The sequence below is a fragment of the Juglans microcarpa x Juglans regia genome, chromosome 1S (genome assembly GCF_004785595.1).
Source record: "Juglans microcarpa x Juglans regia isolate MS1-56 chromosome 1S, Jm3101_v1.0, whole genome shotgun sequence".
Classification (NCBI taxonomy): domain Eukaryota; kingdom Viridiplantae; phylum Streptophyta; class Magnoliopsida; order Fagales; family Juglandaceae; genus Juglans; species Juglans microcarpa x Juglans regia.
Window position 1 is genome coordinate 5,986,188 of NC_054595.1, and position 60,948 is coordinate 6,047,135.

Below are 60,948 nucleotides of genomic sequence, written 5' to 3' on the forward strand. Positions count from 1 at the left end.
AACTCTACCCCAGAACTCAAATTTGTCTGCAGGAGGAACCTCCTGCTAACCATCAATATTGACAAGAACACTGAGAAAGATTTGCAGCTTGCTGTGGAAGAAGCATCCAAGTTATTAGGAGAAGAAAAGCTGGAAGTTGTTGATTACTCTAGCCATGTAGACTCATCCACAGATCCTGGACACTATGTGATCTTTTGGGAAATAAGTGGTGAAGCAGGGGAGGAGGTTCTTAAGGAATGCTGCAACTGCTTGGATAGGTCTTTCGTTGATGCTGGCTATGTTAGCTCGCGAAAGGTCAATGCCATCGGGGCGCTCGAGCTCCGAGTTGTTCGGAGAGGAACTTTCCAAAAGATTCTAGATCACTATCTAGGATTAGGATCTGCTGTTAGCCAGTTTAAAACGCCAAGATGTGTAGGTCCAACAAACAATCTGGTGCTGCAAATCTTGTGTGACAATGTTGTTGAGAGCTACTTTAGTACTGCTTTCTAGTGTTGTGTATATATATGTGTTGTAATTGCAGTTTGATCATTTCCCATATAAACTCAATTGCAATCTCCCTCCCCTTTCTAAGGACTAGGAATAAGAGAAATTTTTTCACGCTCGGTCACGGTTGTCGATATGATTTATTTTAAGTGATTTCATACGTCAACCATTAACATGAACAACTAATTTAAATTATGTCACATCAGCATATTTGACTTAGAATTATAAAATTTAAGAAAGAAAAGTAGAAATGTTTAATGGTGGATTGGCAGAGGACCACATGAATTTGCAAATGAATCAACCTCCACAGAGCAGACACAATTATGCCTACAGGAAGTTGGGTATTGCAGATTGATTCCATTAATCTCATATGGTATATGAAAATCATAATGTTTTTTAATATAGTGTCTGTTTCTTTCTGACACAATTCCCATTATCTGTAAGGCTGCTTTAACAAAAAGAAATCTGGAGATCATTATCTAAGCTAGGAAAAATACAAAAAAAAAAAAAAAAAAAAAAAACTTGCATTCTATTTCATAAAGAATTTCTGTATACAGTGAATGATGATGCAATTGCCGACAAGAAGAACTACAAACAGAAGCAAAGGTCAATTGTCTGTCTGATTTAATTTTTGATCTGGTGCTACCTCCTGCATTCCCAGTGCGAGTGATCAGGATTCCAAATCCAAGAGGGACATGTCTCGTGTAATGGGTGGGGGCATATGCCATAATGCCTGGATTCCATAAAAGTCATATTTCGCTGGAAAAATAAATAAAATAAAATAAAAGTATATACAAATATAGGGGGCTGTATTGGCCACATCCAACTCTCAACTCTGAATAGCTACCCAAAATAAAAATTACCTGAAAAGAAATTTATAAATTGACGTAGTTTGATACAATACGTCAGATTATAAATTTATTTTTTTATATAAAATAAATCTAACGTATCACACGAAGCTACTCTTTATATCTATAGTAGTTCTCATATGCTGAAATATCTAATCAATGGTATTTTTACATTTAGATAATTTATATTCAGATAATACTGCTCAACCCCCTAGTGCATATGTATTTTTTTTCTTTTTTCTTTTAAATATTTTTTAAACATATTTAAATATGTAAAAAAAAAAAGTACATCAATTTACTAATAATGATTTTCTTAATTATTAAATAAAAATAAAATAAAATAAAATATACCAGTGGTAAAAATGAAGAGACAAAACTACGAGATAAAATAACATTTTCCTTTATATTTTATCTTAACATGCGCCAAGCAAGACAGACTGACTTGGCCCTTTCCTTTCTCCATTCCGCGTCCTTGAATTTGTTGATATTCACGAATGATAACGGCGTGTCCAAGACACAAGCTGGAAGAGAAATAAATACTTACACAAAAAGAGATCATTACTACATCACTGAGAAAGAAAAAATCATTGCATTATCGAGCATGCGAGAGTTGGTGGGTTTATTTTTTTATTTATTTTTTCTTCTTAAAGAATTAATAGGGCAGCACAGAAAATACATGAAAAGGACAAGAAAGAACAATAGCAAACGCATTTGGACACATTAATATCATTGTAGACAACGATTGGACATAGGTTTCAACTATGAAGTTATATGTGGCGTATTAGACTACAAATTCTGTGCCATGGCATTGATTCTCCTATCACTTTGTAATCCCATCGTAAGTATCTGTATGGCCAAGAATTCGTGGGTTGAGATTAGGGTGACCATTTCTGTTTTTGGATCATGCTTATGTCACGTCAAGTTATGAAGATTTAATTATATATATATCAATCTGAATCCAATCCATTAAGTTATACATGTCAAATTTTAAATTCTAACCCAACTTATTTAGATAACGGGTAGTGTCGTGTCATCAATTTTAACCCGTTTAATAATTAATTATAAATAAGTCAACACGACACGACTACTTTAAATCTATTTTCATGTAACTGTGTTGATTTAATACGCATAATCTATTTGAACTTATTAACATAATTTCATAAAAAAAGTTAAAGTCTATATTTATTAATAGCCACAATATCTTGAAAAAATATATCACTATTTTTCAAATTTTAACATATAATAAAACTAATATCACAATCATACAATAACAAATATGAACATATCTTCAGAATTACAATCCAAATAATAAAAATAATAAAAATATAAGTATAGTGAGAAATATTAATATTATAATTAACAATAATAAAATTGTAATTTTTAAAATAAAATCTAAATGGGTCAAAACGGGTTGATTTCGAGTTAAGCGGATTGACCCGTTGCTGGTCTATTTATAAATTGTGTCTTAACAGGTCAACCCGTTTTGACCAAAATCTGTTAACATCAAATTCAAACCTGCTAATTTCATGTCATGTTCGTGTTAGACTCACGGGTCGTGCCACATATTATCACCCTTAGTTGAGATAAGTTGAAACGCTGCTTTCAAATTATTTGACATCTATTTTTATTTTAAAATAAAAATTGCATTAAATTAAAATAGAGATATAAGAGTTGGGAGGGGGATGGGGTGCCATATACAAAAATCCAGCTATAGTGAAGGAAATGCTGGGAGGGAGACTAGATAAAATAAAAAAGAAACAGACAATGAACTATAAGATTGGGGCCATGTTTCTTGATTAAGACAAAGAGGGAACAACAAAAAGTGATTTATTTTTATTCAACAATTGGATAGGTTGATTGTTGTTAAGATATAAAATAAATAATACAATCTATATCTTTCTATCAATTTAAATTTTTGAGATAAGTGGTGATTTCACATGGTATCACAGAGCCACACTGATACTCTTCTTTAACCATGTCTACAAATAGCTTAACCACATCCTCCTCTTCTTCTTCCATGTCTAGTTTTACCTCCCTTATAAATCCCACCCACCACATAACCCTTAAATTAATTAGAGATAATTATCTCTCTTTGAAGGCTCAACTTCTTTCATATCTTCGTGGCATGAAGTTGTTTGGATATATTGATGGTAGCATCCCTGCACCTCCAGCTCTTCTTTATCCTACTTCTTTCACTGATCTTCCTTAGCCCAATCTCGATTATGACTTGTGGTATGAACAATAACTTATCCTTAGCACCCTCATCTCTTGTATGTCTAAATCGATTCTTAATCACATTGTGGGTCTTGAAACATCTCGTAATGTGTGGAATACCTTGGAATGCATGTTCTTTATTACATCCCATGCTCGCGTCATGAACACCCTATTTCAACTCATCAAATTAAAGAAATGAGGTCTTTCTATTCCAGACTATTTTCAGAAAACCAAAAACTTCTCTGACGTTCTCTTTGCAATTGGTCAACCTGTTAGTGAACCTGAACTCATATCATACATAAGAGTGCAAATCGGTTGGTCCGGTCCGGTCTGGCGATGGACCTAACATTTTCGGTGCATCATTTTTTCAAATCCGGATCGTACCGGACCGAACACCCATAGGGACAGAACAGGACCAGTAGCTATCAGTCCGGTCCGACCTATTTATTTTTTTCTTTTTTTTAAATCAATTAATAAAAAAAATTATTTAAAATACTAAATTAAACTAAGTGACCTATTAATACAGATTATTTAACAAACTCAATAAAAAAAATATGTTATATGATCAATCATAAATTATATGAAAATTACATTATTAATTTATATAATTACTATATAATTAACTAATTGATATTATATATTAATTAATTGATAGAATATTAGCAAGTGTTAACAACATATTTAAAATTTTATATTGTTAATAGTGATAGGTTAGATGAAGATATATAAAAAATATTGTTAATTTATAGAATATTAACAAGTGTTAATAACATATTTAAAATTTTATATTGTTGATTGTACAATTATTATATAAATAATATATATAAAATATATTTTTTATTTTTATTTTTCATTCGGTCCGGTCTGGGGTGAAAAATTCTTAGATCGTGGACCGGACCAAAACTTTTCGGTCCTCTAAAATATGGACCGAGACCGACTAGTCTCAGTCTCGGTCCGGTCGATTCATTCGGTTCAGGCCAACCGTTTATCACCACTGATCATACATAGTTGTTGGCCTTGCTACAGAGTATGAGTCCCTCATTACCTCAATCAACACGTCTCAAACCTATGGCTCTTGATGAGCTTTTTGGTAATTTTCTGCATCATGAAATGGGACTAGAGCAACTTGCCACTGCTACATAAGTCACTCTTTCATCTGCTAATATTGTAGCTCGGCAATCCAACAATTATGGCTGAGGTCGTCATCCCTTTAACCACCAAACTCGTGGTGGTTCTTCTGGCAATCGTGGTAGGGGTCGTGGTCGTGGTCACATCAACCCTCCTGCACCTTTCTCTGAAAGTAGGACACAAAGCCACAAAATGCTGGCACTGATTTGATCAAGAATACCAACACCCTCTGCTCCACAAGCATATCACACTACTGCTCAACCTCCCTCGGATCCAACCTGGTACCCCAATACAGAAGCTACTCATCACATCACATCTTATCTCCAAAACTTTAACGTTCACACTGAGGATTATTCTGGCCAAGATCAAGTTCTTGTTGGTAATGATAAAGGTATGCAAACTCATCATATTGACAATTCTATAATTTGTTTTGCCTCAAAATCATTCTTTCTCAATCATATTCTTCATGTTCCACAAATAAAAAAGAACTTATTATCTATTTATTAATTCACAAAAGATAATGATGTTTACTTTGAATTTCATCCCTCATTTTTCTATGTTAAGGATCGATCATCTGGAGTTACCCTTCTCCAAGGCAAGAGTGATCAAGGTCTCTACCCACTCCGCAACTTGGTCCAGCCCTCTCCTCGTCCAACTACTTTCTTCACCTCTCGGATTCCAGTTGCTCAGTGGCACTCATGTCTTGGGCATCCGTCTGTTTGCATTATTTGTCAAGTTTAGTCCATCAACAATCTCTCTCCTGTTTCCAATAAAACTGTGTCCATTTGCTCCTCTTGTCAACTAGGAAAAAGCGATAGGCTGCCATTTTACTTATCTCCACTTGTTTCAAAGGCACCTTTAGACCTCTTGTTTATGGATGTATGGTTAGATCTCAAGTAATGGCAATCTATATTATTTTAGTGTTATGGATGATTTTTTCAAATATGTTTGGCTATTTTCTATTTCTTTCAAATCATGTCTCCTATATTTTTCTTTAATCCAAAACTGAAGTGGAAAAATATTTTGAACATCCTATTAAATCATTACAATCTGACTGGGGTGGAGAATTTCTCAAACTTCATCCTTTACTCAAATCTTTTGGAATTTCTCTTAGACTTAGCTACCCTCATACACATCAATAAAATGGGTCCATTGAACGTAAACACCATCACATAGTCAAGATTGGCCTAACGCTCCTTCCTGCCTCCTCTATTCCAAAAAATATTGGGATGGTTCTTTTAGCACTACTGTTTACCTTATACATCGGTTACCCTCTCCTGTCACTCAAACTTTAACTCCACTTGAACATCTCTATAAGTGAACACTGGACTACTCTTTCCTTCGTACCTTTAGGTGTGCATGTTGGCCACATCTTTGGCCTTATAATCGTCACAAGCTTGATTATCATTCCACATTGTGTGTATTCTGTGGCTATAGTGAAAATCATAAAGGTTATAAATGCTTAGACACATCTATTGGTTGTCTATACATTTCTCGGATTATTGTGTTCAATGAGTCTTTGTTTGCATTTGCTAATTCCTCTTATGCAGGTTCATATACCGTTCAACCCATTTCTTTTGCAGGTTCCTACTTGCCATATACCATTCTGATTTCATCCTCTCCTTTACTACATACATAACCTTCACAACCTTTTGCCTTTGATGAAGTCACAGATCAACAACCTATTACTGCACAAGAACCTACATCTTGTATAGATCCATCCGTGGCACCACCACAAAACCTGCAACCTACTTGTACAGAAACTTCTCCTACACCACAGACCATGCTACATCCCATATAGACTCAATCAAAAGCCGCCAATTTTTTCAAACCAAAAAGGTTCTCCGATGGCACATTGGCCTATCTTCCAAAGGCCCATCTTGCAGAAACTTTAGAACTCACTTCGGAGGCCACGTCATATACAATTGCCTCAAAATTTTCAAAATGGCGTAAGGCCATGAATGAGGAATTTTTAGCCTTGCTACAAAATGGCACATGGGTTCTTGTACCTCCAAAGCCCAAGCTGAATTTGTTAGGCTGTGAATGGGTCTTCAAAATTAAAAGACGAGTCGGCGAATCCCTTGAGCGATACAAAGCCCGTCTCATTGCTAAGGGCTATCATCAACAGGAAGGGGTTGATTTTGGCGAAACTTCAGCCCTGTTATTAAGACCGTCACCATTCGGCTCGTACTCTTTATGGCTATTTCTTCAAGTTGCTCTATTCACCAACTTGATGTCAAAAATACTATTTTACATGGTGTTATTGATGAGGATGTATTTATGACTCAACCAGGTTTTAGACATCCTTCATTCCCAAACCACGTCTGTCACTTGAAGAAGTCAACTCTATAGCCTTGAACAGGCATCACAGGCTTGGTTTTCGAGTTTAAGCTCAAAATTAATTGATATGGGCTTTTGGGTTCCAAGTCAGATGCCTCCTTATTTATTTACAAGCACGGCCCATCTTCTGTGTACAATCTTATTTATGTAGATGATATTTTGATAACAAGATCCGATCCAACTCTAGAGTTGGATCTTATAGCCTAACTCATTAGTACACTGCAGACCACATTTGCCCTCAAGGATCTTGGCCCATTACATTTTTTCATTGGTGTAGAAGCTCACTTCACTGATTGAGGCCTCTTCTTGACCTAGCAACGGTACATCAATGAACTTTTACATAAGTCCAATACGCTCCAAGCCAAGGGAATCTCCTCTCCAATGTCTTCAATCACCATTCTCACTCAACAGGGAGCCCTCTTTTCAAATCCTACTCTCTACAGGACTGTTGCTGGCTCACTTCAATACCTCAGCTTCACTCATCTTGAAATTGCCTACTCTGTTAGTCGAGTTTGTCAGTTCATGCACAAGACAACCACACATCATTGGTGTGCAGTGAAATGAGTTCTAAGGTACCTTTGAGAGTTCTAAGGTACCCTCGGCAAACTACTCATCATGGCCTTCTAATCTGTCACTCTAGTTCCCAAATTCTTCAAGCATTTTTGGATTGATTGGGTTGGATGTCCTGATGATCTCTGGTCAACAATTGCTTATTGTCTCTTCTTTGGACCCAACATCATTTAATGGAGTTCCTGCAAGCAGAAAACTGTTACTTGGTAAAGTACATAGGTTGAATACTGAGCCATTGCGAATACCATTGCTGAAGTTATCTGGGTCAAGTCTCTCCTCTCCGAACTGGGTGTAACTCTCTCTCAACCACCAACACTTTGGTGTGACAACATTGGAGCCACCTATCTCGGGCTAATCCCATTTTCCATTCACACACCAAACATATATCCATTGATTATCACTTTGTCAAGGATCAAGTCGCCTCAAAAGATCTCCATGTTCGATTTCTGTTTTCAAAAGATCAAGTAGCAGATGTACTTACCAAGCCTCTACCATCTACTCGGTTTGCTATCTTACGTGAAAACCTTACCATCCGCGAGCTCCCACTAAGCTTGCGGGGGCATATTGAGGTAGCAACTGATCAACTAAAGACTCGATCACAAGCTCCAGAAGATAAAGCACCTGCAAACCAAATTCAAAGAGATTATCCCATTCATTCAAAACCAAAAGATAAATATAATAATAGATAGCAAAGTTTTGAAGTATAATTGTTGTAACAAACATGTGGTTTTGAATCATACTTGATTCTATAATTATCTCTATAAATACAACAAGCTCCCATAAGAAGTGTACAGGAGGCATTTTTTAGAAATCTATTACAGTATCAGAGCAGAGGTTCTTAATTTGAACCCTGATTCAACATTCTACCACATTTAATTAAATATTCTATATGTTGGACCACCTATTGAGGGGCGTTTGACCCACACATGAAGGAGAGTGTTAAGATACAATATAAATAGTAAAATCTATTTTTTCCTATCAGCTCAAGTTTTTAGGAAAAATGGTGATTTCACGGTTGTGACATTAAACCATAATTGGTAGAAAGACACTGCAATCGACTATTTTGTTATAAAACTCCAATTTTACTGTCTTCATATTCTCATTTGGAAAAATAATACTAACATAGTAGTATAACTAGAGATGGAAGACTACGATTATTGGTAACACCAAAAGAGGATTGACCATTGTACTGGTACATGGGCCACATGCGCCAACAGAAATTGGATGAGGTCGGGCACAATTTGAAGATCTCGACACAAGGAATCCATCGATGCCGCGTGTGTGGTCATGGAAGTGTTGGAACAACAATAGCAACAACAACAGTGTGTGTGACTCATGTGTAGCTTGGATGAATTATATTTGTAATGCAATAAAAAAAAAATCATATTTGGAAGTTGTTGCTGATTTGATAGGAAAGATTAGCTAAAAAATGATTTAAGTTTATTTTACAAATCAAATTTTGATGTGACAATGATGTTGAATGTCTATACTTTATAGGCCTGCAACTCGACCAAACCAAACTGGGTTTGGGTCTGACTTGAACCGACTCTACCCGACGACCAGGGCAACAAGAAAAAACCCGACCCGACCTGACTTTGGTCAACTCGTTTAATATCGACCTCCATGAAGTTTCCAAGAAAAAAATCTCCAGAAATGTCTTTTGAAGCCCCTCGAACCCACAACACCAACAACAACAACGCAGAGAGCACATGGAGATTTTCTTGATGGATTCAGACTACAACATTTCCAGGGAACTCTTCGATCTTGAACACATAATCTCAACTCTTCGATCTCCTAAATTTCTTTCATTGAAAATTCAAGGAAATCAACTAGAAAGAAAAATATATAGAAATTTACAAAAAAAATGAAGAGAAGTTCATCAGAGACACACCAAAAGAAAAAATAAGGTAGAAAACCATATATACATGGAATTAAATCGAGAAAATTATTTCAAGAAGGGAGAAGAATTCAGATCTGATAAAAGGGATAAGGAATCGGAGATAAGGGAGAGGAGATTTGAGAGGACGTTACCTTTCGAAGGAAGCCTGAGGAGTTTTTAATGCTGGACGGAAGAATAAGGTGGTAGAAAGGAATTGAAGATAAGGGAGAGGAGATTTTCTTGAAGATCGATCAGCTGTCCTCTACATGCAGTCCTCCCTCTAGTTCGCTTTCTCATTCGACCCTCCCTCTACCAAGACAAAACGACGACATCATCAGACACTTTACGAGACTAGGAAACTTTTACCCTTAATTACTTCACGTGAGATTGTTGGATCGAAACCGACAGTTAGAGGGTTTGACCCGCAAGTTAGTTCAACCTACTTTTTATCAGGCGGGGCGGGTCGGGTCAGTTCGTATGGATGGTTTGGGTCAGCGCCTTTTCTGCATAGGCCTATTACTTTATATTGACTTCCATGTGAATGTATAAAATGAAGATCATCCTATCTAAGTATTTGATACGGACATTATATGATTAATTGAGTATTTAATACTGTCTAAAAAACTCACACGAATAGTAATAAATGCTATAAAATATAATTGATGTGTATATGTCTCTCACTTTACATTCTACAAGGATGTCAAGGGAACATAAATGAAGGGCAATAACTAAAGCAAATTTGACCACTTAATTGGTTGAAATCCCTAATAAGTAAACAAAGCCAGTCTCAACTTGAAATCAAAGGCAAACAATTTCGTTTGTTTATCTATAACTGTCATAATGATGATTCTTAAAGGCAACGCATTAAAAAGTAAAACAGTATTTATGAACCTTCCTAATTAAATGTAGATTATGCTTTTGGTAGATGCAATAATGAATGTATGGGTGATCAGATCCTCCAAATTAAACTATATAATTACTTATTGTTGAAACCCAATATTTAAACGATTGGATCTGTCGTTTTCTTCACCAAACAGGAAAAAATAATTTGATTTTCTTTGATAATAGGTAGACGATCATGTTTATAAGAATCTCTGTACTGCATGCAAACGAAAACTCTCTCTCTCTCTCTCTCTCTCTCTCTGAAACTCCCTTTGAACAACTAAAAACTGACCCGTTGAAACCCAGATGATGCAAGAGACATTGAAAGGAAAAGCAAATGATGAAGAAAAAGGAGCATTGGGAATTTGGGATTGTGGAAGCCCTTTATATGACTCGTACGAACTGGTTTCAGTTACTCATATCATCGATCGGCATCTGATGTCACTACCATATCTCGGTGGATCAAAGCGTAATTTCTTCCTCGCCCGATCTTTCTCTCGAGCAAATGATCAAGCTGTACTTCCCACTACTTCAATTAATGTATCGAACTCGGCCTCCTCCAGAAGAAGAAGTACTACTTGTGAAGGTTCCGCATCTGCTGTCATGGTGGCCAGCTTGGATAAATTTGATGTGAGGAAGCTGTTGAAGAGGAAGGTGAACTTGGGTGGAACTGGCCGAAGGAAGGAACATCCTGAAAAAGCGAAAACATGGCTGTCTGCTTTACTTAAGAGGATTGGTTTCTGGAAGAAGATCTAGAAACGCTTGTATGAGTGAATTAATGAAACAGGTAACTTGATCAGTGTGTGTGTGTGTGTGTGTGTGTATCTATGATATATTTCATGGTTTTTATGTAGGATAATATTGCTGATTATTTTCTCTTCTAGATCTTTGTATCAATAATGTGTAATTGTATTATTCATCCAAACAAAAAATAATTATATTGATCATTTTTAGAAAACTTTTAATTTCTTTCTATTTGAACTCACTAGCTTAATTAATTATAACTTTAAAACCAGCTCGCAAATTTTCATATCTTATTTATTTATTATTATTTTCCTAATTATGTTGAAATCCATATGAACTCAGGGTAATATTCTTTTTTTATTGGTTCTTCTACTTTTCAAGGTGCTTGACCTCCATGTCACATGTTTTGGTGGCATCATTATCCATTTTGATGAACTTTTGCTCAATGCAATTGAAACCTTAGTTTTTAATTCTAACATAAACCTAAGTCTTCATATATGTTGGGCTTTTCTATGTGTGGAGTTTGATTATGTAATTTGTGGCAGTCAGTTTGATGACTTAAACGTTTTTTGCTCTTAATCTGGCCCGCTAATAGGATTTACTATATATTGTATTAAATGTTTGTATGGCCGCCGCACTATATTTTTTATTATTATATAAATAAAATCTCTTATAGCTCCGTAGAGGTAGTCATGTTACCGAATCACGTAAATCTTATATCATGTGCGATTGATTTCACCTTTTGATTTATTTTTTCTCTTATCCTTCCTAACAATACGTGTATATATATATATATATATATATAACACTTATTTTATTATAATAAATATCTTAGAAATTATAATATATGTACCAATTGCTTAAAAGTCAATCTTCCAACTTTATGGAATATTGTAAAATTACTAATCAAAATTTGAAATCATGAGTTGTTAAGTACATATTATTAATAATATATTGCTGATTCATATTTCTTACAAGTAGTACTTGATCTTAACAGAATTTGACTAATTTTTTAAGACATATATATTTCATTAATTAGAAGCAACTGGATAATATTCTGCAAGCAATTTATGTTGTAATTTAAAATAAAAAAAAATATTATATCTCAATGCTTCATGAGTTGGAGTGTTGGTTTTTCTCCACATACTCGAATATATCTAAAATATTCAACTGACCCCTTAAATATGAAAAAATCGTACAAATTATCTAAAATATCCACACTATAAATTAAAAATACCTAATTACAATTCATTTTAGAATTTTAAAATTAAAAGCAAAATAATAAATCTTGAAGAAATTGTTACTTATAAATTTTAAAAGAACAGTCAATCCTTCCAGGGCGGCCGAGGCCACCCGTGGTTGGGGGCCCTTATGCGCGCAAGTGCACAGGTCACCTAGCTAGCTGTTGAGCCTCGTATCGTTGGTAACGAGACTTTCGCAGTTGATTCTCGTCCATATAATAATGCAAGTTTCCGTATCAGCTTCTTGCAACGAGGAAACAAACTTTATTGCTCATAACAATGCTTACAAAATCTCACTGAGTACAATATTTTGAATACAATCAGGTTAATTTCCTCTAATTCATACAAATCTTCAATAAGATTAAGAGCAACTTTGGCTAGTAAATGAGCAGCAATGTTAGCATCCCTCTTGGTCTGGACAACATTCCAATCAGAAAAGGAGTTCAGAATTGTCTGGCATATGCAATCAGTAGTCCTCCTTGACTCCAGTCTGAGCTTGGTTTCTTCAGCTTGTTAACCACCTGCAAAGCATCTCCCTCAAGTATGAGTTTGTAGACACCCACTTCTTTACAAAACAGAATAGCTAACATCATGACATATGCTTCTGCTGTGAAAGGGCTAGCTTTCAACAATTTCCGAGCTCTGAGAGTCCCAATAACCAATCCCTTGTAGTCCTTAGGATGGCTCCAACACTAATTTTTCCACGTGCATCATCAATAGCTTCTTCCCAATTAAGCTTATAGTTCCCATCAAGAGGCTTCTTCCAAGTATTAATACTCACAGTGTGACTTTCTGAGTTTGTGAGTTGAGTCTGTTTTGTCCTTCTAAACAATTGCAGATCCTCTCGAGCTCTTCTGAGGACTGAATTGGGATGTCTAAATTCTTTCCCATGTACAAACTCATTTCTTCTGGTCCAGATATGCCTTGCAACCATGGCTGCCTCTTCAAGTTCATCTTGTTGTAAATTTTTGACAAGTTGATCCCATATACCCAAAAAGTTCATACTGTGGACTAACATCTTCTGTATTTTTTTGCAACCTTGACCCCAAATGTCTCTAGTTGCACAACAACCCCATAACACATGGCCTAAGGTTTCTATATTAGTCTTGCATACAGGGCAATGGCCATCTTCCACTACTTTCCTCTTCTGCAAATTAGAAAGGGTAGGTAGTGCTTCACTACAAGCTCTCCATGTAAACATCTTCACTGCATTAGGGACCTAAACCTTCCAAATATTTTTCCAGACCTCAATTTGGGATCTTTCTGATGATGGGCCTCCTTCATATTTGGTCATTAATTCTCTGTGTAAATGGTAGGCACTCTTAATAGAAAATACCCTATTGTTTGTGCAGCTCCAAACCAGCTTATCCTCTCTACCACCAAGACTAATTGGGATGGATTTAATAAGTTCAACATCATGATGGGAAAGCATACTATGAATCAAGTTATCCTTCCATATTCGCAAGTAAGAGTCTACAACGTCAGCCACCGGCTCACAAGGTTTAGATTCACATCTTCTTGACTCCACTCCAAAAGAATGGGGACTTGGAAGCCATTTCTCTTCCAATGTTCTGACCTTTTGACCATTTCCAATTCTCCATAGTAAGCCTTTTTTTAATAATTTCAAACCAGCTATTATGCTTCTCCATGCAAGAGAGGGTTTGTGCCCAAGTTTGGCATCTATGAGATCAACCATTGAGAAGTATTTTTGCTTTACAAGTTGAGCTGGAAGGGTGTCAGGATTTTACACCATACGCCAACTTTGTTTAGAGAGCAAAGCAATATTGAAGCTTCTAAAATCCCTGAATCCCAAACCACCTCTTTCCTTACATTGGCTCTGTTTGCTCCACTTTATCCACTAAGTTTTAGAATGGTCTTCATTGTAGCCCACCAAAATTTCTTCAGAAGCTGATTGAGCCTTTGAGTTATGGAGGGAGTAGGAAAATTCCCATAGTGTAGGTGGGAATTGCTTGTAGAAAAGCCTTTAGGAGAACTTTTCTAGCGGCTGAAAGACACCTAGTTTTCCAATTAAAAATTCGAGAACAAGTCCTATCAATAAGAGAATGAAAAGTAGTAGTCGTTGCTCTACCCACCACAGTAGGTAAACCCAAGTATTTCTCAAAGGAGCTTGTTGACTTTACTCTAGCTATTCTTAATATAGTTCTTTGATTCTCAGTAGGAATATTTTCGCTAAAGAAGATGGAAGTTTTTTGTTTATTGAGGACCTAAGTTGAAGCTTGCTCATAGACCCCCATAATTTGAATTATTCTACTCCATTCCAAAGAGTTGGCTTGCAAAACAGAAGACTATCATCTGCAAAAAAGAGGTGACTGATTCCTATGGGGCCCTTGCCAATAGGTACACTTGAAATGCTTCCAATCGCTTCAACTTGATTCAAAAGGCAGGTTAAAGCTTCTGCACACAGAATGAATAGGCATGGGGAAAGATTGCCGATCTTAGCAAGAAAATGCTACGTCCAGGAGCTAAAACAGAAGGATGGAGGGCCCGCCTCGAACTACATTACATGGACAGAGTGGGCCGAGCATAACCAAAGTAGTCGCGGCAGACCTTCGTCTACAACTCGACCTGCCAGTCTTGAGGAGGGGAAGGGGTGATGCACGACTTCAGAAGGAAGGACGGACGTCGACCTCCCCAGCTTGAGATTTCGTTTCCCTTAATTTTGTAATATCTTTTTGTCCAGCATGTGCTTTCTTTATATTTAATGAAAATACAACTTTTCAAAACAATGCAAAACATCTACTCCTCACTTACATATTACTCGTAAAGCACCAGCAAAAAGCCTACAGCTAACGAAATCTACGACATCACGGTCATCAACAAACTATTAATTACCTTTCTACGGGGCACCATAGGGAAGGGCAGGCCTAAGGGTTGCCTTATGCCTCTCGTGGAGGAGTGCGAGTCAGCCTTCGTTCCAAAGATGAAGACGTACCTTTCTTGCGAACGTCAATAGGCAGGTGTGGGTCCAGTCACGAACTGCCCGAAGAATATACCTCCTTGCAGGATACTATAAGGAAAGGTTGACCCAAATGTGACCTTATCCCTCCCGTAGAGGAGAGCGGGACCAACCTCACGGCCCTCAGAATAAATTACCTTGACCTCCTTCTCAACGAAGAGTGAGATTAGCACCAGCCTGACCCAACACTTACCTTTCCTGTGATATAACGACCGGGAGCGGGTCTAGTTTCAAACTACCAGAACAACATACCTTCCGTGGGACAAAGGGGGAGAATTTGGCCAAAGGCTGTTCCACCCCTCCCACGATGGAGAGCGGGTTATTCCACCTCAGTAACCCGAACAGTTTACCTTGGCTGTTGGAATTTACCTCCCCGTAGGATACCACAGGGAAAGGTAGGCCTTAAGGTTATCTTATCCCTCCTGCTATGGAGTGCAGGTTAGTCCTCAGCTACCAGAAGTCAGAAACTATACATTCCTTATAAGTGTCAATAGGCGGGAGCGGATTCAGTAACAAACTACCTGAATAACTTATCTCACTGCAAGATACTATGGGGGAAAGGTAGGCCTAAAGGTAACCTTGTCCCCCTGGCGAAAGAGAGCGGGTTTGGCCCTTCCGACAACACGAATACTTACCCCGACTTCCACTACGAGGGAAGAGTGGGTCTAGCGCCAACCTGGCCCAAAATATTACCTTCCCCTATGATGTCAAAGAGTAGGAGCTGGTCCAATAACAGATTGCCCCAGATGGAAAGGTCAGCCTAAAGGCGACCTTATCCCTCTCGCAGAAGAGAGCAGGTCCTGCCCTCGAGGCGGCTCTAGAAAAAATTTACCCCTACTCTAATCACAGCGGACTGCCCCAGCGGCTGTCCGAAGAAGTTTACTCCTTGGAAAACCAAAAGGGGAAGGCTAATTGAGGTAGCCTGACCTCTCCCTAATGGAGTGTAGGCTTAGTCCCTCGATTGTCCGAAGTAAGAGGGATCTACAAAAGGGAAACGGTGTCCCACAGAAAGTCGCACAAGCATTGGCAAGTAAAACGTGGGCCAAGGTTGAAAACTCCCTAAATACCAAGACAAAAGATACAAGCGTCAACAGTAGAGGCGGCAACGACACACGAGGAGGACTATAAACATAAAACGATGCGAATGGAAGAACTCAGGTTTGCGATATTAACTATTGTCCCAGAAAAGAATAATGACAACCCCTGTTTGGCAAGCAAGAGAAATATAAAGATGCGAACAAAGAAGGGCAATTGTGGCTCCAAATTGCCTAAACAATTCTCTGTCAACCCGTGTGGAAGATGGGATGAAAATGGTACGAACAAAAGACTAATAGCTAGCGGGGTCGAAAGAGTTAAATCGGATGCTAGCGGGGTGGGCCGAGAATCCTTGAACTTAGCCACGGGCCACAGTTGCCTGAATAACAATAATAACAAAATATAACGAAGAAAGCATAGTCGGGCATGGTCATTCAAAACAGAAAAATACAACGCGGTTAAAAGTAAGCAAGTGCATCCGAATTGGGAAAGCATCGGCCACAAAATTGGTGGCTGTATCTCGAGAACAACTGTCCAGAAAAGATAAACAAACACAATGCATCTGGCTAGCGGCGTGGGTAGGGGCGCTACAAATCCCTTCGCCAAAATTCCCTAAGCCGGCCACCAAGGCAAAGAAGAAACAAATAATAGACATAAAGAACGAGGTATGTATGCTAGTCAATATAAATATATATACAAGTCGTTGGGCGACAAAGTGCAGGTATATATGGGCGGTACAAAGAAAAAGGGGAAGGAGTAGAACAGAACAATAAAGCCTTTAAATTTTGATGCCGGGTACACCAACTTCGGCAGTAGTGGGAACAGGATTGTCCAGCTCCACAATGATTGGTACGTGAACAGTTGGACCGAGAAAAGCATTGGGCATCTCTTTCTTTCCTAGGTCACGGTTGGTTTGAAAGGCCGCCTCACTGGTGGGAATCTCAGCAAGCACAAGCATCTGAAGATACCTAGTAAAAGATCTTGAACGCAACCCTGGACTCTCCAGAAGGAATGCCCACGTTGACTTGTAGCCCTTGACGACCCCACGTCCCCATGCTTCGTTACGAAGTCTCGAGAACAACTTCAGCTACCTTTGCAGATAGTGGGTGACATCCCAAAGACTTTGGTTCAGCTCCAGCTGCTCCTTCTCCTCTCGCGCTCAAGATAAGTCATCCCAAAGACTTTGGTGAAGCCGTTCCAATTGCACCTTCTCCTCCTATGACTTCTGCTTATGTTTCCTCTGGCGATACTTCAGCTTCCTCACTCTCTTGCACTTGTTAGCCAGGTCGAGTTGCGTCCTCCCTAGCTCTCGCATCAACAAGTCCTTCTCCTCCCTTTCGCCGCTAGCATAATCAAGGGAGGTTTTAGCTGCTGAGTGAAGATCCAAGTTCTCTTGCATAGCTGCCTCCTGATTATCTACAATAAAAGTTGCAAGCTAGGAAGTACCTTGGCGACAAAAAGGAAAGGCAAAAAAAAAAAAAAAAAAAAAAAAAAAAGAAAGAAAGAAAGAAGGCAGGAAAAGAAAAGAAGAAAAAGAGAGAAAGGTAAAGAAGAAAGGAAAAGGAAAAAAAATGGTCGAACCTCGTGGAAAAAGCCAGACAAGCATTTGACGACTTGACCAATGGCCTCCTCTCAGCTCCCCTCCATGGCCAGCTGGGATAAAGAAGGGAGAACTTCCGTAGGGCCTTCAGATTCAGGTAGTTCCACGACAACTACAAGGGGAGTAGGTGGGCCTCCACTCAAACCCCGTGGACTGAGGCCAATTGCAGCATCTGGGAGGGAATCACCCCCAGCTGGGTACTGGACTTGGGTGGACGATTCATCGTGCAAACCCTCGCTGACTATAACATCCTCAAAACCATCCACCTCGGGAAACTCAGCCTGGACAAGTGGGTTGATGACTGGGCTCATCGAACCTTCGCCACTAAAACATTCGGAAAGGAATTCCCTATTTCTGGGTGTTTGGCCTTGACGAAAGGGTCCATAGCCGAACTTTTTGAACCCTTGCAGATTGCAACGTCTGAAGGGGATCAACCTCCTATACGATCCTCTATCTCCACACAGTTGCTAGAAGTAGCCGTCGTCGCCCCTTCATCAGCAACCTCAAGAGAATAACTACCAATGGTCGAAAGAGACAAAGAAGGAGGTGAGATCCATGAAGAAAAATGCTGCCCCTCATCAGGAGTAGTGGTCATGAAAATACTTTGGAGGAGGAAGTCCATCTCAACCTTGCCCCCAGACGCCTCAACAACGACCACCAGTAAAGGCGTCACGGGAAGATTGCTTGCCAATTCACCCGCCGACGCTAGCTTTGGACTCGCCACAGCAATGGAACGACTGACATTGAAGATAGCCAGTCCCCACCATAAGGTATCTCGAATCCCAGGAGGAGGCCTATCCTTGGTCAGGGCACTCTCCCAGCGGGTTTTCTTCCCCTTGTCTGGAGGGGGGAGGTCAGAAGAACGCTTTCGAGCCAGAGCAACTTGGGGTTGGGCATCGACCACTCTATCATCAGAAGGAAGGTGTCCCAGAGGAGGCATAGAGCTTCTTAAACTCTTTTCGGAAAGGAGGATTTCAGAGAAAACGCTATCAGGATTGTTCTGCACCCATTCTTGTACAATCGCGATATCCCACTCTTCGTAAGAGGTAGTTGACGGATGCACAACTTTGTCTACCGAGATCTTTCCCAGTCCGTCCATATTGAAAACTCCCAGCAGTTCACCTGGCCTACCTGAAACTTCCATCTGTGGCCAGATACGAGGAATTTGAGAGACCAATCTTTTACTTTATGATACCTCCGCTCCATGGTGACTAGAGCGTGTATCGCTTTGAAATTGCATATATTCCCATTTTACCGTAGCATCTCATGAGTAAGGAGAAACTCGTGACTGGTAAGGTCTGCATAATCCAGGAAAGATTCCAACAAAGCCCGCCACCAGATAATGCTGTAGCACATCAACAATCTCCAAGCATTCGGGTGTAGTTTGGAAGGAGCCAAGCCTAGGCAGTCTAGAAGGTCATGAATGGGGTGAGGGAATGGTAGCCTCAAGCTGCATGCAAACATGGAATGGTATAGGGCCACTTTAGTAGAATGACCCCATCCATCGATGGCACCCTCATCGAGGCCAAGAACTTCGAAGGAGGTAGACTCCGGTATTTGGTAAGTGAAAGCCGAGAAGGCCAACATTGTTTTTGTGGTAGTTGAGCGCCATCCGCTGCTCTCAAACAGTGGCCCAGTATCAGCAGTGCCCCCACTGGAAACGTTGGGTTGAACAGATTTTTCGAAGGCCATCGCTGCCAGCGTACGAGGTAGCAAAGAAGATTGGTCAGAGGAAAGAAAAATCAAGAGAACTAAAATAGCGGGACAATCACAGCGCAGTAAGTGGAAACCACACCCCTCTCCTGCATTATTTAAGGAGAAGGTGACTGTTAAGACTCTCACACGCTGTGACAACAAAGGGAGTACGTGCCGCTTCAAATCCTAGGAATGTAATCTACGAAGCGACGAAACACAAAAAGTTGCTTGACACCCCCTCATTAATGAACTTGAAAAGATGTTATGAAAATGTGAGTCTATCAAGGAAGATAGGAACACTGCCAAAAACACCTACCAGTAGGAGCCTCCTCGGGCTTCAGAGTAGCATAATAAGGATCCTAGCCTTAGTGGTAGGGCGGGTTCGGATAATGAAAGAATTCTCACCGTACTTGTTCGATAAGAATTAGAGGGGTAACTGTAAGGAGATTTTCTCCCACTAAACTCGAGAAGCTTATGTATGAAAGAGAAGCAAGATCAAAAGCCTAGGTCAGGGCAAATAGTCCCCAACCTGGCCTACAGGAAAACTCCTCTAAACACAACCTACAGGAGGGATGATGCTGCAGGGGATGTGACTCATCGATCTGAGGACCCCTCGAGTAGTGACCAATCCTCAAGTACTTGCCGCACAATAGGCGTGATATACGGGGAGCTATTAATCTATTGACAGAAAAGGCATAAACGGACCAAAGGGAAGACAGACGGAGAGAAGGAGGTCGGAGGACCACGCTGCATTAATGGCTCCACCACCTGGGCAACGCGTCACATTAATGACGCAGTCGCAGAGCCACGCCGCATTAAAAGATTATGACACTATGAACAATACGAGAAGCACAAACTTAATGGGAGTAGGCACAATTTCTTCCCCAGGCATATAGTATAAATAACAGATCCCAAGTACGAGAATGACTCTCTGATCCCTAGACTCTATTACTTATGTACAAACTTCCAAGAATATTTACTAACTTTGGCATCGAAGGTTACCCGTCCCCTAAGTCGCTCTCTCAAAATTGCAGTTTTTTCTACGTTTTGCAGGTCGGTTTTCAAAGACTCGAGTTGTCAGAATTTGATCCAAAGGTGTGCCAAATATAATATTAACACTATCAATTGCGACTATTACTCCCCGAAATAATATGAAATTATAATATACCATGTTTCCCTTTAAAAAGTAAAGGGCTTGTCTGTGTAGAAAGATGGTTTCAAAAGTCAAAGGTCATTCTAAAAACTAGTTTTGTTGTCACACTAATGAGACCCACCATTTTAGAACCTATATCAAACCGAGCGGTGCTACTCCCACCGATGGGATCCCGCTAGTTGTTTTCTGTATTTTTTTTTTACTTTTTTTTATGTAATTTTTAATATTTTTAAAAAAATAAAAAAAATATAATATTATTAAAAAATATTTACTTAATCATTAAGTAAGAAAAAATAATAATAAAAAAATAAAAATATCCCAGCAATAACTTCTAGCGGGAAGAACGAGTGGGAAGACTAGCATTTTCCATATCAAACCATAATCTTAAAACATTATAATCAATTTTTGCGCTCACACACTATTCATCAAACCATCCTATATCCAAACAAGCCTTTGAACAAAATTATCCCAAACTTTTTAAAAAAACAGGTATATCTTATTCGTTGGGATAAAATTTAAGGAAAATACTATTTATAGCTCATTTAGATAGTGAGATAAGATGAGCTGAGATGAAATAATTTTAGATGAGTTGAATAAAATATTGTATGAATATTATTTTTTATATTATTATTATTTTGAGATTTGAAAAAGTTGAATTGCTTATTATATTTTGTATGAGAATTTGAAAAAATTATAATGATGAAATAAGATAAGATAGACTGAGAGTGTTTCTGTATCCAGAGTTATTTATTATATTTTGTTTTTTAATAGTGAGATAAGATAAGATAATATAAGAAAGTTAAATTGTTTATTATATTTTGTATATGAATTTAGTCTCTTCAATGCTACCGTTTAGAGTTATAACCCGTTCGAGTATTTAATTTTTTTAATTTCTATATTTTTACTTAGTAGATAAGTAAGTAACTATTAGTAAAGTTATATGTATATTTTTTTAATTTATTTTTAATGATAATGTTAAAAATATATTTAAAAAAAAAAATTCAACTGGCCATACTGAACGGCCGGGTAGCACCAGTACAAAATTTAATAAGTGGGCCGACTGCAATAAATCGAAAAGACGAAAGGCCGGCCCTTTGATTGAATTTGATAGGGCTCAAGTCTTTAGGCAAAAAGAAATAGAAAATATAACTTTTAAAAAGGAAAAAAAAGGTGAAAAAAAAATCAAAATCTCAAACAAAATAAGAACATAGTGTTATAAAAAATTTAAAAACTCAAAATGCATTCAACAATAATAAAAATAGAAAATATTAATATGGAAAACAGAAAAGAAAAAGCTTGTTTATTAATTTCTGCATTGTTTCAATTTCTTAAAACTTTTATTTGTCATTTTTCTAATTTTAGAGATGAGATGATATGTGAATTTTATAAATAGTAGTAAGATGATTGGTGAATAATATTGAGATAGTTTAAGTTAAATATTTATTAGATTTTGAAAAATGAGAGAGAAAAGTTGAATAAAAAATATTCTAAAATAAAAATATTGTTAGAATATATTTTTTGTTTTGAGATTTAAAAAATGTAAATAATTTTTTTGTTTTTTTTTTTAATTTGAGAAAGTTTAATGATTTGTTTTAAAGTGTTTATGTTTGAGTGATGTTTAGGAAGAAAATGAGATGGAAAGAAAATGAGATCAACTAAGATGAGACGAGATAAAAATTATTTCTAAACAGTTCGTTTGGTTACTAAACACATCTCAACTCATATTAACTTATCATTACAATTTTTTCAAATTCTAATACAAAATATAATAAACAAATTAATTTTTTTAAATTTTAAAATAATAATAATAATAATAAATAATATTTTAATAATATTTTATCATTTCAATTTAACTCAATTCAACTCAATTTAACTCAACTCAATTTAATACTCACGCGTAGCTTTAACCTTTTAAAGAATTTTATAGTTCTTTTGTATATTATTTTTGTGTTCTATTTTAATTACTTTTGGATACTTTTATGTTGATATGACATGCTGCGTGTGATTGACCATTAAGTGGAAGATAAATGATAGAGTTACGTGTGTATAACAACTTGTTTATAATTATATAATAAAATAATATTATCTTAAATTGTAATTTGACTTTGACTTTTGATTTGATGGTTTTAAATTTAATAAAAAATTATTATTATATTTAAAATTGTTTATAAATTATGAATATGTTATTTGTTAGCCTATCATTCTGACTATCCAAACTAATCCCAAAATTAGATTCAATCCTAAGATGCAATCTCACACAATTCATTTGAAGTGGAGGTCCCCTTAAAAAAATGAATTTCTTCCCGTAGATTTCAAGTGTGTCCCACTTTTTCTAAAGAAAAATGATTTACTTATATTTATAATTTCTTTACAACTCTACATAAAATGAAGGGTGATTTTGTAATATTGAAATTTATTTTTAAGAAAAAGTTTACTATGCCGTCCCAAAATGACCGCTCCATTTGACCGCTCAATAATTTTTTTTTTACTTAATGATGAAGGAAATGATTTTAAGTTTTTTTTTTAAATATTTAAATATATTAAAAAAATACGAATAGAAAAAAGAAGAAGTTACTTTTGTAATTGTCGGTAACACTGAGCGGTGCTACTCAGGAGGCAGAGTAGCACCGCTCTATTTTTAATGGAGTGGCATGATTGTATTGATTGATTGAAAATGAGTTGTAAAATAATTGTAAAGAAATTGTAAGCGTATCATTATCTTTTTCCAAGTGAAAAACAAATACCACACAGTAATTTTATCAATAAATTAACCGAACTTTTGGATGGAGGGATAGTTTCATATATGTGTCTTATCCATATGAAAATTTTGATACTATATATATTTTTTTGTTTTTGAGTAAAATGAAAGTAACTTCATTACGTGTAAGTTGAAACAACACTACATAGTTTATCAGTCAGTACTAAACTCGTAATTTCAATAGGACCCGCTTCTACCCAACAATGGGATCCCTCATTACATAAAGCCATCTTGGCTAACTTATGTGCTACCTCATTCCCTTCTCTATATGTAATAGCAATTTACCAATCAATATAGTAATTGCCAATTGAAAACCATTTTTGTATCTTCTTTAATATGTCCAAAAGTAGACCAATCATCTTCAGTATTCTGTACAACTTTTATAATCTTCTATGCATCACCAGCAAACAAAACTCTTTGGAAACCTAATTATGAACACATCTCCATATCCCTTCATAGGGTCATGCACTCTATTGCATCAAATCTTTATATCCCGTCTTTGTTCATGCAAGGCAGCTAATATTTCATCATTACAATCTCTAACAATCACACCCATACCCATTATCTAGTTTTTAATATCAATTGCTGCATCAAAACTTGCTTTGCAGCATTCTTTCTTGGTCTCTTCTTAAAAACCGAATACTCCTCCTCGAGTTCTTTGCCTTAAGCCATGACCCAAACTGGTTTCCCCTGCCTTGCTCCTTAAAGCTCTGATTCCATGTGCATCCCAAAGCATCATGAACAATCTGTTGATAGGTAAAACACATTCTCAACAACTTCTCATACTTCAAAGGTTCCCACACCTTACTTCCATTTACATTCATTGTTCTCCCTCTGGCTATTTGCTTTTTCAGATCCAGCTCCACCATCACCAATAATAATTCCCCCACCCTATCCCATCTTCTTGCACATCTACATCCACTTTGTGTGTTTGGCAAAGGAGATAATGAAGATATTTTGCCACACCTCCTAGAATACCGGTAGTTTGCTCACCCTCCACACCTTCGACATTGTGGAAGAAAAAGCCTCTCTATTGATGGGTTTGTCCAAACAAACCTTCCATACCAAACATCTGCCCCCTTCTTCTGAACTTCATCCATTACCCCTTCATCTAGGAATATTGAGCTATTATCATCTTCCATTAACCTCAATTGCCTCCAATGCTCCTCCAACCTATCTATCTCCCTAGAAACCAAAACCCTACTTCTACTCTCGCTCACACCACTCATATTGCACCAGGAACAAAGTGACTCACCTCACCTCCACTAGAGAGGACTTTTTTATGAGACTCTATTTCTTTTAGACTAGTTTGGAAGTTGAACAAAACCTAGGGTTTGCTACAATCGTTTTTAAAATAAAAAATACCTTGTTTTAGGAAGTGGTCGGACTCAATTTTGTTGATTACCTCCACTTTTGAGGGAGGAATACGATGTAATAAAAAAATGCCTAGGTGCCACAAAATACCTCATAACCAAGGCTAAAAGAAACTACGCAACATAGCTAAAAGAGTTTACACTCTATTTATGTCCAATACTGCAATTACAAACTCACAACAAATCCATAAAATGAAACATATATAATCAAACAAATCAAAAGTATTAATTTTGAAATCGTGGAAGACCTTATAATAATTAGTATGTGCGAAACTTCACAACGAGCCTACAAAGGAAGAGTACATGAGAAAAGAAAAATTCAGAAATACCTGTAGCTCCATGCTTAGCTAGAACATTAAAAACTGCATTCCCTTTCCAAACGACATGCTGAACTCTGACAGAAAGAAAAGAGTAAAGGAGCTTGATATCTTAAGATCCATAAATCTCCAAGGTGGAAAAATGGACTAATCAAGACAATTTACCACTAAAGCTACATCTATCTCGAATGTAACTGAATATACATCAAACACTAGGCATGCAATTCAAAAGAGCTTGATGTGAAGCTTTCAACTAAGTAAAACAAAAACTAAAGCTGCTAAGACTCTCCCTATTTAGCATTCCACCACAACAAACCCTCGCAGGATTGCCAAAAGAATTAGAACCATCTATACATATTGGTGGTCTAATAGATTGGGGGTCATACACGCTAGGTTTGCTTATATATATATTTTTTATAATCCTTATCTTTGCCTTTATTTTAGCTATTAGAATTATACTTAGTTCGATCAAAATAGTTTAATGTTACATTATTTACATGTGTTTTAAATTGTTTAGTAGTTTTTATGTTGCTCTGTTTTTTCTTTCGCTGGCTGGTCTGTTTTGCACGGATGATTTGTTTAGTTTTAATGTATAGGTCGTTTTATTTGTGTAGTTTATTGTATAGGCTTTTTGATTATATTAGTTTTGATGTATGGGATGGTCTTTTTGAATATCTATAAATCCCAAATATTTTGTTTGTTACCACGGTTTTCTTTCGTCATAAGTGAGGGCTATTAATAAAATTGGAATATCCTCTTCTTCTTAAAAAAAAAAAAGAAGTGCGTGTTAAATTGAATTAATCTAAATCAATACAATGGTTTAACCCTGTGCACCAACTGTTGGACATTGCTGGAATCTATGACTGATCCCCGCGCGGCAACTGAATGAAGTGTGATGCCCTTTGGTAAATTAAACACATTTTAAATGTATTCCTTGAAAACTGAGAATTCATGATTTTTCCTAACTGTCATTGGATTGTTGACAAATAGGGGATCTGACCCCCAAGAATTTGTTCATTATATACTCTCCAGAAATTTAGAGAAATACTTAATTTTCTTTTTTGCTTTGGACTTTAGCTACTTTATATTAGGTTTGATAATCTTCTTTTGTGTGTATCGAAATAAAGATTAACGAGAATTGATATTATTGTCTCTTGGGAGTAGATTGTCAAGAAATCTAGTGCATGTTTAAATTTTGGAGGCATCGAAATTCTACTCTAAGGAAAGCATCTATCATAATGTTCCTTAACTGCCACGTGGAAATTATAAAAATAGAAAAAAGAAAACAGGAAACTATACGAACCCAATACCATTCTTCCATCCCTCTCCCTCATAACCCTAAGGGCCTAAATCCTCCCTTTCACTCCTTGCCCTCCCTCCGTCCACTACTCATGGAATCCATGAGTCTGTTTGACACCATCTTTTAGCCCGCATGATAGAGATCCAATTCTGGCAAAGATGTTCCCACCCGGCTCCCCTCCCGCCTCCCGATACTAGAAGTCACTACTCCAAATGCAACAACAAATGTTGTGTTCTCTCTTCAGTCTGAGGAGACATGTGAGAGGGAGGGGAGAGATGGAGGCGAGTGGTGATGGGAGCTTAGGGGCGAGAGGGTTCAGTTCAGGGGCGAGAGGGAGCTTGGAGACAGAGGTTTTGATTTCCTTTTTTTAAAATAGCTAGGTGGTTGTAGCCACCTCAGTCGGTACATTTTCTCTGTACCATTTCTCGGTGCCAATAGCATTTTCTTATATCTATATTTTTCAACTCCTCATCTTTCTTATGAGTATTTGGGTCTAAGAGCTATAATGAAAGCAATTCACAATGTCATATTGTATACGGGTTTCTAAAATGAGAATTAGTCTATTTATTTTGAGTATTTATCATTAGAAACTTGCGAAGAGTTCCTATAAACAACTCACTTGGATGTTGAGATGAGATAAGATGAGAATAGTTCCTATTATCTCATCTTAACATTCAAATATCACTCAAACACAAAAGATATTCAATTTTATATTTTTAACTTTTTCGTCTAATCATTATTTAATCATTATCATTCAAACTTCAAATGAGGTAGTTTGGACTGTCAACCACATTCTTCTTAAAAAATTCCATCTTAGTTGGAAGATTACCAAGGCAAGCTCTCCACAAAAAAAGTTTCACAACATTCAAAATTCTTTTGTGCCAAATTCTTGAATAACTTACGCGTTTGTTTTTGCAACTTTAAGCTTGTTCCTTTAATCGATCTTGTAGTTCTCCTTGCAGATGGTATGCACTTCTCACTCAAAATCCCCCATTTGCACAACTCCACACTAGTTTGCTAGTACTGTTACAAGGACTTACTGGTATTTTGTACATTTCCTCAACTTCAAAAGTTGATAACATTTCTTTTACCATAGAGGCTTTCCATCGCTCTTCATCTCTGTCTATTAAGGTTGTCACCTTTTCATCTTCACGTAGAACCCTTATAGTATTTTGGATTGTGAAAATTACTGGTCGTGGAAGCTACTTATCATTCCAAATTTTAGCAGATTCCTCATTGCCAATTCTCCATATCATTGATTCTACAATTAGTTGTCTTGCCATGAGGAAACTTCTCTCCAAATATATGATGGGTTACATCTTTGCCTTAAGGAAATCATCTTAGGGAAATATTTGAAAAGAGTTTTAACACATTTGTTGTAGTAAGCTTCATCCTTGCTTGGCTAAAACAACAATGTATAAATTTTCCAAATTTTTGAATCCGAGACTATCTGCATTCTTTGCCTTTCCCATTTGTCTTCGATTAAGCCAATGAATCTTCCATTCATCCTCTTTCTGCCCCCACCAAAATTTCTGGATAATTTTGTTTATTTCCAGCAAGAGATTCTTAGGAGACTTAAAGACACCCATCTTGTAAGTTGGGATAGCTTGTATGACAGATTTGAGTAGGATTTTCGTCCCACCTTTTAGTTGCTTATTTTATTTCTTATAGTATCCAATATGCATTTGAAAGACTTTGAGGGAGATCTACAAATTAAAGTAAGTAAGCCCAATTATTGTTCACTGGATTCAGAAAATTGAATGCATGCTATAGCTAGAACGATCTCTTTGACTTCTTGCTAGGTGTTTCTGTTGAAGAAAATGGATGTATTTTCTTTATTAAACTTTTCACCTGATGCGTTTCCATTAAGTCCCAATAGCCTAAGTAACCTACTCCACTCCAAGGAATAAGCCTTATAGAAAAGTTAGTTGTCATCGGCAAAGAATAAAGGGTTAATGTGTAATAGACCACTAGAGATTGGAACTCTTATGATATGGTCTAAGTTTTTTATGTTGTTTAGAAGGGATCCTAAGACTTCTAACTAGTGGACGAAGAGATAAGGTGATATAAAGGGTCACCTTGTCTAATCCCTCTTGTTGGTTTGAAAGCTCCTTGATGGGTGCCATTAATGAGGATAGAATAACATGCAGAACTGACACACCTCATGATAAGATCAATTCACTTCCTATCAAAACCCATCTTATGCATCACAAACTTTAGAAAATCCTGTTCGATCTGATCACTTGTCAAATTTCAAGGGCATGGACGCAGACTTAATGTTGTCCAAGATCAGTCTTTCAAAAATGAAGGCACTTTGGGTAGGCAAAATAATCTCAGGGAGTGTTAACTTCAATTTGTTAGCCAACACTTATGCTATGATCTTATAGAACACCTTGAACAGGCTTATAGGTTTAAATTTCGAAACTTTGATGAGATCTTTGACCTTGGGGATGAGGGCTATTAAGGTATCATTTATACCATATGTCCATCTGTGAGAATAACAAAAGCTAAAAGAAAGAAAAGCAAAAGACGATGAATGAAAAGAAGTCCGAGGTTGAGGAGAAGAGAAAAGCAGAGAGAGAAAATGAATGGAAAAGTGATTTCTACTTTATTCCATCGTTCATAGTATTGCTGCATGGTGCTGCTACTTTATACTAAAAAAGAGAAATAAATCCTAATTAACTAATCAAATATTCCATCAACCTTTGTACAGCTATACAACAATTTTACACAAAGATACATTACACCTTAGCTGAAGGAAGGGCCTTCTAGTAAATCAAATGAAAAAGTATTACAAGTAGTGTGTTCATTTGATGATAATTGAGCCTTCATATCAGAACCCTTCATGTTGCCAAGAGCAACTGATTCTTCATCATCTGGTGATGTAAAGGTGATGATTCCATAATGTGTATGCTCTAATATCCCCCCGCAAGATGAGAATAGATGTTAACTATTCCCATATTGGAAAGGTGTGAATAAAGCAAATAAGATGGAAGAGACTTGGTGAAGATATCAGCTAGTTGAGATTGTGTGGAGGCATGGGCAGTTCTGATTCGACCTTCTCTAATTTGATATTGGATCAAGTGACAATCCACTTCAATGTATTTTTTCCTCTCGTGAAAAACTGGGTTTGCTGCTGTATACAAGGTAGCTTGGTTTCACAAAACAAGATAGCAGCTTGTTGATGGGGAATGGACAAATCATTAAACAACTGTCTAAGCCAAGTAAATTCAGTAGAGATGGAAGCCATGGCCCGGTATTCTGCCTCAACAGAAGATCGAGACACCACTGTCTGTTTCTTGGATCTCCAAGAGATGAGGGATTGGCCTAGGAAAATACAGTAGCCAGTGATTGATTTTCTAGTATCAGGGCAAGAGGCCCAATCTGAATCATAGTATCCTCTTAAATGAATGGGAGAAGAAGAGGATAAGAGGATGCCTTGACCAGGTGAGTTTTTAAGGTATCTTAATACCTTATGAGCTGTAGCAAAATGGGAGGTGGAAGGTTGATCCATGAATTGACTAAGAACTTGTGTTGGATAGTTGATATCTGGTCTTGTGGTGGTGAGATAAAGGACTTGACCAATGAGTTGTCTATATGGGGTAGGATCAATTAAGGGTGTGCACAATGATTTGCTCATTTTGTGGTTTTGATCCATTGGAAGTTTCAAAGGTTTGGAGGCCAACATACCTGAATCTACAAGAAGATCTAAGGTATATTTTCTCTAACATAGGTGAATTCTAGTGGGGGATCGAGCAACCTCAATGCCTAGAAAATATCTCAAGGATCCAAGGTCTTTTATTTTGAATTGAGTGTTCAAAAAGTTCTTGAGGACAAAGATGGATTCAAGGGAATTACTTGCAACTACTATGTCATCTACATAGACTAGTAGTGTTGTAAATGTGGTGGCAGTGATGTAAGTGAAAAGGCTGTAATCAACCTTAGATTGAGTGAAACCAAATTGAATTAAAGAGGCAGAGAACTTGTCATACCATTGGCGTGAGGCCTGTTTGAGGCCATATATGCTTCTGAGAAGCTTGCATACTTTGCTAGGATGACCCTTAGTGTAACCAGATGGCTTTCTCATGTAGATTTCTTCTTTGAGCGCACCATTAAGGAAAGTATTGTTGACATCAAATTGTTGAAGATGCCAACCCTTAACGACAGCTAAGGCCAGGATAGTTCTGATAGTCACCATCTTAACCACTGGTGAAAAAGTCTCATGGTAATCCACTCCTTCCTGTTGGGTAAAACCTTTGGCAACCAAATGGGCTTTTTTTCTTTCTCTCAATAGTGCCATTGGAGTGATATGTGGTTTTGAAAACATATTTGCAATCAATTGGAACTTTGCCAGGGGTAGGTCAGTAAGAGTCCAGGTTTGGTTTAGTTCTAAAGCCTCAAGTTCAGTCTTTATTGCCCTACACCAATCTAGGTCATTGACAGCTTGTTTATATATGTGTGGATAATGATTTGATGAGATGGTTGCAGAAAATAAAGAGAGGGCAAGGGATAAATGATTATAAGAAATGAAAGAAAATAAAGGGAATGATATACCTGATGTAGAAGTTGCCATGTCCACTGATTGAAAGGGTGAAATGGAGCTAGCCTGCTGATAGTGAAAGTCTTGGAGGTATTGTGGAGCTCTTCTACTTCGAGTGGATCTCCTAAGAACAGGTTGGGATGAGTCTGAAATGGTTGGTGTAGAGGAAGGGTCTGAAATGTTTGGTATGGAGGATGTAGAGGAAGGCATTGATGGAGGAGAGATAGAAGTTGTGATGGAATTTTGTGAATGGGTAGGCAGATTAGTGGAGACTAAAGGTAAATGAGTGCAATGAGAAGAAGAAGGAATGGAAGGATAGGGTGATGCTAGTGGTGTAGGTGTTGAGGAATGGGACAAGTGATGAAAGGGGAAAACATGTTAATAGAAGGTTACATCCCTAGAGATAAGAACTGTCTTAAGTTGAGGTCCAGCAACTTGTAGCCTTTTACCCCAAAAGGGTAACCAAGAAAGACACATTATCTTCCTTAAGGATCAAATTTGGTTATGTTTTGAGATAAAATGGAGGCAAAGCATAGGCAGCCTAAAATTCTCATGTGAGAATAGGTGGAAGGTGTGTTAAAAAGGAGTTCAAATGGGGTTTTGTTTGTAAGAAAGGGACTGGGAATTTGATTGATTATGTATGTTGCAATGAGAATGCAGTCATTCCAGTAGATGTTGGGAAGATTAGATTGAATCTTGAGCGCTCGAGCTATATTCAATAGATGTTGATGTTTTCACTCAACAACCCATTTTGTTGAGGGGTTGCCACACAAGTTTTGTGATGAATGATTCCCCTTTTTATTAAAGAAGTCTCTCATTTGGCACTCAAGACCATTGTCACTTCTAAGAATTTTGACTTTTGTTTGAAATTGGGTTTCTACCAGATTACAAAATGCCTCTATGCATGGTCTGGTGTTAGATTTAGCTTTGACCATGTAAATCCAAGTGCACCTAGAGAAATCATCTACAATTGTTAAGAAGTATTTGGTGCCATCATATGCTTCTATTGAGTTAGGTCCCCAGATGTCATAGTGTATAATTTTAAAGATGGTTTTTGTTTTATGAGTGCTATCTGGAAATGGGAGCTTATGGTGTTTGGCAATGGGACACACATGACATGGGTTAGTATCAAAAATAGTGGATACATGATTTTTAATAGAGGAATCTGTTATTACATGTATCCCTGAAATGAGAGTATGGCCCAGTCTACAATGCTAAAGATCATAAACTTGATTAACATTTTTGAAAATAATAGAAATAGAAATGGTCTTTTGTAAAGAAGAAGAAAAGTAATCAGGAAGAGCTGATGGAGACACTGGTTCTGTAAATAGATGGTAAAGGCCGTTCTTCATCTCACCCATGCCAATCGTGGTCCATGTCAAAAGGTCCTGGAGAAAACAGATTTGTGAAAGAAATATAAAATAGCAAAAGAGTGAAGTGGTTAGTTGTTTGGCTGAGATTAAATTGAAAGAAAAAGAGGGAACACATAACAATTATGCAAAATCAAGGTACGAGTAAGATGAACAGTGTCAATGTGAGTGATAGGTGCAATGTGGCCATTTGGAAGTTTGAGAAGAAAAGAAACATGAGAAGTGATAGATGAAAAGAGAGAGGTGGTACAGATCATGTGATCTGTAGCACCAGTGTCAATGATCCAAGGTGGGTGTGTGTTTGTGTGATGTGTTGGAGTGAAAGAAGTGAAACAAAGAGAGTTACCAGTCAAGTAGTAGAAGAGGTACAAGCTGCTTGAACATTATTGACTGAATGATTGGCAATAGAGACGTCCTTTGATGGCAATAATGAAAGGAGTTGCCGATACTGGTCTTTAGTTAAAGTTAAGTTGTAATTGAATGGACTCTCTGGTTCAAGTAAGGTCATATTGGCAGAGGGGAAGCCAAGTTGTTTGGATTTGTCATGAAATTTATGCCCAGGTGGATAACCATGCACTTTGTAGCACTTGTCTGCTAGGTGTCCTTTCATATGGCAGTGTGTGCAAATAGAGGCTTGAGCATTTCTTGCTTTTAAGCAGTTGTCCAGAGTATGCCCTTGAATTTTGCAGTGAGTGCAAAAAGGTCTGTCACATTTGGGAGGCTGAGTTGGTCCGAAAAATGGCTTATAAGATGGGTATGGCTATTTCACAGCAAGGGCCATTGAATCAGGTGAAGGGTGGCCATGAAGTACTAGATGCTGCATTTCTTGTTGTTGAATCATAGAAAAAATTTTGTTTATGGTAGGCAAGGGATATAGCAGCATGATCTGGTCATGAGTAATGTTATAAGAGTCATTTAGGCCCAATAATAAGCTATAGCCCAATGGTTGAGCTTATAGCCCTTGTGTAAACGGTGGGGGATAGCTGACGTGGCATAGGAAAACAAATTTCTCTGTTGGGGTTTTTTGCGTGGCTGTGTGTACGGTTGTTGTTGGGGCTCGTCAGGGCCCTTGGACATTGGCTGGGGGTCTTTGATGTTTGCAGATCTGGTTTCAAAATCCCCTCAGGCCCTTCTTGAGGTGTGCGTTCCGTTTTGTCAACCGAAAATGGTTGATGGTGAAGTTTTTGTTCAATTCTCTAAGGAAGAACTGGAACGTTCGGCGGTTCCATTTAGGTTTGCTATTGTATTGAAGTTTCTACGTCAAAGACCATCGTTGGATAAGATTCGGACATTCATTCACGGTCATTGGGGGTTGGTGCATCAATTAGTTGTGTCTGCTATGAGGAAAGCTAGGCATGTCTTTGTGAGATTTTCTAATGAAGAGGACTTTATAAAAGCGTTGTCTAGGGAGAGTTGTGAGATTGAGGGTATTGGTTATAGGCCATTCCAGTGAACGGTCGATTTTAACGAGGATTCGGAACTAGCCTTGGTGCCAGTATGGATTACATTACCTGGTCTGCCACCTAATTTCTATCATGAGGATTTCTTGAAGAATATTTTGACTCCGATTGGTGTATTCATGCGTAGAGACAATGTTATTCGTTGTGCCACGAGAACGAATGGGGCCAGACTTTGTGTTTTGATGAATATATCTTAGGTTCCTATAAAATTTTTTTGGATCGGCACTTCAAAGAATCCCACGTGTTTTTTACAAGAGGTAATTTATGAGACGTTACTGGCTTTTTGTTCTAAATATAAGGTGCAAGGGCATAATCTGTCTACATGCAAGGCATCTCAGAAAGTGGTAAAGGAGGGGAAGAAAAAGGATTTGGTTAAGTAGGATTAGGTTCCAAAAATTAAGACTGGTCCAGACAACTCTGAGAAGGAGCCTGTGGGTCAAGAGGGAGATGGTCTTGAAAAGCAGCCTTTAATTTTGAGTGTTGAGGGTGAGAGGGCTCCGGTGACTGAGTTACCTTCTTTTCTAGAGGGGGAGATGGCGTCAGGTCATATGGAGAATGTTGATAATACAGACGAGCCTGGGATTACTAATTTATTGGCTTCTAATTCGTCAACTTCAAATGGGTGTTTGTTGAGAGGGGAGTCGAGTGGGTTGTATGAGAAAGAGGATGCTATGTCTATTTCACCAGTTTTGGAGGACACAGGTGTGGCTTTAGAATTGTGTGGTGCAGAACAGAGGCAAGCAGGGGATTGTGAGGTATTGCAGAATAAAGAGGGTGAATTTGTGGAGGAGTGTTTTCATATGGTTGTGTTTAAAGAATTTGTGGATTTGGTAGACTCAAGGTCCGATGGAGAGGTGGGGTTGTCTCACTTAGGGAAGGATCGAGATGGTTTATCGGATTCGGAAGTGGTGCCAAAGGGTACGGTTAGTAATTGTGTTTTGCGTAGTTCATCCAGGGCTCCAAGTAGGCTTCGAGGCTGGATTTATGATTAGTAAATTGCTATATTGGAACGTTCGAGGGCTAGGTACCTCGAAAAAATGACTTTGGTCGTTACTGAAGATGTATAAACCAAAGATATTAGTGATTGCAGAACCTTTCCGGGAGGAGGGACATTTAGTTTGTTGGAAAAATATGTTGCGGTTTCAGGAATGTTATTCAAATGCAGCTCAGTCAGGCAAGGTTTGGGTGTTCTGGAATGAGGAATATCAAATCAATATACTAGAGGTATCTAGTCAACAGATTACATTGCTAATAAACTCTTCAATGGTGGTTTAAGTGGTTTATGCAAAATGTTTATATTCAGATCGTCAAACTTTATGGGCAGAGCTTCTTACGTTTGCTTCTTTGCCGTTTCCACGTATTGTAATTGGTGACTTATTCGAAATGATGGGGAGAGACCGGGGGGGGGGGGGGGGGGGGAGGTCATCTATGGCTGCTTCGTGCTTTGGAGGAGTTCTGTACGTTTATTGATGTGGGGGGGGGGGTTGATTGAGGTACCATTTAGTGGTAATAATTTCTCCTGGTTTAATGGTCAGGGGAGAGGGCAAGAAGCTGGGCTAGGCTTGATTGTGCACTCTGCAGTGTTAGATGCTTGGATTTTTTTCTGTCTTTGTCGTTGAAATGTTTGCCCCGTAGGACATCAGATCATGCTCCTATGTTGCTGGGCATGTCAGATTCGTGTGAAAGATATGGCCCTTCATCTTTTAAATCCCAACAAATGTGGACTCTTCATGATGACTTTTAGAGATGCGTTTCTAGTTCTTGGCAAGAAAATGCAGGTGGCACGGGGCTACGGTGTCTTGCTAGTAAATTAAAACGACTTAAGGTTGTGCTTAGGAGCTAGAATAAGGAAGTCTTTGGGTGGACTGGTGTTCATATAAAACATTTGGAGACCAAGGTGGAAGAAGGAGAGGCTCGGTTGCAAACAGGATTTTCAGAAGAGGCGGAAGTGGATTTACTAGCATCATAACTTGAGCTTTCTTCTTGGTTGAAAAGGGAGGAGTTACGTTTGGCACAACAAGTAAAGTCCACTTGGGTAGAGCATGGCGAAGTGCATGCTTGGTTTTTTAACTCTTTGAAGGTCCGAAAGGCTAATGTGGTGAGGGAGATGCAATTGAGTGATGGGAGTGTGTTGGACTCTCCTGAAGCTATCCATGATGCTGATGTGTTATATTTGGATGAGTTCCTCAAAGAGCGTCCGGGCAATGCGTTGCCTGAGTTATCGGGTCTTATTCAATCGGAGGTGATGGAAAATGAAAATCAAAATTTATGCAGAGTTCCTTCAGAGGAAGAAATAAAGAGTGCTTTGTTTTCAATTCCGGTAGATAGTAGTCCGAGGCCGGATGAGTTTGGATCTGGTTTTTATCAACATTGCTGGAAGATGGTGCAGTTGGACGTGAGGGAGGCGGTTTCTGATTTTTTCCGTGGGAATCTATTGCCCAGGTTCTATTCTTCTTCATTTATTGTTCTTGTGCCAAAAGTTTCAAACCCTTCATCCTTTGAAAAATTTAGGTCTATTAGCTTTTGTTCGGTGGTGTACAAAATATGTTCTAAAATATTAGTGGATGGCTCATCTCCAGTGTTGGATCATATTATTTCTTTGGAGCAAGGTGCGTTCCTTCCTGGGCGTAGTATTTTTTAGAACGTAAGTCTCACTCAAGAGTTGGTGCATGATTTAAATAAGCCAGTTCATGGGGAGAATATATTGATGAATGTTGATATTGCTAAGGCTTATCGTACAATTGATTGGAAGTTCTTATTCCATGTGTTAAGTGCTTTTGGTTTTTAAGCCCAAGATTGTCAATTGATTTTCCAGTGTGTTACTACGCCATGGTACTCAATTGTTATGAATGGGACTGCTAAAAGATTTTTTAAGAGTGGTAAGGGGCTACTTCAAGGGGACCCTCTTTCTCCATACTTATTCATTCTTGTGGAGGAAGTTTTTTCTCAACTCCTGAAACAAGGATGTGCTGCGGGTAAGATTGGTGGGTTTACGAACCCACAAAATTGGCCTTTTATTTCCCATTTACTCTATGCAGATGATATGGTGATATTTGCAAATGGGAGTAAACAATCGGCTCAAGAAATTAAAGTTACGCTTGGATTCTATGCGTCGTGGTCAGGACAAAAGGTGAATGAATCCAAGTCATCAATTTTCTTCTCAAATAAAATTCTGATTCGTAGGCAGCGTGAATTGTTGGCTATAATGAGATTTTCGGAAAGAAAATTTCCAACAAAGTACCTTGGGGTGCCAATTATAACTAGATGGATAAAAGTAATTTATTTTGAGGAGTTGGTGCAACGGATACGGCAGAGGATAGAAGGTCGGAAACTGAAATTTCTTTCTTCGGGAGCTCAACTAATTTTGTTGAGAAATGTTCTATCTAGTCTACCGGTACATTTGTTGGCTGTCACTAAGGTGCCGAACATGATTATTGCAACGCTACATAGATTGTTTAGTTCCTTTTTTGGGGCTCAATTGATGGTAAACTGAAAAGGAAATGGGTGAGATGGGAGAATATTTGCAGACCAGTTGATGAGGAGGGCCTTGGATTGAGGAATTTATATGATGTACAAAAGTCGTTGCACTTGACGTTCGCATGGAATCTAATTAGTTCAACTTCATTGTGGACAAGATATGTTAAGGCCAAATATGTGCAAGGGCAACATATTTCTTTAGTTTCTCAATTGAGGGGCACCTGCTTTTGGAAGATGGTGGTGCGTGAAGTAGTGTTTTAAATTTCGTACCGTACCGACCGGTACGATAGAAATTTTTCGTACCGGCAGGTACTATATGCGTTTTGTACTGGCCATTTCGGCCGGTACCGGCCGATATTTCGGCCTGTGTTTTTTTTTTTAAACTACAAGCATATTTTTTAACCCCTAATTCAGGCTAGACTATTTATAATTTATATATATATATATATGTATTTATATATAATTTATTTATATATAGACTATTATTTTGGAATATAATTTTTATATATATTTATATATATAATTTATTTATATATCGACTATCCCGAAACGTTATCCCGAAACGGTATCGGTACCGAAATATTTCGTTCCAGTGCCTTGACCCGTACGGCGTCCGGTATGGTATTCAAAACATTGGCGTGAAGTGCCGTTTGTGTTGAAGAATTCTAAATGGCTGGTCAGAGAATGCAACATTTCCTTTTGGTGGGACAAATGGATGGATTATGGGCCATTATATGATCAATAGAGGGCTGTGGCAGATGGAAATTTACTTGTGAAAGATTGTATGGAGGGAACTCGATGGGATGTGGATACTTTACGGCACTTGGTAGGACAAGAGAAACAGGAATTAATTGTTTCAACGGTTCTTGGCACAAGAGTTGGTGATGATAAACTGGTTTGGATGGGCACATCGGATGGGTGTTTTACAACAAAAAATGCGTGGAGCCTTGTTCGCGAGGTGGTTCTGAATTCATAGTGGTTAGAGTGGATTTGGCATGTGGCCTTACCAAAAAAGATTTAAGTACTAATGTGGAAAGCTTTGTCCAAGAGTCTCACTATAGATGAACGTATAAGGAATATTGGAATTCCAATGGTGTCTAAGTGTGAGTGTTGTCGACAGAGGGCGTTGGAGGACTTGAATCATGTTCTGTATGGGGGAGAGATGGCTATAGCTATTTGGAAAATTTGCTCTCATGCTCTGGGGGTACCATACATAGTTAGCAGGTCATGGAAGGCAATGGTTGAGGCTTGGTTCAAACGCACAAAGAAAACGTCATAGGTGGAGAATTTACTTCGATTAGTTCCAAGTATCGTCACGTGGAGGTTATGATGTTGGAGGTGTTCGTCCAGAATGGAGGGAAGAAAGGATTTAGTTGGCGTGTTGTGGAGGTCTATCAAATTCTGGATTAACTGGGTTGGATTAAGGCTAAAGGATAGCTCTCACTTGGGACGACGGGATGTGGAAGTGCTTAAGTTGCTGCAATTGCCGATTAAGTTACATATCAAGGAAAGAGTTATCGTAGTCTCTTGGCATAAACCAGATCCTGGTTGGGTCAAATTAAATATTGATGGAAGTTGTTTAAACAATCCAGGTGAGTTGGGAGCCGGTGGAATATTGTGAGACTAAAATGGCGATGTGAAGTTTGCATTTGCTGCTCGACTGGGTAGGGGAACCAATACGAATGCAGAGCTTCGGACATTATTACTGGGATTACGTAAATGTCGGGAGTTGGGTGTTGATAATATTATTTTGGAACTTGATTCTTTATTGGTGGTCAATTGGTTGAAAGATGGGAAGTGTAGCTTATGGTATCTGGAGGACTTTTGGGATGAAATTCTTGGGATTTTATCAAGTCTTAATTTCCAGTTCCAACATGTGTTCAAGGAAGGAAATATGGCAGCAGATTTTTTGGCTAGAATGGCAGTAGTGGATGTAATGAAGAATGGTTGTCACAAGGAAACATTCCAATGTTGCTTAAGGGTATTATTTGGACTGATCGTAATGGCTTACCTTATTTGCGCAAGTCTAAGAAAAATGGTTGAGTGAGTTGGTTTTTGCGATTTCGAATTTATTATTTATTTGTTTGGAAAGTTCGGTTGTATATAAGGTATTCCTCTGCCAAAAGTGAGGTTTTAATAAACTGGGGATGGGTCGCTCGTGGACAGATGAATCTCGACACTTTTTTTTTCTTTTTCTTTTTTTAATTTTAAAAAAGAGTCATTTAGGCCAATAAGGAATTGTATTACACAATCCCTTTGGTATCTATCAAGAAGTACAGCAAGTCTGCCACAGGTACAATCAGGCATAGGATCATAGATGATGAGTTCATCCCAAATAGTTTTAGGTTTGCCAAAATAAACACTAATTGAATCAGTGTCTTGTTGCAAACCTGTAAGAGCCTTTTTGTGCTGGAAAATTTGATGCCCATTTTGTTGAGTGAATGTCTTTGAGTTCAGTCCATATTTGTTATGCATTATTCATCAATGCAATATTGGATTGAGGGTTAGGTTAATGGAATTGTGGAGTCAGGAGACTACCAAGTCATTACATCTCTCCCAAGTATCATAGAAAGGGTCAGTAAGGTTTGTTGGTCAAGGTTTCATTAATGAAACAAAGTTTGTTCCTGGCGCGAAGAACTCTGCACGTAGCTCTTAACTAGGTTGTATAATTCTCTGAGGTGAGAAGGTTAGGGACCAAGGGAATGGAAGGGTTGTCCCCATGATCAAGGCGATAGGGGTTGATGATGTTTGTGAAATCTAGAAAAATGGAATTGTTCATATCAGTAACCATAGCAGAATATTCTCTCTTTGGCTCTTGATACCATGTGAGAATAACAAAAGCTAAAAGAAGAAAATCAAAAGAGGATGAATGAAAAGAAGTCAGAGGTTGAGGAGAAGAGAAAAGCAGAGAGAGAATGAATGGAAGATGATTTCTACTTTATTCCATCGTGCATAGTACATTGTTGCATGGTGCCATTGCTTTATACTAAAAGAGAGAAATAAATCCTAACTAACTAATCGAATATTCCATCAACCTTTGTACAACTATACAACAATTTTACACAAAGGGACATTACACCTCAGCTGAAGGAAGGGCCTTCTAGTAAATCAAGTGAAAAAGTATTACAAGCAGTGTGTTCATTTTATGATAATTGAGCCTTCGTATCAGAACCCTTCATGTTGCCAAGAGTAGTTAATTCTTCATCATCTGGTGATGTAAAGGTGCTGATTCCATGTTGTGTATGCTCTAATACCATCTTCCAAAGTAGAGAATGACAAGTACTGCCGCAAAGACATCTTGACCTATAATACTCTAGTGTTCTTTGTAAAAACCTCCTGCGAACCTATCAGGACATAGCAAACTCAAAAAATTCATATGAAAAATTGCTTGCTCAATTTCCTTCACTATGAATTCCTTTGTCTACCCCACATTCATCTTGTATGTGACTCTTGGATTCAAATAGGCTAAACAATCTTTTATCCCATTAGGTTAGGATGATGAGATCAGGTCACAGAAGAAAGTATTAAAGAACCGACTAATATCCTCTGAGTTTTTAGCAACTTCTTGTGACAATCCGAATCAATATTATTTCTAAGGTCAGAATAAGGATAATTTATTGTACCTAAATTAGGTTCAATGGATTATTTTGGATAAGCCCGAAAGACATATTAATTGGTATTGGGCCCAAGAATTTACGGTAAAAGTTCAAAAATATTTATTGGACTAGTTGGCTTTGTTTGGACTGAAGACCAGGTTCATTGGGATTTATTAAATATTTGGCTCATGAAAATATGAGCAAACACAATAAATTATTGGGATCATGTAAAGTGGCCCAACCCAAGAAAAATCCTACGACCCATGAGAATGACCTAACCCATTTGCAAAACCCATGGCTTGACTACCATCTATATATAGATCGTTACAAGTCCCTCATGCATGTAACCTCCATCACAAATCTAGGTTTTTTTTATTTTGATAGCAGCCTCTCAAGCCTCCTCTCCCCACCGTAACTCCCTCACCTCCTTCTCTGGTTTATTGAACTCACGACCTTCTCCCTTGTGTTAGCCAGAGCTCTTCAGACACCTCCAGCTCGTCAGAATCTTTGCATTCATACCAGAATCAAGCCACATATAAGCAAAATTAAAGACCAGCTATAAATAACATAATGTACTCCATGTTTCCATATTTGTCTTATCATGTGCTGTACAGATTCATTCTTTATGATGCAATCTCTAAATTTTAGGGTACAATTTCTCTTTTTCTTGTATTTAAGTGTACATCTCTTGTAAATGAATACATCGATCAAACTTACATGTTATTAGCAGCCTTGCGGTTGACACCTTTGCATGGTTGACACCTTTGATCCCAATGGCAGATTCTTCCTCATTTGTTATTCCCAACATTACTCAATTCATCTCAATCACACTTCATCAACATAATTATCTTCTTTGGTTGTCCCAATTCCTTCCTGTGTTGCATACCTATGACTTTCTGGGCATTGTTGATGGCACTGAGCCATGCCCACCCCAATTTCTTCTCACTTCTCAGGATAATCAAATCCCTTCCATTAATTTTACACGTCATTTGGACAAAAAAAGACAAGTTTATTTTAAGCCATAATGCAACACTTGCAGAAGGTGTGTTGGCCACTGTGTTGGTTTCTTCATACATCTAGGAAATTCTGGACATCTCCTTCTACTCGTTTTGCAACTCAGTCTAGATCTCGTGTAGTACACTTGAAAAGGCAGCTCCAAACACTTAGACATGAGTCCAAATCATGCACCTCCTATCTCCAACTTGCCAAGCAATATGCGGATCAACTAGCTGCTGTGGGAAGAGCAGTTGACGATGAAGATCTGATTACATATATTGTTAGTGGTCTTCATCCCTCTTATACCCCATTTATTACCTCCTCTTTGGCTACCCGAGACCATCCAATGAGTTTTGATGCTTCTCAATCAGAACTACTCAACTTTGAAACTTTACTAGAATCTCACACTCGATCTCTACTTCCTGACTCAAACTCCCTTGCTATGTTCTCCAACAAACCAAGAAAATCATTTGCCCCTTGCAAGAACAAAGCTCAAACCTTTTTCAAGAAATTTTATCCTCAAAATCAGCAAAATCGACCCTCCACCAATACCACCAACCAGAATTCCGACTCCAAAATTACTATTGTTTTCACTCCACAAAATAGAATTCCTTGCCAAATTTGTGGTAGAACTAGTCATCAAGCTTTAGATTGTTATCATCGAATGGACTTTTCCTATTAAAGGTGCCACCCACCCTCCCAGCTAGTTGCAATGGTTGCCCAAACCAATGCTGCCTCCAATGAAAATCATGATCAACCCTAGTTTGTAGACAGTGTAGCCAAAAATCACATAACTTTCCAGCTGGAGAATCTTTCACTCAACCAACCATTTTATGGTACTGAGGCTGTGTTACTAACGGGAATGGATCAAATCTGCCCATTGCTAATATTGGTTCCACTTCTCTTTTCACTAGTGGTTCTTCTTTGCACTTAAATAACATACTTCATTGTCCATAAGCTTCTGCTAATTTGCTATCTATTTCAAAACTTTGTGCCGATAATCATTGTCATTCTATACTCACTGCTGATCAATGTTTTTGTGAAGGACAACCACACACAGAAAATCCTTTTACAAGGCAAGAGTGAAGATGGATTGTATCCCATGCATCTCAAACAATTGTTCATCAATAAAGCCAAGCGACCTGCGACTTCTCTTGGTGTCAAAACCTCCCTTACCACTTGGCATAATAGGCTCGGGCATCCTTCTAAGGATATTGTTAATCATGTTGTCCAGAAATTTCAGTTACCAGTCAATCCTATCAGTTCTGCTCATCTATGTGAATCCTGTCAATTAGCTAAGAATGAGAGATTACCTTTTACTGAAAGTTCTCGAAAGACATCTTCTCCTTTGGAATTGATACATTCTGATGTTTGGTCTTCACCTATAAAATCTATTGATGGATTTCAGTATTATGTAATCTTCATAGATGATTACTCAAGATTCGCATGGTTCTTTCCCCTTAAGCTTAAATCTGATGTTTTAGCTTGCTTCATCAAATTTAAGACTCCCATTGAAAACCTACTCTCCAAAAAAATCAAAAGTTTCCAATCTAATGGAGGGGGTGAATTTACTGCCCTTCTGTTCAAATAGTTCCTTACCACACATGGCATTCATCATTGAATTTCATGTCCTCATACAGCTCAACAAAATGGACTGGCTGAAAGAAAGCATTGCCACATTGTGAAAACAAGATTAGCTCTTCTAGCCACCTCTCACTTACCAAAAGCATTTTGGAAAAATGCCTTCTCAACCTCTGTTTACCTCATAAATAGTCTTCCCACTCCAATTTTTCAACTCTCCTCTCCTTACGCCAAATTATTTTACAAAATCCCTGATTATCGTTCCTTCAAAACATTTGGTTGTGCTTGTTTTCCTTACCTCAGACCATACAATCAAAACAAGTTAGAGTTTCAAATTAAGAAATGTATTTTTCTTGGTTATCCCTCTAATCATCATGGATACTGCTATCTTGATCCAACAATAAACAAGATATACATCTTTTGGCATCTCACATTTGATGAACAATGTTTCCTAGCAAATGATATTTTCACATCTTACTCATTGCCCTGTAAGGATTCTAACTCAGGTAATGGCTTCTCTCCAATCTCTCTGCCACCTCTATTCTCCACTACTATTAATGCCATTAGTCCTCCCTTTGTATCAGGTCCTCTTGCTTCCTCATCACATAACACTTCACACACAAACAATGATTCTCCTTCCTCACCCTCTCAACCAACCTCCCTTACATCTCCTGCCACCTCTACCACTTAGTTACCCTTTCCTTCTCACCCCATGACCACAAGATCAAAAACAGGCACATTTAACCTAAAATCATTTCCAGATTACCACCTCTGTTACTCTACAAAATGTCATATTCAAGCATTACATACCACCCTTCTGCCCTCTGAACCTAAAACCTTCAACCAAACTGCCAAGTCTTTAGAATGGCTGGAAGCCATGACCAAAGAATTCAATGCCCTTCAAGCCAATAAAACCTGGACACTATATCCATGACCCCCTAATTAAAATGTCATTAATTGTAAATGGGTGTTTAAAGTTAAAAAAAAAGTCTGATGGGACACTTAACAAGTATAAAGCACGCCTCATAGCTAAAGGCTTTCAGCAAAGGGATGGTATTGATTACACCAAGATCTTTAACCCAGTAGTCAAACCAGAAACCATAAGAGTGGTACTTGCCTTGGCAATTCATTTTGGATGGGACATCAAACAATTTGATGTCTCCAACACCTTTCTCCATGGTCACAGTTGGATCATTCTTTGTTTACTTTTCATCAAAATAACATCTACATTTACTTACTAATCTATGTGGATGATATCATAGTTACTAGTACCCATGCCACTCATATTTTTTCTTGATTCAACAACTGCGTCAAGAGTTTGTTGTAAAAGACCTTGGTGACCTCTCTTTCTTTCTTGGCATTCAGGACATCAAAAATTCTTCTAGCCTTCATTTAAATCAGTCTAAATACATCATAGACATCCTTCATCAAGCTCATATGGTTGGTGCCAAACCATGCTCTTCTCCTCTTGTTGTTGGCACAAAGCTCTCTCAACCAGATGGTGATCCTTTAGCTGATTAAACTAAATATCGAAAAGTGTGGGGGCTTTACAATATTGCACATTGACAAGACCTGTGATTGCCTACTCAGTCAATCTACTATGTCATTTTCTATTCTCCCTCACTACATCTCACTGGACAACAGCCAAAAGAGTCTTTATGTTATCTTAAAGGGACAATTAATCATGGATTGAATTTCACCAAAGGTTCTCTTGCACTCACAGCCTTTTGTGACTCAGATTGAGTAGGTTCTGTAGACGATAAAAGATCAACTAGTGATATTGGTATTTATCTTGGCCCTTGTCTCATTCCTTGGAGTGCCAAGAAACAACCAGTTGTCTCGCGCAGGAGTACTGAAGTAGAATATAGGTTAATAGTTCTTGCAACAGTTGAACGCTACTGGTTGAGAATGCTCCTTTGAGACTTGCATATTTTTCTTCCCTCAGCCTCGACAGTTTGGTGTGACAACTTGTGAGCCATCTCACTTGCCTCCAACCCAATATTCCATGCTCGAACCAAACACATTGAAGTTGATTTCCACTTCATTAGAGAAAAAGTACTAAACAAGGATATTCAGCTCAAACACATCTCTTATGTAGATCAACATGCTGATATTTTCGCCAAGGCTATTGTATGACTATTGTATTTTCTTGACCTCCTATATAAATGTTGGTTTAGTAGGACAAGATAATCTAAAATACAACTCTAATAATTTTATATTTTTTTTAATAAATTTTAATTTTTAATTTAAATTATATTATAATTTGGGATTAAAAAAAATTTTAAACCCAAAAATAATTTATAGACCCAATGGGACATTGGGTTGAGTGGGGTGCGGTTTCAACCCCACCCCTCGCCTCCCGGGGGCAGGGGTGGGGTTGGAAACCCTCCCCCTGCATGGTGCTAGGTGGGGTGTGGGGGTTGGTCCGCTCCTCCCCGCACCATGCGGATAGCACCCCTAGTAAGCATCAATGCATTAGCAGCCACTGTAATAACTCGGCCTCACAACAAGCCACCACATCCTCTCAGTCGAGCAACCAATTTGGACCTCCAAGGCTCCACGGCAAGCCACTAGCTGCTTGCCAACCACTACCCAGGGCACCGTACACTGCCTCCCTCAGTCACATGGAAAAGCCATTCACAAGTGTGTCTCATAAGCCCATGCCCCTTCTGTTTCCTCAACACCATAAATCATTACCCTCACAATGGCAACCTAGTGGCAAGCCAGGGTAGCAACTTAACTGACAACTATGCAAACCTACATCCGCAACCACTAGCAACCAAGTGGAGGACCACCATCACTTAAGATAAGCAAACACGTAGCCCCTATTTTACTATACCAAAATAGAGCAGCTCCACAACTTGTCGTGCACCAGTTGGAGCCATATAGCACCCTAGTCATCCCTTGGACATCATCTTTGAGCCACCATTAGTTGCCAGTGACACTCTCAAGCACCAAGAACCACCCCTCATAAAGGGAATAAGCCTCATAGTGAACTGCCTAAACCAAACCGTAGGCCCTCCGTTCCTCCCACTATAAACCTGAGCAATCACCATCTTAAACCACTCAACGACACCTTTCACCATCCCACAAAGCTGCAATCCCCCACCGCGAAAATTCTGCCCTTCGCACCACCTAGTCCCTAATGCTGAATGATATCATCTGTCGGTTTCCTCTTCCCTATGCATATTGCTCTTCCACGGGCTCCACTTTCTCGGTTACAACCCAATGACACCACAGAGGGTGCCACCCAATCATCTATCCGTTGCCAAGAACCACCCAGACTCTACTCTAGCACCACCCAGCTTTCCCCCACTGGTCACAAGTCTCTCTCTCTCTCTCTCTCTCTCTCTCTCTCTCTCTCCTTTATTTTACAGTGTAGCCATCTAGTCCATTGGTTCCTCAAGTGCTTATAAAACCAACCTTCTAATTCGACATTAGGAAGCTTTGGACAGGTAAAATATGTAAAGCTTGAGACTCTACGACAAATTACATATATGTCTTGATTTTAGGTCACTTCCAGTCACAAGTTAAGGGTTTAATTAGAAAGGTGTAGGAAAATCAAAGTAGGGTTACAAAGACTAGGTTTTTAACTTGGGAATTGAGGAGAAATCATGTTAGGGATTATTATTTTATGATGTTATGTTGACGATAAAATTCAAGAGAAAGTTAGATCACTACAACAAATACCTATTTTTCCCGTGAGGGGTTGTGGAGGCAAAAAGCCTCCATTCCGTGGAAAAAACTCTTTTCTCACAAATCTTAGTCGTGAGATTCGCGTGGCATAAAATTAGTGATATAAAGTATTTTTCTCTACAAAAAGCCCAACTCGTGGGAAAATCTTGAGAAATGCCCACAAGATTTGTCGCAGGAAAAAAATTATTTCACCGTGGGAAATATGATAGCCTTTGGTAGTAAATCAAGGGAAAATAATATTTCCATAAAACTGTTTCGTGGCAAATGATAGTTCTAGCAAAACATTTATCAGAAATACTTAATTACAAAGAAACCTTATCGTGGGAAATAATCACTTCTAGAAAAAAAAAAAAAAAAGTATTTTTGGCCAGTTACTATTTGCAACAAATGTATTACGATTTCAGGAAAAAAAAACTGTAAAAGTAAGAAAATGATACAAAGAACAAACAAAATCGAAAAAAAAAAATGGTCTAATAAAAGTTAAAAAAATATACATGAACCCTAAAGATCCAAATTACACTCATAACAATTTCAAAAACATATATAAAATTGTGCTAACATATTCACAAGAAAAACGTCTATGGAGAATGCAAGAGCTAGAAAGAGTTTAGTACTCTGTCACTAATGAGAATATTCAAGTAGAAACACTTTATAAGAAAAACTATCACTCGGAGATAACAATAACCTTCAATGATTGCAGTCCTTGGCAGAAACACTTGAAGGCAGTCCTCTGTTTGCAACCATTGGCAGAATCCATCAAACTGGGAAAGATTTGGTCTTAAAATCAATTTAACTACCTGTGGAAAGTCAAAATTTGTTCAATGCCAAAAATTTAATATGACAACCAAAAGGCAAAAATAGAGATAAAAGAAGTGCATGACTATGCAAATTGCAAAAATCTATGAATCTGGCAAAAATCTTACCTTGAATATGACAAGCGAAAGGAATGATGTTTTGTCCATTGCATGCAATAAACTCCATTGAATACAATAAAATCCATTGCAATCCCAAATAACACATCCAATATATAAAATATGTCCAATATTGATAAACTCAATATACACAACCAACACAAAATATACATACTAAATCCATAGTCCATTTAAACTCCACGTAACAAACCAACATAACCCCATACTTTACATCACTATGCTTCACTTACAATTCCATTATAATCCCAACGACACTTCACTTCTTCTAAGTCTACCATAATCGACATAGTCGGTATATATAGAAAATCTGTCCAATTCAACACAACACCATTTGAGCTTCACAATATAAAATCTTCTAAATGTAAAGGGATAGAACGTATATCATAAATAGAAGGGGTGGCATGTGGGGTTCTCGGTGGACTTGCACAATTGAGATAGAGGATAGGTTTGGTGCACAACAATGTTAGGACTTGGTGGCTGATGGTGGTGTTTAAAATAAAGGATGTGGTGGAGGAGATCTCGGACTTCCAAGGTTGGAGGCACTAACAGGGGGGTTGGGTGGTTTTTAACGATTGTTCACGGCTGAGCAGGGGCTGTTTGGAGGAGGGTTATGGGGTTCTCCATTGGGTGCAGTGCTTAAGCCATGGGTGAAGGAGATGGTGTTCAGGGGGGTAAGAGGCTTGAGGCGTCGGTACTGGTTCTGAGTAGCGGCGGCTTCAGGAGTGAAGCAGTGGCTCATGGCAGCACTTTGTGGCCGGGGAGATTGCAAAGGAAAGATAGAAATCTAGAGATAGGGGTCTTGAGAGTGAGGCAGTCATGGTTGGTGGTGAACTAGTGGCACGTGGCATTGGGATGGCAGTCGAGGGAGAAAATAGAGACAGAGAGAGTGAGGGGTTGGGCGGTGTTCAATGGTGATTACGTGAAGGGTGGTTGGCCGTGCCTGAGCCTTGCGGTGGCTTCTGTTCATGGAGACTCCATGGTTGCTGGCGATGGTCGGTGCGAGAGAAGGGAGGCAAGAGGTGCAAGGCACGAGCTAGAGAGGACAACGCAGTGGGAGGAGGGAGAAAAGAAAGAAGGGAAGAAAGAAATAAGGGAGAAAATATGAGTTTTAATCTTAAAATATTTGTTGTGGTTCATAATCACCGCAAAAGCTTATAACTTGCTTGCCACAAAAGCTAATAAGTAATTTTGGTGTGTTATCTGGAAGAATTATTTGCGGCGAATTTGTATTGCCACAAAAAGTTGTTTTTGTCACCAGAAAAGTCGTTTTCCCACAAAGTTTTGTTCGTCGAAAGTGATCTCGCTGCAAAGGGCTTGTTTTTTTTTTTTTCACAAACAGTTTTTGTGTCATCAACTAAGTATTTGCCACGATAGTTGTTCTTGAAAAAAAAACTTGTGGGAAAAGGCCAAATTTCTTATAGTGGATTTAGACGTGAAAAATATTCTTAGAGTTTAATTGTATAATTATTTGGAGAAATTATATGGAGCTCAATGATTGGGGGAGCGATGATATTTTAAGGTTATAAGCATCTTAAGTTTTTAGTGAATGTAGGTTATTGCAGTATCTTAGGTTTTAATTAAAAGGTATGTGTTTAATTAGAAATTGACTTAAAGTTAGGTGCCAATTTTATAGATAATTGGCTTTGCTTCTAAAATATTAGATTAAAGTCATGAGGTAAGTAGCATGATTATACGTTTCACGTATGTATGGTGAACAACATGTCTTGTATAAAAGTATTATGTATGTATGCCCTTCATCGAAAGTCTATTTTTATGTAACAAGTTATGATATAATAAAAGTGAGCTTCAATATCATGTTAATATATGTTTTTTATGCGTCATGATATGTTTTCATTTATGACTATGTTAGGCTATGTCATTATCTGTTATAAATGAATCATAATAAGAAAGATAAAAGACAAGTTATGAAAGAAGCTTTAAGAATATCCATAAGAGATGCATGGTATCAATACAATATGGGTGGACGTTCAAGTCATAGAATTAAGCGTGGTTCACCATAGTATATTATTATAAGTTAAGCGGTTACCCTTGTAGCCACAGAAAGTGGAATTAGTGCACAACCCTGCACATGGGGGTTAAGGTGCGCTAGTCATTAAAGAAAATAAAAAAATAAGTTTCATGAGTTATACTTAGTACATGTTTACGTCAGTATAAGTATTAAGTGCGCACACCTTTTAAGAGAACTTTATACTTATTATGTTTATTGTATGATGTATAACTTAATACTTATTGAGTATTCGATTAATTTTTGTATGCTTTTATATTTTAACCAGCCCAAGTGAGGATCTTTATGAGGATGGACTTGCAGGACGAGACTTGGCCCAGGGAGGCAAGATAGGGGCCTAGATCATGTACAAAGCTTTTAAGTTATGATTTTTATATTTAAAAGTTTGAGAAATTTTAACAGGTGCTTCTGCATACTCTTTTATTTTTTTCAATATTTTAATAAAGAATGACTATTTGTTTTAGGGAACCATTTTATACATGGTGCTTGATTAAAATAAATTAAAGGCAAGGTTAGTAGCACACAAATCCCTTAGATTTCTAAAAACAACGTTATTCTTTTTTCTTTTTTTTGATAATAAGGGATCACAATTCATTCATAATAGAGGACATACAAATTTGACTTAAAACAAGTCAGTTACAAACCTTAATAGCTTCCTAGCACACTTCCGTGGCTGACATGGTCTAGTCCAAACGACGGATCTCTAAAGACCTAAGTCTAAGAGATCCGTTCATGCACATCTCTGTCCCTGACAGAGTAACAGAAACCAGGTGACAAAATCCATGCCCCGACTATGCGGAGTAGAGTGCACCAACCCCATACACAGCCTAAGCGAAGAGGGGAGATCACACTGTTCAGACCAAGGTCTGAAGGGACAAAATTTTTGAATTTTTATTTTTTAAAAAATGAAAGATAGGACACGAAATAAAATACAATGGAAAAACCACTGTGAAAACGGAAAAGGACAGTGCTCCAAGAGGCTGCAGTGGTGCGTGCAGTACAAGCGCCACTTTGGGAGGAAAACCGTCGACCGATCTTGGAGGTTCCGGACTCACATACCCCATGGCGGCTGGGCAACGCCATGGAGGAGCGCGTGCAGGTCTATGGAAAACGATGTTATTCTTAATCTAGGGGAACGGGGTGTTACACTTTCCCTTCCCCATTTGATATCCTTGTGATGGTGTTAATAAAAACTGTGTTTCTATCACCTTCCTACAACAATCTTTGTTTTGTTCTTTGTTTTCATTTGATATCATCTTCTTCAAGTAGTCAGTCCACCTTCTTTTGTAGCTATCTAATATGACTTATGGATCCTCCATTGTTTAACATCTGTAATGATTTTATCCAATTCAGCGTATGGTTAATAAGATCCTATTACCTTCCCAAAACTTCTTTACTCCATTTAACCATTTTATATATATAGATATTCTTTTTTTTTTTTTTTAATTTTTATAACAATGGATCTCATTCCATTCACTAAAGAATGACATATAAAGTTGACTTAAACAACAAGCCAATTACAAACGTTAATAGTTTTCCAGTACACTTTCGTGACTGATATGGTCTAATCCAGACATCAAATCTTTAAAGATCGAAATCTAAGAAATAGCACACTCTGTCCACGACAGAGTTTGCAGTAACCAAGTAAACACAACTCCATACCCAACTAATCGGAGTATGGAGAAACCAAACCCCATCATCACCACCTAAGCGGAGGGGGGACAACACCCTTCGGACATAAGTCCGAAGGCCCAACGTTTTTGGATTTTTTGTTTTCTTGCAAATAAAGATAGAGCATAAAATAAACTACATTGTGAAAACATTGTAAAAAGGAAAAACAGTGCACAAAAAAGCTACAGGAAGGAAAACCGAAGGTCGATCTTGGAAGATCCAGAGTTGCCGGTTCGGAAGCATCCGCACGTTGCAGGCCTCTTTTATTAATTTGAGGCTTTTGTTAAACAGTGCACAAATTTGAGGCTTTTGTTGCCTCAAATTTGTTTTCTAAAAGTGTAGTACTACACCAAGCCTCTTTTATTAATTCATGACAATCATCTTTCTTGCCCACTTTGTTTGGGGCTACCTTCCTTGGCCTGACTGCAAGTAGATACAAATAATGGGAAATGATCTAAGCTCTAAGCTGCGAAAGCATTCACAGTAGTTAGAGAATATAGCTTATGCCATTTACTACTAGCCAACACACTGTCTAGTCTTTCTTTTTTAAAGGCACTTCCTTCTCTATTATTGCACCATGGAAATCTAGCACACCGGAGCCCCAAATCACTCAATCTGCATCCTTCAATGGCTTTCTATACCCTTCCATTTGTCTGTATGGTCTCATAGCAGCCCCTGAACTTCTCTCCTTAGTTAGGGATTTCATGAAAATCACCCATGTACAACCAAGCCATGTTAGCAGGTGGCTTTTATGTGCTTGAGCAATCTCCAAATCTCTTCCCTTTTGGTTTTTACTGGGTTACCATAGAAGCCTGTCAAAAACCGTCGTTGATTGGAGAACCTCTAGCTTTTTTGACGCTAGAGCCATTGACCTCGACAATTACAGAATCAAAGCCTCCCATCTTCTTAGACTGCAATTTGCATGGATTCCTCTTGGAGTATGATAGTTTAACTCGAAGAAAGTCTTTCTGCATAATTTTTCACAATTACCATATTGTATACAAAGTCTTTTCCCCTTGATACTTGTGTCTACCTTTGTCCTGTCTCGTCTATAAAAGCTGACTAACAATGTTTAATGAGTTTCCTTTCGGAAGTAGGACATCCTTTTGGATTGGCATCTGGTCTTTTGATCCCATTTCCTTCTGAAAGCCGATTGACATCATCCCTAGCCATCTTCCTCTGAAAAAGTTGATCCCATTTCCTTCAAAAACAGAGCAAGATGAGTGGGGATTAGGTGAAATTAAAAATATTAAAAAAATTATATTTTAACAATATTTTAACTTTATAATATTTTTATTGAACTTATTTTTTCTCGTTTCTCAAATCTAATAAAAATTTTTCCTCAAACTATTTTACTGCTATTCACAAACCATCTCACTATTATTAACAGAATTTTCATCTCGTCTGACTATCCGAACGAGACCACCGCAATCTTGGCTTCATGATTTTCCTTTCCTTTTTCGGAACCATTGGGATCAACATTGTCGGAACTCTTGATATACTGGTGTTCGTTGCTTGGTTATGTTTCTGGCCTACCCTCATACTTCCTAGCTCCGTCCACACATGAAGATCAATTACTTGATCCAAGCCTTGGATCATACTGATTCTGCATGGTCTTTGCCCAACGCTTGCCTTATCCCACCTTCAAACAGCCTCTTTCACTATGTCTCAAAGTGCCACATTGGAAATAAAAGTTTGGGAGGCGTTCATATTTGAATATGATTCATGTTTGCTTCTCAACATATGTCAGCAATTTACCTCACAGAGGTTTCTTTATGGTGCCGTTTAGATTTGAAAATAAGTTGAGATGAGTTGTGAATAGTAATGAGATGAGTTGAGATGATTTATGAATAGTAGTGAGATGAGTTAAGATAAGTTGTGAATAGTAGTGAGATGAGTTGTTAGTTGATATGGTTTTAACTTTTTTTGAAATGAGATAGTTGTTATTTATAAATATATTATAATAAGTAATAATAAATTATTAATTAACTAACTACCTAATTTTTATTTTTTTTAATATAGTGAATAATAATATATTCCGGATTACAATTTTTTTGTAACGGAAATTTTTTGTAAAATATCAAATAAAAATTGATTAATAAAAAATGTTTTAAAAATGATTTTTAATTGTTTCCAAAATCGTTAAATAATACTAATATAATTATATATATATATAATGGTAAATGATAATAAATTAGAAAAAATAACATCATTAAATTATAAAATCACTTCTTTTTTTTTTATAATTTTAGCAATATAAAATTTACATATCGACCAATCATTGCATTAAACTAAATTTACGTATATAGCTCATAAAATTAGCAACCATATTTTCTAAACAAATTTGGTACAAACTTCCCCATGTATGGAAATAAGTAATATATTGCCGCACCAAATTCAAGTTTGTAATACATTTGAATCTCTAACTACACCTTTATATTCTCAATATTTATTACATACATATCAATAATCACCCCTAGCTTCCCACATACGAATGGCAATGTCATCCCTAATTCCAGCCATAGCTCGGGCTGATTTGACGGTCATGTCAGGATGACGTACTGAAGCTGCGGCGTCACTATATGCACGATCGCTTTGACTCAGCTCCCTATTTCTCCAGTCCTCAAACAACCAGTCATTCGGCGTCGTCATTCTAATAAAATTGTGTAACGTACAACATGCAATTATCAGATCCCCTTGCTTCCTGACTTTATACGCAGGCATGAGTCTTAAAATTCTAAATCGTGATTTCAATACCCCAAATATACGTTCTATTACGTTACGAATGCATGAATGACGATGATTAAAATAATCCTTATACCCCCTAAATCCCCTTTGACCTTGACGGTCACTTCTCTGATATCTCTCTCTGGGATAGGGGGCATAAATCCCCGAGTACATGGGTACGCCGAATCGACTAGATAATAATGACCTGTTACATTAACTGGAAAAAAATCAGACCCTTACCAACCATTCCCACATATGTAACAAATACATATAAAGAGAAAGAATTTGCAAACAAAAATTATTATAATAATATAAATATTTTTTACCATCGAGAGGCATTGGAAATTGGTTACGGCCTTGACTCAATGCATCGATGAATACGCGTGCATCATGCGAACTTCCCTCCCAACCAGTGTACAGGAATGTGAACTTCATGTCCAAGTCACATATACACAACACGTTTTGGGCAACTCGCCCATGTCGGTTGCGATATGCCTCGCGCACCTCTGCAGGTACAACAACGTCAATCATCGTCCCATCAATTGCACCAATGCATCCCTGCAAACGAAGAACCCATCTAGATATGATTGCATACAGTTCAAATAATTTATTAAACAATGATCCAATATAATCAAAATTATAATTAATTATCTACCATAAACAACTTACCTCAAACCAAGGATAACACCCCAGATTGGCTGCGATTGTTGGGTGCACCCCGGATGTGTGAGTTGGGTAAATAAGATGTGTCTCAAGCCTACATAGGGACTGCATAACTTTCTTTACGTGGGAGTTAACAGTTTCAGTTGAATATTGAAATCCCTGCCCCACTCCCCGTTGTTCTTCTCCAGCCGCCACTACCGATGTGAACATGCCTAATTGCTCCTCGACGGTCACCCCTTTTCTAGTGTCCTTCAAAAATCTATTTGAACGTAACAAGCTGCATAATGCGCGAAAGGCATCAACCTCCATTCGAAATAACTCGCGAGAATTCGTTGGATTCCCATTCAAAACTTCCAAAATATATTGATGTCCCCTCAGACCGATATTATGTTGTGGCTGTCTAAGATGTTGTTGTGCTTGTCTACCGGCCCTCTCAAGAAATGCGAGTGTCTCAAGATCATCAATTGCAAGTTCATCTCCACTACTATCAATTGAACCCACATTAGTAACAATGTCATCTGCATCAAGGTTCATGTTCATCGAGTAGCTTCCTGCTGACCAATTCGCATGGTGCACAGTGGGTTAATTCGCACTTTTATTTTAACAACAGTTTTAAGTAATCTCCCAAGTTTACAAAATAATCATGCATTATTATAATCAGATAATTATTATGCATTAAGGTGAACAATCATGCATAATCCAAACACTGCCTTAACCCTTAAAATCAGGCCCTCATCTACTTCATCTAATGAATGGTCCAGACAACAATGGTCGAAAAATTAGCAGTTCATAAACTCATCAAACCAATAAATCATCTCATGAAATGTATGAGAATATAAATAGAGTCACAATGGCCTAAAGAATAAAATACAACTCATTATAAATGCTAATTTAACAATTACGGGCCCAATCGTCCCTCCCCGCAGCATCCATTGACAAGAAGAATTGCCGCATATCTGGGTTTAGTAATTCCTTAACTGCATGAACAAATTGTTGAGGTTCCAGCCTTGGGGAAAGCTCGCTGAGCAATGTCGCATAATGACTAATCGGATCATAACCGCCATTGGTGCGATCACTAGGCTGTGATCCTTTGCTGCGCTTTACTGAATCCACAGCTTCCTGATCCTCATACTTCCTACGACGCGCAATCTACGTGCGTTTCACCTGCTCAACGGCCTCAGAAAGTTGTACCTCAAACTCGCTCTTTTTCTTCTTCGTTCTTCGTGATGATTGTCTCTATGCATCGATTGAAGGTGGCCCGATCCCCATCAAGTCAATAAAGTCATCATTGTCAATGGGCAATCCCTGTCGATTGCCAAATGCGGGAGGTCGCCGAGCTCGCATCTCCTGATCAAGCCGGCGCTCGTCGTCGCTATCTGCTGGCAACTGTGTTGACGCATGTTGCATAGTCCCGTATGCAACAGAAGCGCCAAATATAGTGCACAGCTCCTCGTACTTTGGGCAGCCAAAAGTACGAAACCTCCTCCATTTGAATTTAACCTAACAATTACATATTATACATACATGTTAATAATCAGATGAGTAGTGAGCAAACTTGCTTTTTGGTTAAAGAAAGATGGTGGGAAAGTTAAGTTTTACACTGATAGCATTTTCCCAGCAGTCGTCGCTCACGACTACTGTCTTCGTGTCGGGATCCCAACCCATCCCGGTTTGGCTCAATAAATCGATGAACAAACGTTGTAAACCCTTAAGCCTCGTAAGTTTGCCTCGAACCTGGTTCGCGTCAAACACTTTTACACCAACAGCGGTTAGTCGCTGAGCATAAATTGAATGCTCTCTAAACGTGATCTTTCCACCCTTTAATCTACCCTGAAGGGCATCCTGGTAGAGCATGTCAATGAATATATCCTCCATGCCATCGCCCCAAATCTCACGATCCCGGATTGTATTTTCCGGATCATCCATTTCGAATAGCTAAGAAATAGGTAATATAACAGAAAAAGACATTGGTCGTCAACTATGCAACATTAAAGGCAATATGCCTTAATATGAGTAATGACCCGGAATTAAAATATGACCCATACATGTTGATATGGGCGATGTCTAGTAGCTGAGCGTAAGGAGTATCGCTAGAAGATGAGTCATGACGGAAGTTTAAGGCCAAAAGTAAACTTTGTTATATAAAAATACACTATAGTAGCAAAATAAATAACAAAAATCAAGTATGCATACCACTATCACATTTAGGTATGCATACCAAAAACAAAAAGCAAAACAGACGACAATAATTATTTTTTTAAGTGAGCTGAAATGAGCCCTCAAGCAAACTACCACATTCAAGTATGCAAACCCAAATCCAAACCGCATCACATGCATGGCAGTAGCAGACCAAAATACAGGAAAAAAAAAACATCTCACTACCACATTCAAGTATGCATACCAAAAACATAAACAAAACACACCATAATAATTATGTTTTAAGTGACTTCAAATGAGGCCCCAACCAAAGATCCAAATTCAAGTATGCATACCCAAAAAAAGAACCACATGCACGGCAGTAGCAGAACAAATAACAGGAAAAAAAAACTCCCACTACCACATTCAAGTATGCATACCAAAAACATAAACAAAACACATCACAATAATTTTTTTCTTAAGTGACTTCAAATGAGGCCCCAACCAAAGATCCACATTCAAGTATGCATACCCAAAAATAAAACCACATGCACGACAATAGCAGAACAAATAACAGGAAAAAAAACCATAACCACATGCACGGCAGTTTGGAACAAATAACAGGAAAGAAATCAGGCCCCAACCAAACTACCACATTCAAGTATGCAAACCCAAAAAAAAAAAAAAACCACATGCACGACAAACCATAAACATCACAGCATTATGCATTGTTAAATAATCTCATTATGCAATTTCAAACCATAACATCTAAACAAATGAAATGGGTAAACATCATAAATATTTTCTAAACACCTAAATTTACAAATGAAAATAAGAATAACATGAAACTTAGCACTGTCGTGCTCATGCACAGCTTGCATAATATGGATAATATTCTTTCTCGGTCAGTAACCACTACACAACAAATTTTCCCAGCAAATTCATCTCCCAACTAGAGTCACGCCAACTGAAATTTGTGCATTGCATACATAACAGCTAAAAGTGATTTGAGATGAGTTAGATTCACATACTTGGAAGGACCATGTTCTTGGAGCCGTGGTGGTGATAGAAATACCCGGTGGGTGTTTATGGTAGGATTTGAATCTTGAGGTGCGCTGTTTGCAGATTTTATGAAGGGTGGGTTTCATTTGTGTAGGCAATTTGTGAATTTATCATGCAAGAGGCAACGGAAATAAAATAATTCTACAGTATTAAACACGAATCTCACGATCAAAACCCTAGAAGTGTGTTCGCAGGCTTTGGATCAGGGGGCAGGGGAATCTCTATAAAAGGAAAGGGGACGTGATGTGGTACGGTTACCAGGCAGTACCTCAAACCCAGCTCGATAGGTGGGGATGGTGTCTCTCACGCGATCAACGAACCTGGGTTACCTTCGCCGTGGGTCTTGAGATGCTTCCAATTCGTGCGATTAGTTGGGTTGCCTTCCAATTCGTGCGTTTCCTAGAGATTGCAGATGAGATGGCCCCCTCAACTATGCCGTGAAGTGGGCTGAACTGGTGAGCTTTGGCGTTGATGACGGCAGGAGATGGGTCTGGCATCGAGTGAGGAGCTCTGCATGGTGATGAAGATGAGGGGTGTGTGAAAGGGGTGGGTGAGGGATTTCAAGACCTCTGCGTCGAGATGAGGGTGCGTTTCGGGCTTGGGTGAAGGGGTGGGTGAGCTTCGTTCGCCTTCATTACACCCGTGTAATGGAAACAGTCGAAAAGTAAAGTAACGGTCAGAAGAGTTTTGTCTTAGATGAGAACACATCAAAGACTTTTCCGTCAAACGAGTTCAAAAATATTGAAATCATCTTCAATATTACTTTCCGTACGAAATGAGCTGAAGTCTCCTCAAGTCTCCTCCGAATCCAAACTGCACCCATATTAACTATTACCTTGACTTTTAGCCTCGTTTATTTTTTAAGATAAAATAAGATGAAATGAGTTAAAATTAAAGTTAAAAGTTGAATAAAATATTGTTAGAATATATATTTTTTTAAATTGTTTTTGTTTTGAGATTTGAAAAAGTTAAATTCGTTATTTTATTTTGTGTGAAAATTTGAAAAAATTGTAATGATTAGATGAGTTAAAAAGAGTTGCGAAAACAATCGACGCTACGAGGCACAACTTTCATCATTTTACACTCATGAATCACTTCATACGAAAGAGTGAAATCTTGTTTCTCTTCATCCGTGAGTTTGAAACTCTTCTGGATAATTCTTCCTCCACACTCAATCCTCTGCTGATTAGTCTTAGAGACAAACTCTTTGCTAAACAATGAACCTCACCCTAGCCTTCATAGAAGGAAGGGACCTAGCCTTGCAAGAATTTCAGGAGGCACAAGCTCAAGTTCATCAAAGCTAGCAGAATAAGGCATAGCAGTTATTGGAGACTTGGGAGAAACCAGAAAGGGGATTTGTTAAGGTTAATTGGGACGCCTCTTTAGATGTAAAAAGAAAGAGAATGGAGATTGGTATCATTATAAGAGATGAAGAAGGAGAGGCTTTGGTGGCTGAGTGTGATATCAAGAATAATGTGGTAAATGCAGCTGTTGCAGAAAGTTTGGCCTTGAGAAAAGCAGCTGAATTGTGCTCAGATCTCAACATTCAAAAAGCTATCTTTGAGGGCGATGCAAAGGAAGTAGTTGAGGCTGTACTGAGTGAGAAAGAAGCTGTTCTTGACTTTAGTTCTATCATCGATGATGTTAAGTTTGACTTCAGAAATAGGACACATTGGTTTATTCAATTTGCTAGTAGGAAAAAGAACACAATAGCTCATATTTTAACAAAGAAAGCTTTAGAGATACGAAAAGAAATAGTTTGGATAGAAAAGGTCTTGGAATTCACTATGGGATGCCTTCTTAATGATACAAGTTGTAAAACGTAATTTCAATGGAAAGTTTCTGAGGTTATTTTCAAAAAAAAAAAAAAAAAGGTAGTAACTAAGTGAGATAAAATGAAAGATAAAGCTCCTTTTGAGTGCAATAGAGTTCATATCATCTAATCTTAACATCCAAATATCACAAATATAAACATTTTTTAATTTCAAAATTTTAACTTTTTTATCTAATTATTACAACTTTCTCAAACTTCTAAATAATACACAAAAAAATAATTCAACTTTTTCAAATAAAAAAATATTAAAAAATTATATTAATCTAACAATATTTCAACTTTATAATCTTTTTATTCAATTTTTTCTCTCATTTTCTAAAATCCCATAAAATATCTTAATTCAAACTATTTTATTACTATTTACAAATTATTTCATTATTATTTATAATTTTTTTATTGTCAATATCCAAACCAGTAGTATTGCTCTTGAGCTGTAGTGTCAAGAGTATTGGTATAAAGTCAAACCTCCATTCGACTCATACCATTGTTGAAGGGTACGTATTGCTTTATGGGATTAGTTTATTGGACATTGTATATAATAGTCTGACTTTTTATGCCAAGAATAATTTGAAAACTCATGTACTTAATATATTTGTTCAAAGTATCAAATAATTAAAAGAGATCATTAATTGATTTTATAAAAA

General features: G+C 37.9%; 3 protein-coding genes and 1 pseudogene across 7 annotated transcripts in view; 3 read left to right on the plus strand and 1 right to left on the minus strand.

Annotated features, from left to right (window-relative positions):
- Positions 1-523, plus strand: part of LOC121247631 (jasmonoyl--L-amino acid synthetase JAR4-like) — a 5,705-nt gene extending 5,182 nt beyond the window's left edge. For all 5 annotated transcript variants that reach the window (XM_041146022.1, XM_041146023.1, XM_041146024.1 and 2 more), the window contains one exon: positions 1-523. This exon is cut by the window's left edge and continues 50 nt beyond it. In XM_041146022.1, coding sequence (XP_041001956.1) covers positions 1-489 — 489 coding nt within the window. In that variant the 3' untranslated portion in view covers positions 490-523.
- A 12,431-nt stretch (positions 524-12,954) lies between these two features.
- Positions 12,955-13,530, minus strand: LOC121247256. Its single transcript, XM_041145631.1, has one exon. The coding sequence runs from the start codon at positions 13,528-13,530 to the stop codon at positions 12,955-12,957; it is 576 nt and encodes a 191-aa protein (XP_041001565.1).
- Positions 13,531-42,223: 28,693 nt separating this feature from the next.
- Positions 42,224-42,335, plus strand: LOC121247910 (annotated as a pseudogene).
- A 17,538-nt stretch (positions 42,336-59,873) lies between these two features.
- On the plus strand, positions 59,874-60,296 carry LOC121247257. The gene has a single exon (XM_041145632.1). It carries the CDS (start codon positions 59,874-59,876, stop codon positions 60,294-60,296), a length of 423 nt encoding a protein of 140 aa, XP_041001566.1.
- Positions 60,297-60,948: the final 652 nt, after the last annotated feature.

Excerpts from the sequence above, each read along its gene's own strand:
- LOC121247256 (XM_041145631.1), bottom strand. The coding sequence starts at position 13,530 with ATGTTTACATGGAGAGCTTGTAGTGAAGCACTACCTACCCTTTCTAAT.
- LOC121247257 (XM_041145632.1), top strand. The coding sequence starts at position 59,874 with ATGGAGATTGGTATCATTATAAGAGATGAAGAAGGAGAGGCTTTGGTG.